The sequence below is a fragment of the Solanum lycopersicum genome, chromosome 6 (assembly GCF_036512215.1).
Source record: "Solanum lycopersicum chromosome 6, SLM_r2.1".
In the NCBI taxonomy this organism is placed as follows: Eukaryota; Viridiplantae; Streptophyta; class Magnoliopsida; order Solanales; family Solanaceae; genus Solanum; species Solanum lycopersicum.
Window position 1 is genome coordinate 46,739,679 of NC_090805.1, and position 68,993 is coordinate 46,808,671.

Here is a 68,993-nt window from a genome sequence, read left to right on the forward strand (position 1 = left end):
AGATTCTACTTCGATAGAGCCTCCAGTAGCATGGGCTGGTCTCGCCATGGTCCACAGGGCCCAACATGAAATTGTGGCAGGATTTGAAGTTGAGCATAATGAATTGGTGGAAGTCAAGGAGCATGCTATCTATAGTCTAAAGCAGGTAGGCTTTAAAGTTTTTATATTTTTATCTAAGACTTATTACTTAGTTTGATAAGCTTTAAAGTGCCCATCTCATATGGGATGGGGGGAGTAGTTGAACATGTGATGAGGTGATCTATATGTACTTCCTCTATGGTGCAAGTGGTTACTTACGAAATTGTTTTTGAGTTGGAATTGCTTGAACTTATCTTTTACTGTGAAAGGAAATCAGTTGTCAAACTCTTTCTTGCATGTGTTTACTGCATTTAAGCTTCTTTAATACCTTGCATGTGTTTACTGCATGTAAGCTTCTTTGATTCCTTGCATCGGCTTCCTGACCTTTGATTTTCATTATGTTCTGCGACAGTCTTGCGAAATGAAGTTTGGACTGAATGCTTGGATTTCTTATTCTGATTTTGCAAATGACAGGCAATAGCCGAAGATCCTGCTGATGCTGTTCAATGGCATCAGCTTGGCCTTCATAGTCTGTGTACCCAACAATTTAAGACGTCTCAAACGTACCTCAAAGCTGCAGTTGCACGCCGTAAGGACTGCACCTATGCCTGGTCAAATCTTGGTAAATGCATCTCTCTTACACAATGTCATGCACATCTTTTTTCCTCCTCTTTTCTTCTCCATATTTGATCATCGTGAAAATAGCCTTCATGTCTTGCTGAATTTTTTTTTGCACTATAGGTATTTCACTGCAACTATCCGAGGAGTCTTCTCAAGCTGAATCGGTGTATAAACAAGCATTGTCACTAGCTACACCAAAACAAGCGCACACAATATTTTCAAACCTTGGAAATCTCTATCGGCAGCTAAAACAGTATGAATGTGCAAAGGCAATGTTCAATAAATCACTTGAACTGCAACCTGGATATGCACCTGCTTTAAACAATTTAGGTCTTGTATATGTTGCTGAAGGAAAGTGGAACGAAGCAAAGGACTCATTCGACAAGGCAATCCAGGCAGATCCATTGCTTGATGCTGCCAAATCCAACATGATTAAAGCTTCTAACATGCTCAACATGTATACCAGCATGTCATGATGTCTGCGATTCGTTCTATTAAAAATTTGTCCCCCTGTAATTATTTAGGTGGCGGGAGAAAAAAAGAAGGGTAGATCTTAAGATTTGGTAATATCAGCTTTTTTGGATTTTAGTTTGTTAAACTTAGCTCCTTCTGGAGTTTTAGCAAAGTAGAGATTCTTTCCAAAATACTGATGTCTCCTGCTTTCTTCACTTCCGCCATGACTATAATTCATGCTATAGATGTGACAAGTGCACCAGCAGTGGCCTTCGTTCAAATTTAACTTACTAGAGAATTTGAAAATTTAGTCCAATTAATCGTTGATGACAGGTTGATACAGGCAGTGTGAATAATTTGAATTGCATTTCACAGTGTTCATGTCTAACTTTCTGGTTTAATGTTATCATGCAGGGTTGTGGTCAACCTGGATTTACCCTGCTTGAGATGATTGGAGCCTTCATTGATTTGAAGCAGTTCAATTATTTCAATCTTGTAAGTTGTCGAAACCATTGTCTCTTAAAACAAGGAATGCCATTTTTAGAATTGCTGTCTTTTTCTTTTTCTGTATGCAAAGTTTCTACAGACTGGATAGAAATGCCAAGTTCAATAGCAATGCCAACTTCTTGAGGGAAAATCATATTCCATTTCTAAAGGTTTGTTAGTTTCCAATGTCAGGGTTTATCTTCTTCTTGTTATTGCTTGCTATTATTTCTTACTTGTCATCTCTTCTTGAGCCAGGGTCTATCTAAGGTTTGCATGTGCTCTATTGTCCTCTCTCCAGTGAAATTATATTGAGTATGGTGTTGTAGTTTCCAATTTCAAGGGTTGAAATTGTCAAGCATAATTTTAGACCCAATAATTCGAAGTATAGACATGTTAGATACTTTATAATATTTGACCTTAACAGTTCTAATTGTACACTCGCCTTATCAAATTTATCTTTTTTTGGTTCCAACTTAAATTTATTTATTTTGATATCAACAAATAAGTCATCTTACAATGATTCATATTAATAATTTAGAAAAGAATTCTGACATTTTACTTGTTCTTTTATCTTACATATTATTTTATTGAAACGTGTACTTCATAATTTGATGCAGAAAAACTAGTAAAACAAAAAGGAGACGGAAAAATAGGGAAATAGTGGGGGGCATGTACGTGGGAAAGTTCATCCGCGTGAAATAAAAAAGTATACTTTGCGTGAAGTGTACCATCAGCCAACTTATCGCTTCCACTTTCTTTGATATTTGATACTATTTATTATGATAAACAAATATCAATTCATATTGAAAATTTTTACCAAATCCATCATCTTTGATAGTTATATTCCACATACTTGATAATTTGTAAAGGTCAAAAATATTATTAACCTATTAGAAACGATTTAAATATATATTTCTTGTAACTTACCGAATAAAAATGCTCTAATTATATTAAAAATGGTTCACAAAAAAATGTTCTTACACCTATTTAACCAAATATGCTCGTAACATTGTTTTCAAGCTTAAAATAATGAATAACTTTTATATATATATATCAAACACAAAAATAATATTTGTATAACTATGGTATGCAGAACTTTGCTTTATAACAAATTTTCCTACACATATATACAAAAGAAACAATTGTAAAATCTGTTTCGGTATACATGTATAAAGTGAGAAAGAGAAAAAGACAAAAGAAAATTAAGCAAAAAAGTTTATAGAACGAAAATATATGTTTTTGTATTTATATGTACAATTTTCTCTCGCTTTATACAAACACAAACGCAATGTAGACATTTGTGTTTGTATAAAGTGAGAGAGCTTAGTGAGAGTGGCTAGTGACATCAGAGATAAGAGAATGAAAATTAATGTGTATATACAATTTTTCTCGTTTTATACAAACGTAAATATATTTTATACATTTGTATTTTTGAATAAAAGTAAGAGAGGCGAGTGAGAGTCTGTCGAGAGTGACGAGTGAAATTCACCAAGCAGAGAGACGAAATAACAACAGTTTGCTGCGGGATACAATTAAATCAAACTATGATTATATTTTTTATTTATTTATTTTGCTACAATTAAATCAAACTACGATTATATTTTCTATTTATTTATTTTGCTTTGCGATTAACTTTTGCCAAGTAGTACTAAAGTGTTTTAAAAGGACCATTTATTTATATATATATATATATATATATAAAAAGACACTGATTTAAAGGTCAAAAAATTAAAATAGAGACATTTGTCCTAAGAAAAGGAAAAAGGGCGATATAAAAGATGTACTGGGGTCACAATCGTCGTTGATTTGGACTTGTTTTGGCCATTGTTCATTTCGCTCACACTGCTTCACTCGACTGAAAATGGAGAATCAGGGTTTTACACTTTAAAATTCGGAGGCAAAACGAAGCAATGGAAGCCATTCAATCACCATACATGCATAACTTAAGCCAACCTACACTTGATAAACAGTATTTAGGGTTTGATCCTCAACCTCCCGACACGGCGTCATTTTCATCGGAGCCCAATTTTCAAAACCCTAGTCGGGATCTCCCAGAAGTTGAGGAAGACGAATTTGATGATGATGATGAGATAGCGCTGCAAATCATTTTTAAGGAGGTTCAGAATCTGGTGTTGAACCAGGCGTTCAGTGAAGCGAGAGCAAAAGGAGGTGTTTATGAATCCGCTATGGTAAAATCTGGAAGTGAAGATGAGAAAGATGTGCGAATGATAGGTGAAGAGCTACAGAATCTGGTGGTAGACCAGGCGTTCAGTGAAGAGAGAGCAAAAGGGGATATTAATGAAGGGAATGGAAGAGAGGAAGTCGGGAATGAGTACGGTGGTAATCGTTATGAAGATGGTGCTGGTTGGAGCGAAAACGTAAATGTGATTGATGTGAAAAACGAGAAAGGTGGTGAGGTGATTTCAAGAGAATGGGGTTTTGATAACGATGAAGATGGTGACTATAGTTGGAGCGAAAGTGGAATTGTGGTTGATGTGGAAAATGAGAAGGCTGGTGACGCGGGTTCAAAGGAATGGGGATTTGATGACTATGAAGATGGTGACCTTAGTTGGACCGGAAATGAAATTGATGTGGTAAATGAGAGCGGTAGTATGGCGGGTTCAAAAGAATGGGGATTTAATGCGAATGGGAGGAGGTTGAGTTACCCGTTAAGGCCTGATGCTGTGGATTGTGCTTATTATATGAAAACAGGGACATGTCAATATGGATTGAATTGCAAGTTTAATCACCCTTCTCGAAGACAAAATCAGGTACAATGTCATGGGTTTGAAGCTGCTTTAGTTGTACTTATTCTATGTTTTGTTGATTGAATGAATGGTTTTGTTAAATAAAAGCAGTGTTGTGGATGAATCGTATTAATAGTGGAGGATTGTGATGGTCTACTGTTTTGTTTGTTTAATTACGGGATTATTAAGTTTTTTTCTTGTGCATAGTGGACTTCTAAAGTAATAGGGATGAAATGGGCCCAAATGGTGTTAAAGGATTCACATGGTGGACCCTGACTACTACGAGATTGAGTGTAGTAGTTGTTGCTACACTTGTGAAGTAATGATGGACTTGAGGTGCGAGCTAACGGAGGACTGCTTCATAGTTAGTTGTTGGCACTTAAGGGGCACGATGAATCATGCATTGAAATGTGTTGTTAAAGAATTCATAGTATCATTCATCATTGGCATTATTGTTTTCTGTGAAGTAGTGAGTGTTACTTGACATCTATACATGAAGTGGATTAATAGGATGAGTATCTGGAGATTATGTTGATCTTTGTGGTGTTCTTTCTTCCATTACTACTGTTCATACGCTTAGGTTAGAACTTAGATCCTAAATACTTTTGTGATGCTTACTATGTTGAGTTTGTTATGACCTCTTCAGCAGTGGGCAATGGAGAAGGGCAAGCAAAAGGATGAAAGCGAGGAAAGAGCAGGGCTGATTGAATGCAAGGTTATGAAATTTATCATTGTTAAAAGCATGAGACGAGGAAAATCTTTGCTTCTTCTGTGCTTGATCTTTTGACTAATTTGGTTTGATGTTGAATATTGAGTATCATAATGTAAAAAATAAATGTTAGTGCTCTATGAAATACAGACTCTTTGATATGAACTGATAAACTTGTTTATTAACATGAACCTAGTATCTACCATTTAATATATGCCAGAAACACATGAAAGATGATTTATGGTAAAAATCTGTTCTGCATTTCTGTTATCTTGTGATTTGGCTGCATGACCATTGCAATCTGACATTATTGGGTTACTGAAGTAGTTTGGCTTAATACAATAAGGATGCATTAAATAAGCATGGTTTAAAATAATTGTTAGTTTCTCTACTTTTTTGTGTACTAGTTGCGTACGGGATTTTTTCTACCCTTCATTTCAATGAAATTACCTTTTTACTAGATTAGAACAAAACTCATGTATTTCAGAACTTGTTTCTTAGCCCCTGCTCCTCATAAGATCATGAGGAGAAAATAGCAAATTGTCATAATGACGAGAAACTTAAAGTTGACTTTTGACCATAGTGTATTATAATTATGTACTGGTAATTTCTGAGGGAGAACCCACCCGTGGTGCATGGAAGCTCTTCCTTTTTTTAGTAGGTAGTTCTTATCATTTCCTTCACTTAATGAATCTATAGCAGAAGGGATCGTGTAATTCCTTTAGTTTTGACTGCTTTTCTCATAGAAATTTGTTGGAATAGTTACTTTCTGTTGCATAATAGTAGAATGTAGTGGATGATAAGAAGGCCATAGATTTGCACCCAAGAGTGTGGCCTATAGGTCAAGAGAACCACGAGGTCTTAGGTTTAATTCCCGGTGGAAACAAAAAGCAGTAGCTGAGTTCTTCTTATCTTTTCAAGCCTTAGCGGATAGAATCATGAGGTACCTGTGCTTGTAGGAGCCAGCACGTACTCCGTGGAATTAGTCAAAGTACGTGCAGGATGACCCTGACATAGTCACAGATTTCTAGGTGAAGGAGAAAAAATTTGTATTCGAGGAGCTATTTTAAGTGCAACATGCATAATTTTGTATTTTAGTTGTGGAATAAGTTCATGCATAAAGTTGAACTGACACTGCTCAATGATACGTCTTTTTTCTTTTTTATCAGTGAGCAATCCATCTTTCTTTGTCCTGTGTTATGTGGATAGATTTGTAGAACTAAACTGATCAGACATTGACTGATTACTACAGTTTTTACATGTTATTTTATTTAGTGTTGTTAATTCTCTCTATGGTGATATTTAGGACCTCTATGTGATGACCTTCGTATATATATGCATCAGGATGCTTCTCTCCTTTGCGTTGTGCTGTAACTGGAATTTGCCTCTTAATGGTCAATGCTAAGATTCTGACTTACACAATTGAGTCCTCTTAAGTTGCTGACACAATTGTGAAAGTAGTTGTTTAGTTGTTTCCACACGTGTCTCTACTCTGGATGTGTGGGGGAAAAAAGTTTTTATGCCTTTCGCATATTTTCCTTCTTGGCTCTGTTATAACTTATAAGTTCTTAAAACTTCTATACTGTATTGAATGTAGCATATTTCCTTTTTGGCTAAATTTTTTTCTTTTTCGTTAATCTTGCAGTATTACCTAACAGAAGGAGGGTGCAAGTATGGAAATGCCTGTAAATATAGTCATAGTAAGGGGAAGGGTGCAATCTCACCTGTTCTGGATTTTAACTTTCTTGGCCTGCCAATTCGACAGGTAATGCTCCTTGCTGTCATTCAGAACCTTTTTGAATTTGAGAATTATGTCCTTAAGGGATTTGTCTTCATTTCAGGGAGAGAAGGATTGCCCTTTCTACATGCGCACTGGGTCCTGCAAGTATGGATCCAGTTGCAGGTTTCATCATCCTGATCCTAGTACAGTGACTGGAAACAATCCTTCCCTTGGATACAACAATGGTGGATCTGCTCCAGTACAAAGTGCCTCCTATTCACCAGTGTCTTCTTGGTCTTCACCACGAGCATCGAATGAGACATCTCCTTTTGTACCAGTGGTATATTCAGCAAACCAAGGCATTCTTCCTCTGAGTCCAGAATGGAACAGGTTTCAGGTAATTTATGCATTAATTTAACTTCTCTGTTTCTGAAATGATTGTTGTTTATGGTTTGTCCTGAAAGATGGGTCATTGTGTCTAATGCTTCAGCAAATCTCTGTCTTTCATTCACGGTATATTGTGTCTGGTACTTCTATTCCAATGCAATGCAAGAATTATCAGTTTTGATATGTAAATTTAACGAAGAGAGATTCAACTAGTATATTTGCAGCTCAACACACAGAATAGCAGTTTGTCAAGCTCCATGTACCATGCCATTCTATTTTGGTTCAATTAACTACATGTTTTTTGGACACATTTTATAAAATACATTAGTCACTGCAAAGAAAAGATTTTCTATGATGTCATACGCAATGTGAATTAAGTGAAGTTTATAATCATTTTACTATTTTTCTTTGTTTGTAAATCATAAAACTTATATGACAGAGTGTTTGCCTATTGTTCAATGAGTTTCCTCTGACTGTACTTTGTTTGTTTCTGCTGGTTCAGGCTCCGGTCTATCCAACCTCAGAGAAGAGCCTACCTACTCCTCCAGCTTTTACTGTGAAGGATCCAGCAACTAAGACAAACATCTATTCCCGACCTCAACCACCGTGGCTTGTTGAAGAATACCCTGAACGTCCAGGTCAGCCTGATTGCAGTTACTTCATTAAAACAGGAGATTGTAAATATAAGTCTTACTGCAAATTTCATCATCCGAAGACTCAAAAATCATTGACAAACCCTCCGAGTGTTCTCAATGACAAAGGCCTGCCACTAAGACCAGTAAGTTTTGTCTCTCCAGATTTAAAAGCTTTTTGATTTTTCTTAGGAATTCTCTTTTTGAGGCATATGTTGGTGGATATTTAGCCGGTGTTCGAGGACACCTGCTCCTCTTGATGTCCTTAATTTCTAGCTAATGTTTGAGGACACTTGTTAGTTAAGGACATGGAAGCAACTTCTTCAAGGAATACTTAATTCCTTTCAAGATGTTTGTTTGTTCTTATATAGTAGCAGTTGGCCAAGATTTATTTCAGACTTTCTCACAATAGATCTCAATTATGGACAAAATAATTGTGAACTTGTGCTTTCCATACAAAGTTTATTTCATTTTGTTTTGTAAATGTAGGGCCAAGCTGTCTGTTCATTCTATAGCCGTTACGGGATTTGCAAGTATGGACCTGCCTGTAAGTTTGATCATCCCGAACATATTGACAACGCACCAGCGTCTTCTCCTCGGCCTGCTTTTTATCAGCCTCCATTTGGCATTTCTTCTGCATCAGATGGCTTGAGGATGGCGAGGAAAGGAAATGGAAGTGGCTCTCTAGTACATCAGTCTGTCTAAGAAATCTTTGCATCCATTTCACCCAGAATTTAGAATAGAAATCACATGGTTTACAGACAGACTGGAAACTCTTTATAGTCTTTTTAGCGTTTTGTGTTGTGAAAAGCTCAAGCAAATAGGATTTTGTATATTAATAGCTTGTTTTAAGACTGCAGGAGGATATATGCATGACGATGCAGCAGTATATCGTTAGGAACATTAACTTAAATCAGATGTGCAACCTCTTCTTAATGTTAGTTCTTGCTCGAGCATGAAAGTTTCATTCTGGGAAGCATGACTTACTATGATACTATCTGTTTTGTCGAGTCATGTTTTGGTCTCTATCTATCGAAGTTATATTTTGGTCTCTGTTATAGTTGTATGTGCTAGAAATACTTCGCAGACCTTGACACCTGAATTTAGTTATTATATATTGTGCCTAGTTCTTTTGAAAACGTTTGTCTCTGCTCCTGTACTACGATCCTGCATAATATGTTCTTCAAACAGTCAAATTATCGTAGTGTATTCTCTATTTGCTCTAATATTCAACTTTCTCAAATTTGATTTTGTGACATTAAACTCCCACTAGTAAACAATATTATGATCACTTCAAAGTCACCATGTGGCGCAGTAAATTACAGTAGCTCTCAAATTTAGATTAATTCTCACATTTATCACAAACCAACGTCTTTGTAATTTTTTTGTGGATTGATTCTACAAGAATGGCCTTAGAGGTGGATGGTGACCTTGCTCATCTCATGCACAAAACTTCATATTTAAAGGAACGCAAGAAAATGACCAAGATAGTCTATTAAGGACCAATACGTGACTCAAACACAGAAAGAAGCATATTTTAATTTTATCTCAATCAAACATGATTTTACTCATCCTAAATTAATACCAGGATTAATTATCCCATATCCGTTGAAAACGGGAACTTAATACCAGGATTAATTATCCCTTATCCGTAAAAAACGAGTCCATCTAGGTAAAGTAAACAAAAATTAACGAAAGAAACACACATAAAAATATAAATGAACTACCAACCATTTATCCTAGTCTTATCTTGTGTATTACTGATGTTTGCGTAAAGAACCTTCTAAAACACACTTATTTGATCCTCTAAATGATCAATCAAGTCAGCATCATCATAACCAGTTGAGTAAAAAGTCCAGCTTTCAGAATCAGAATACTATAAACATACTCTTCGAAAAAGCCAGAATATAGAAATCCAAAAATTTCCTCATAAACATGCTTCAAAAAGCACAACCCAATTTAAGCTCTGAAGTAGTAAAAATTACACAATAACACAAATTCCTATAAAGAAATGTTTGAAATAGCACTAAATTCTTCTGATACCAAGGCTATAGGTATTGAAATTATACTTTCAAAATTTAGGAATTCATTCCTTCCATCAAGAAGATGCCTTCGTCTTCCTGGGAGCCAATTGAGTCTCAGGCTGCATGAATAAAAAAATGTTTAGGATACTTGCAGAAGATATGATACTTGACACAACATAATGGCAGAAACAAAAAGATCTAAAGATGACTGACATAATGGAAGAATAAAAAAGAAGATCAAAAGATGAGTAATGAAAAAGCAAAGGCTACTGACATAGAGCAGACACCATGTATTGAAGTTATAATAAGAATTAACTAAGGAAGAGCGAGGAGACAGATAGAAACTATACCTCTTTCTTAACAGATTCTTCCTTTTCAGACAATACCAACTCGATATGGCACGGATGAGACATATAAGCTGCAGAAAGGTCAATAAGTTTAAATTTGTTATCCATATACTTAACTACAATAAGAACACCATCGAGGAAATAAGAGGAGCACTCACGATTGATTCTTCCATGAGCACGGTATGTACGGCGCCTCTGTTTCTGTGCTTGGTTTACTTGGATGTGAGTGATGTAAAGTGAATCCACATCCAAGCCTTTAACCTAAAATGAGGTGAAGCAACAACAAACTCATCTTTAGAGAAAAGCGAAAGCAAAGGACCAAGGGAAATAATATAATCCAACAAATTTGAACATACTTCAGCATTACTCTCAGCATTTTTGAGCAAATCCAGAATAAACTTTGCAGATTTGACAGGCCAACGTCCTTGTCCATTTGAGTGGCGATTCTTTGCCTGAGCAGTACGACCAACCCCGCGACAAAAGCGGGTGAAGGGGATGGCTTGTTTATGGGCAAGAACATCCTCCAAGTAGCTCTTTGCCTTGTTCAAAGGCATCTTCCTAAGGGCATGCGCTGTTTCTCTAGTATTCTAGAGATAGATAATAACACACATTTGAGCAAGGAAGGCACAAAAAGATTATGACCATCAGAAATTACAGAACTGTTAAATATCACACAACTGATATAGAACCTTTATATATCATAACAACGAGTGCAGAAGTGTACAGAAGAAGAATAATGGTCCTAGAAAACCAATTGTCACCAGAAGAGAATAAAAGAAGTCAAGGAAGAGTTTTGTGCTATCAGTGCTTGATTGAGATAGTGAACTCCTTGTAGTTTATTCTATTTTTGCTAAATATTATAAATGATAGTGATAACTAGTCAGAGCAACAAAGAGCACAAAAGAATACTGACACACAGTGTTCTCAGAGTCAAAGTCTACAAATTAATGCAGTGCCCTGATGAAATTATTAACTCAGAGTGGTCTGTGGAACTCCAACTTCTTTAATTAAAAGAGCCTCTAACTTAATAGGCAAGAAAAAATCTCAGAGCTTAGATGTCTAAAGTGCACGCAATCTCAACAGTCCAGAGAACAACCAAGAACAGAAGAAAAAATAGTGCATTTACACTTTCACTTGGTAAGTAGATGCCTCAAATACAGCTATTGACATCAACATTCAATTTGCACAGTACCACCCTCTTCTGTCATACACTAATTGAAACAGAATTGAAAACGGCCACCATGCTTATCACAAGTACTTTAGCTGAAGAGCCAGCTTAAACCACAGAATTATAAAAGCATATGGAACTGTCAAAAATTGTTTAACCACTACTCAATAGATGCATACATTTAATGAAACAAGGCAAGTCATTTTTTATGGGCAACACAAAAAACAAGCTTGCTAAATCCAGAATAAGGGAAACCACTAAATGGCTAATACAAACAAATGAATTTCAATTTATCTTGATTATAACACAGTAACAACTACGAACAATATGCAAATGCGAGAAAAAAAAATGAAAATATTGAACCTCGCAACGAAACAACAAAAATAACAGACACGAATAGCTTGCAAAGCAGCAAATCACATAAGATCAAAATTTAACATAAAAATATATATCACACACCTTGAAATGAGCTCTGAGATCCGAACCCCTAGCTTTGCAAGCTGATACAAGAACATTAAAAAAATTAAAACAAAACCAACATATATAAACACTCTCAAATAATGCTAAAAAGATAAAATGTGTATCGTATTGAGTACTCACATTTGGTTGGGTTCTCCGGTTCATTCGAATACTTCACCTACATAAAAACAAACGAATTAACACAGAAATCAATCGGAGAATTAGAAGGTTTAACAGAATAACTAACCATGGCCGCCGGTGATGCTGCTGTTCCCCTGCAGCTGCTGATAGAAGATGTCTGCTTCGGTTCTAGGGCTTTCGTGTTAATTGAAATATATTCTGGTTATAGAAGTGTTTAAAAATTAATTGGGCTATGTTCATTTGAGCCCTTAACTTGTGTTGGGCTTTTTTTTTTTACTTTCATGAGAAGAGCCCATTTGAATGATCTCTAAACTTATAGTCAAGTTTCTCGTAATAATTCATGCAAATTACATAAATCTTATAGTTTTAATATGAAATTACAATTTATTTCTAATAAGTTTCTAATTATATTATCCCTTCAAAATTAAAAAAAAAACAGATACAATAATTGAAGCTCGAATACATTAATATGTAGCTCAGATATGTTAAATATTGTGTTAGATACATTAATATGTAGCTCGGATACATTCATCACTAGCTAGGATACATAATATGTAGCCAAAATACATTAAATACTGGCTCGGATACATTAAAAGCTAGCTCAAATACATTAACTTTTCACTCTGATACACTAAATATGCAGTTTGGATACACTAAAGTGATAAGAGGTTTTGAAAAGTAATAGGGGATAATAGAAATAAGTGAAACAAAATGTGTGTATTTCTGTAATTTGTCCAAATGATCTTCTCTCCGATCGTCGTCCACAATAGACTTGACACAAGAATTAAAAAACACTAAATGGTAGAGATAATTTTAGCAAATCATTCTTATTAAATATAAATTATCTAAATATTGAGTATCAATTGTTGTGTGTTTCAAATTTATTGTAATTCAAATGAAGTTTAATGCTTGGAAAAGAGCCTATTAAAATCATAAAATAAATAATTCCAGCAATTCCTATAAACATAAAATTCCACGGAGAAAAATAAAGGATCATTTAATAGTTATTGTTGCAAGTTTGAGGAAGTGGACCCTGAAATTTGAATATAAAGAGTGAATTTAATGTTGTTAACAAAACGTACAAACGTAGCAAGGTTGAAGATTGGTGCATAATTCAAATTTCATGAAATTATCCTTAATTTTAAACATATAATAGCTAAATTTCAAATTCAGATATTGATGTTTGAAGTATGGCCTTGATAAGATAAATTTTTGACACAAATTATAAAAAATTATTTGCACAAATAATATGCTAGAATTTCGAGTAAAATTCATGACTTCAATAGTTGTCTCATAAATATGAAAATCTATAATTTATGAAAGCTATCAAAACTTCCTCAAACATGAATTGAACGAGTAGGACTGTTTGGAGGAGCTGGTTTTGGGGTTTGGAGAGGAACAAGTACTACTTGGTGTATCATATTATACTATATTATACAATACTTGAATAGATTATATTATTTTTCATCTTTACATAACATCACATTAATATTTTGAAATAATAAATATATATGTTAAAAAAAAAGGTATGGGATAGGAGTTATTATGGAAAATAGAGAAAAGTAAAATAGGACAATTAGATAAGAAGCAAATACAAAAATAAAAATAAAAACGTAACAATACCATCATGCCAAGTTGGTTATTACATAAAATGTGACTTATTACCATTATGTTATAATGAATTTACCGATATGGTATACTACAAATAAAGTTTAAATAACAATCAAAATAAATATTATATTTAAACTAACACACCATACAATACTACAAATAACAACCATCCAAACAAGCTGTAAGTTTCAACATGTTGACGCAGAAAAAGAAGAGTCAATAGGTTAAACTAATTTCAAACAACTCAGCCTACTTTTCTAGGATGAATGTGATTTACTAGTGCTTTTATACTTGATAGTTTTTTTTTAAAAAAAACAGGTCGATGCGCTAAGCTACTGACAGAGTGTTTGCCTGTAGTCCTTTTGTGTTTTGTATTGTCAAAATATCTCAAGCAAATGGGTTTTGTATATTATTTCGATATATCCTTTTTAGTGTTGATTCTTACTCGAGTATGAAAGTTTCATTTTAGGGAAGGATGACGTACACATACTATAATAACTTTTGCGATGGTTGTACATGCTAAAAATACTATATCACCTTGTTGACATGCTCCCACAGTACTGAAGTTAGACTTGAAGCTTTTGTAAGAAATTAAGTTCAATGGACTCCCCAAAGCCACTAAACCGCTCTCTTCCACCCGATTTGAACTGAACCTCGTTCTAGTGATATTTTCTCCCTTTTGAGGACATACTTAAACCCTGAAAATTTTTTGTGCATTCCCCAATCCCCACTGTAAAAATCAGAATACTACTAACATCCCAATTCATTCTTAGAAAAAGCAAGACCATAGAAATCCAAAATTCCCTCATACACATGCTCAAAAAGCACAAGCCAATTTAAGCTCCGAAATAGTAAAATTACACAAAAAACACTAAATTCTATGAAGAAATGTTTGAAATAGCACTAAATTCTTCCGATACAAAGGCTAAAGGAATATTGAAATTATACTTCCAAAATTTCGGGATTCCTTTCTCTGCTCAGGAAGATGCCTTTGTCTTCCTGGGGGCTAACTGAGTTTCAGGCTGCATGAATAAAAAAAAAAAAGGATAATTACAAAAGAATATATACCTGAAGACAACATAATGGCATGAAACAAAAAGATCTAAAGATGACTGATGAGCAGCAAAGGCAACCGTTATAAAGTAGGCACCATGTACTCAAGTTATGAGAGTCAACTATGAGGAAGAACAAGAGACAGATAGAAACTATACCTCTTTCTTAACAGATTCTTCCTTCTCAGACAATACCAGCTCGATATGGCAAGGATGTGACATATAAGCTGCAGAAAGGTCAATAAGTTTAAATTTGTTATGCATATACTTAACTACAATAAGAACACCATCGAGGAGATAAGAGGAGCACTCACGATTGATTCTTCCATGAGCACGGTATGTACGGCGCCTCTGTTTCTGTGCTTGGTTTACTTGGATGTGAGTAATGTAAAGTGAATCCACATCCAAGCCTTTAACCTAAAATGAGGTGAAAACAACAACAAACTCATCTTTAGAGAAAAGCGAAAGCAAAGGACCAAGGGAAATAATATAATCCAACAAATTTGAACATACTTCAGCATTACTCTCAGCATTTTTTAGCAAATCGAGGATAAACTTTGCAGATTTGACAGGCCAACGTCCTTGTCCATTTGAGTGGCGATTCTTCGCCTGAGCAGTGCGACCAACCCCACGACAAAAGCGGGTGAAGGGGATGGCTTGTTTGTGGGCAAGAACATCCTCCAAATAGCTCTTTGCCTTGTTCAAAGGCATCTTCCTAAGGGCATGCGCTGTTTCTCTAGTATTCTAGAGATAGATAATAAGTACACGTTTCAGTAAGTAAGACATGCAAAGATTGGAATGACCATCAGAAATTACAGAACTGTTAGATATCACTCACTGATACAGAACTACTATGTATCATTCCAACTGATGAAGAAGTGTATTGTCACCAGAAGAATCGAAGTTCTAAATAAAATAAATCGAGGCAGAGTTTTGTGCTATCAGTGATTGATTGAAATAGTGAAACTCCTAGCATTCTATTTTATTTTTGCAAGAATATTATACAATGGTAGTGATAAATAATCAGAGCCACTGAACAGCGTCAAACACAATAACAGAAAACAAAAAAAATGCATCTACCCTATTTTTGTGAACAAACTTGGGTACATCTTCCAACACATCTAATTGACATCATTCAAATTTCTTTCATACACTAATCCGAAACAGAAACGACCCACTGTTATTTGCCAACAAACAGAGCCGACATATGCTTATCACAAGTATTTTCAGCTGAAATCAACAACTTAACTCATATCAACTGTCAAAAAATGTTCATCTATTACTTAATTGATGGATACATTTACTTGAACAAGGCAAGTCATTTTACTGGAATATAATCACCAAAAGTTGAACTTGCTGAAAACATAAATGAAGTTCGATTTATCTATTGCAAAGCAAAAATCACATTAAAATCAAAATTTAACATAAAAACACATATCACACACCTTAAAATGAGCTCTGAGATACGAACCCCTAGCTTTGCAAGCTGATACAAGAGCATTAAACAGTTAAATAAAAACCAACGAATATAAACACTCTTAAATAATGCTTGTAACAGAAAATGTATGTATCGTATTGAGTACTCACATTTGGTTGGGTTCTCTGGTTCATTCGAATACTTCACCTACATAAAAACAAAAAGGATTAACACAGAACTCAATCGGAGAATCCGACGGTTTAACACTCTAACTAACCATGGCTGCCGGTGATGCTGCTGTTCCCCTGCAGCTGCTGATAGAAGGTGTCTGCTTGGGTGTTAGGGTTTTCGTGTTGTATTAAAATATATTCTGGTTATAACAGTGCTGGGCCTTTTCGAAGTATTTGGGCCTTTGATTGAGTTGGGCTGTTCTCTTAAAAGAATGGGAATTATGAGATGAACCTATTTAATGCTTGACTCGAAGTCTATGAGAGATTCAGGAGCTTTTGACGAAACTAATAAGGAGGAAATGACATATATATATATACAAACTTATAGTTACAATTAGAAAGAAATAGCTCAACATTAATTAATATTTAATAGACATGCAACTTTCACATATCGCAAAAAAAAAATTCATATTTGTATGCTATAGCAAAGTTTGCATAATTGCGCTCCATAACAAACATAGAAACTGTATAATTTGCTATACATATACAGTTGAAGTTAATTGTATAAAACGAAGTATATAAAACAAGAAAGAGAAAGACATTTGGGCAGAGAACTATATAAAAACGAATTGTATTATTATAACTGTATAGAACAATTATATACAATTCAAATTTGTATAAAATGAGAAAGAGAGAAAGACAAAAGAGACTTGACAAGAAATATACAATTGAATTGAATTATATAAAACGTTACAATTATATATATAGATAAACTAATAAGGAGGAAATGACATAGATATATTTATACAACTTATAGTTACAATTAGCAATAAATCAAAATGGCCCAAATTAATTAATGATATTTTTATAGTTTTTTTTTCTTGTATAACTAAAATCACTCAAAAACAAAAATAAGGAAAACATACAAAATTATATATACAATAAGTAACTGCTTACAAACGTAAATTATGTACTTTCATATATTTTTTATTTGTTTTTTGATAATAAAAAATTTAATTGTATACTTGATGATATGTAGAAGAATGGTGTATTCATTCACTTAGTATTACTATACATTTATAGTTATGTTATCTAAACCAATATATACATATTAAAAAATTAAACACTTTATGTATTCATTCACTCATAGTATATATACACTGCATTGAATTTTTTTTTTAATCAGGAGGATCATGTATGCATATCCGTATATTTATTCTCTTAAAAAAATTATACATTCCAGATTCTTCCTTCAAAAAATGAGGATTGTTCATGAAATATAAATTGCTCAATGGAAAACACACAAATTGAATCGGATAACAAGAAGAACTTACATGACTATAAAATTCATAATTATGGATGGAGAATCCACAAAATTAGAATCAGAATCCTCAATTTTATGAATAATCTTAGGATGAGTTTCTTAAACATGACAATTAATACCCACAATTAATTACTATTACCTAAATTAGATATAACCTTCAATTTCAAATTAAAACATTAAAAAAAAATCGAACGACAATATAAGAGGGGTAAAACATAGGCTAACAAGTAGAGAAATTGATGGGTAAATATCAACAAACCATCAAGAATTTGAAAGAGAAAGAGAAAAAATATACTATAAATGAATATTTTTATAGAATTCAATATGTAAAACTAATAAATAAGAAAGCAAATCATCTTTTATTCAAAGTAATAAAGAATATAATTAATAAAAAAACATGATTTACAAGAATACGTGTATGTACGAAATATAAGAGAAAAAAATGGAGAACACTTCTCAATAAAAAAGGAGATCATGCTACCACCTTTTAAAATTATTAATTTAATTAAAAAAAACTTCTCAATATGTGGGATACTAATTGCAAAATTTGTTATGAAAAAACTTTTTTTTGTCAATAAAATAAAAAGGGGCTATATATTGCCAATTAGTAAAATGGGATGTCATGCTTTGCCAATATTTTTAACTAAGGAGGTCATTATTTAAACTAATTTATCAAAAAAATATGTTTTTATTTTTTTATAAAACTAGTATAAACATATTTTTTGATAACGTTATGGGGTATTTTTATTTTAAAAATTCAACGGACAAAAAGTGACGGGGCTAACAAAGTTAAATAAATAAACATACTCATGAGTAACGCTTACGTTTTTGGGTAAAACGATATTCTTAGTAAAAATCAATTATTTGTCACCCCAATGAAATACGCAGTGTCGTTTTTATCAATTGTAAGTTTTAATTAATACATTTATAATATAGTTTGATACAAATTACATAGAACAATTTATTATTCACATATAATATAAGTTTTATTGATGAATAATACATTTATCACACATAAAAATACACTTATAATACAATGGATCAATTTCTTACAAAACAAACATAATATATTTGTTAAAACAATTATAATATATATTTATTGCATACATAATTTACTTTTAATACATCTTGCAGATTTATCATAATATTATTATAAATGATAGTAACAAGTAGAAAATATCGCTAAGATCAATGATTATTTATTAAATGTATTATTTCAAGTGATTTTTCCTAAAAAGAAATAGGATATGAGATAAAAATTAGTATTATAAAAAATAGAGAAAAAAGATAAAATAGGATTATTAAATAACAATACCATCCAAACAAGCGGTAAGTTTCAACATTAACAAATTCCATATACTCCGGACTCAGCCTCCTTCTCTGGGATGAATGCGCATTGGCCATTTGCTACTTGCTAGTGCTTTTGGTACTTTATGAATGTTTTTTTTTTTTTTTAAAAAAAAAACTCGATATTCTAAGCTTTTATTATGCGCAGGGTATAGAAAAAGGCTAGACCATAAAAATCTATTGTATCAGTCTTGCCTAATAATTCAATTTCTACTTTTTACTTTGCAAATTTACCCCTTTATCAATTACTCTCTCTGTCCGGTGTTATTTGTCATGGTTTTATTTTTTAAAGTCAAATTATAAAAACTTTGATTTAACAATTTAAGATGTACTTTTTTATCATATTAATATGCAAAAAATTGTAATTTATAGTACTTTTTATATAGTTTTAGAATATCTAATTTTTTTTTGTTTAAAACATCGAATTAATATAATCTAATTTACCTTTGAAAATTAGTCAAATTAACTTTCGATAAGCGCAACATGACAAACAATTCCGAACGGAGGGAGTAATATAAAGAGCAGGATATAGGTTCTTGTAATCGTTGTTACGCCTCTGAATATTTATTCTCTCTTTGTAAAATTGGTCAGGAAAAGACTTCCTACTCGTGAATAATCAATTTTTCAAGTAAATTTTCACCACTTAAACATCACTTGATGAACTTTTGTGTTGCTTTTGATGAATACAAGAAAAAAAAAGGCTCCATCAAGGTGTTACAATGTTAACAATCAATTTTAACTGCAAAACTAAACAGAAGCATACAACATCCAGAAAGCAAGACGATAACGAATATGTGCCATTGAACAATGATAGGAGCAAACTGTAACATTAATGTTTAACTCAAGCTAATCATAGTTGAATTGTTAAATTTCAAGAATAATGTGATTTTCCTTCACCTCTTTTTATCCTGGTGCTCCATTATCAGATAGGAGACATTGGAGCTATCATCAGTCAGCCACTTTGCATCATTCCATTCATTTGAGACTCTTGTACAACCGATGTAACACAGATAACCAACTCTTTTGCAGTATGATACAACTATCTTTTTGTTCTTTTTTCTTTTTTGGTTGTCGAAATGATGGATGATGAGAAGAACAGAGCTTAAAGTCATGAAGAAACGCTCTCTTCCTTCTGAGACAAGTACCTAAAGGAAAACGCAGCACGAAGATCAGATTTTGTTTTTCGCTAAAACAAGGTGATTGATGAAAGGGAAAGGAAAGTTGATTCAGACTGATCTACATAAAAGGCACTCAAAACTTTGGTTAAATGCTTAATCTGTGAGCGGAACTTGCTAGTAACTACAGCTGAGTTGTTCAAACATTGTTGTTTCTATTTAATGTTACTATGGATAATTATGCACTCGTGAACTAAGACACATACCGCTGATGCTTTAGCCAACGTGAGAGTTGATAGAGCTGCACTGACTCATTTGAAGCATGGCAAGCCAGAAGAAGATAATTGCGAGGACGTACCATCCATGCAAATCTCATACATAATAGTGAATATACACATAGCACTGCAGCCAAAGAAACAAAAGCAAGAAAATTCAATAAATGGTCTAAAACTGAGACAATCATTTTATGCAGGATCAAAAGTAAAGCACACCAGAACGCGTTGATGTACCAAAAACTTATGTTTTGAGCAGTGACAGATCCAAAATTTAAACTCTGAAAGTTCTAGCGAAGTTAAAAATGCAGGTTCTGAAATATAAATTCAATCCTATGTATACTTTTTTTCCACATATTTACATAAGGCTCTAGTCTAAAGCCATAGGTTTGGCCAAACCATAGCTTATATTGGATCCACCATTGTTTGTACAAGAGACATTCTTCCTTCTTTTTTTCCACGTATATACATGAGGTTCGAGTCCAAAGCAGAGTTTTTGGCCAGACTAACAGCTTATACTGGATCCACCATTGTTTCTGCGAGATTCTTTTGCATTCAAAAGAAGGATACATTGACTATTGTTCGAGTAGCTTGGACTAAAAATGTAAAGACTACTACTATTTCACCTGAAGTCATATTGCCAGATATTGCATCAGGGGGCTTCTGTGAATCCATCACTCCCTTGCAAATTAATCAATTCAAGTAAATTTCAGAGACTTCAGTATTAGATAAAAAAACAGAAATAATTTACCGAAAACGAACATCAAAGGTTAGGAACATACAGAAATGACAAAGCCCCAGTTGGCCATAGGACCCCAAAAGTGAGTTGTTTTAGGGCCAACAGGACTGTTCAAGAATGCCCGGAAGTAACTCATGATTTTGTAATTCAATTGCCTCTGCATAAATTGAAGCAAACTTCAAACACTAACACAAACTATATTAATTTATAAATCACATTTAAAATCAATCCTAAATTCCTAATCATTTTCCAATTTACTGATAAACAAACAGGGAACTTGCTCATTTCCAATAAAATAAGATTTATTTCCTTCCATGTGAAAAAATTGAATCTTTTCACTTAATAAACAAACCTTTTTCCTATAGTTCTCTTGAGATACCTCAAAGTAAAAACAACAAATCAAATTTCCATTTTCTCTTCCATTCATTACAACAATAAAGAATCAAATTATCACGATCTTTATTCCTTTTTACCTACATCTTCCTCTATCAACTCCAATGCTCACACCCCAATCAAAGGACGTGACCTAGTGGTTAGTAAAGTGGGTTGAGAACCCTAACGTTTCAGGTTCAAATTCCTGCATAAACAAAAATAATAGGTGATTTCTTATCATCTATCCTAACTTTTCACAGTTCAAATTCCCATATAAACAAAAGTAATAGGTGATTTCTTTTCATCTGTCCTAACGTTTCAGGTTCAAATTCTAGCGGAAAAAAAAATCTTTTCATCTGTCATAACAATACATCTGTTCTAGTTTTGATTAACAAAGCTACCTACCTGATGTTTTAATATTTCAAGTTCAAATTCTGGTAAAAACAATACATCTATTCTAGTTTTGATTAACAAAGCTATCTGATGTTTAGCAACCGATAAGTATCTCGAGAAATTAATGGATACCCGAACATCAATGATATCATCAGAAAGGAACAAAAACCAGTCTATAGCTACTAATGTTACAACAGGACCTTACCTCGAATACTGCGCAGAAAAAAGCTTCTGCGATTGTTGATGAAATTGGGGAAATGCAAAATTAAAATTTCAATTTCTCTTTTATGAGAAGTGTTGAAATAAATGTGGATACTTTGTTGTTTTTCCAGAAAAGGAATTGTGCCATTAATAGTAGCAGCAGCTAGGGCTCATTATGAAAGTGGTTTAGTTACGTGAACGAATGGAAAATTTATTGTGATTTTGAGTTGTTTCATCACTTAGAAATTTCACACTTCAATAATCTCGTGTAGATATACTTGAGACCCCATCCTATGCAATGCCACCTATGCACAAGTCATTTTTTTTTTTTGATAAAAATTAAATTTATAGGATTACATGTATATTTACAATATTAAATTATACTCTTTTCGTCTAATAATACTTATTCACTATACTAAAATAGATGTCTAACAATACTTGTTAATTTTATGAAATTCATAAATAATTTTATATTTAATTCGTAATTTACATTATAGTCATTTTTATATTATATTCAAATGGTGATATAATAAAATTACCTTCTATTTATAAATTTATAAGAGATGTGTCAAGTTAATATATTGTTGGAAAGGGAAGTATAATTTCTTATTACTCTAAATTGAATTATTACTAGTAAGGTGAGAGTGGATTTCCCCCGACTCCTCATTTGACTGACTACTTTAATCTGCTTTGAATGATCCTATCACTTTTCGAAATAGTTTTTGGGAAGACGTCTCAATTTGTGTTGATTTATTTTGATGTGACATGAACTATGAAAAAAGAAAGAGAGTTTTGAAATTTTACCGTCAGATATAGATTTTTGTGTAGATATAAATTACATGCAGTTTCGGAGTTAAAATTTGATTTAAGGGGTGTCAAAATATAAAGAAATAAAATCGTGTAGAAGCCAAGGAGTGTCAATACATAATATAAATATATATGAAAAAATATTTTAATTCTAGCTACACAATGTAATTTTTCGACAAAGGGGTGTCGGTCGACATCCCCTGGTGGCTCGACATTGTTAAAATAAAGACATGCGCCTTACGCCCAAATTTAAGGGGCCTTATTTTTAATAATAAGAGGTTATAAGTTGTTATTTTTAACAAATATTGAATTGTATTTGTAGAAAAAGTTAACTTTTCATGAAAAATGGAGGAAATATTAGAAGAAATTTGACATATTTGAAGTATTGTATTTTATGAAAAATAATTTAAAATAAAAATGATTATATTATTAATTGAAAACTAAAACCCATTTGATTTTTGCTTTAGATCACCAATGTGCTTGAACCGCACCAGAACACCCCTCACGTGGCTCCGCCACTGACCACATGGTTAGGTGAAAGTTGTTGAATTTAGGCATTGTGTGAGGATTGAAAAATTCAAATCTACGTTGCATTATCTACCCGAAAATATGAACAATGTGCGGTGCATGGGGACATAAAAGTAGTCACGGACCATCTCTTGAATAGTTGTTGAAAGGTGAGAAATATTCATCATCAAGATGAAAAAGGACATGCTGTCATAATTAACCTTATAAAGTATATGTGACAAAATAGTCCAACAGAAAAGTGAAATTTATTCCAAGAAAATGAGGAAGTTTGGATAGTATAACAACGATATACTTAGTGTAATTCCACAAGTGAATCTAGGAAAGCTCGGACAGTAGTTGATACAAAATAACTGGTCTTTGGTCAAGCATTTGTGTCTTTGGTGCTTAGCATCTGCTTACAACTATCCATCCTCGGCCTTGGCCTCGGCCCAATCAGCTGCAATCTTCACAAAACTCCTCTTTGTTCCTGCTGATACTCTGTTGCAGATATTTCTAATCTTTGATCATCAATTCCTGATTCTGCTCTCTTCGTTTCCCCATACATTGGCCAAACTACAAACAACATTATGTAAAGTTAAAAACTTTTATCTGATTCTGCTATGTGCTGCATTACCTTCTTCAGCAATATGAAACATGTTTTTTGGTTATCATCGCATGCCTTAAATCTACGCAGCAACTCAATGAGCAAGTACCGTAAGTGCAACATAGCTGATACAAGTTCAAATCACGTTCTATTTCAATTACATTTCATACGCAATGGTAATGCCATCAGGGTAAGAGCTCCCAGAAACATTTCCAAAATTGAAAGAGAAACCATACAATGTGCATTGTGATGAAATAAGATGAAATATGCAGAGGTGCATTTGTCCACATACATATAGATAAACTGTTTTTCTGATCTAGGAATTTTTTCCTTTTTGAGTTCCATACATGTAGAGTACATTGAAGTTTAAGACAGAAGTGGGATCGGCACATGTAAATAATGCAACACTAAGTATAGAGTCCAGAAACAAAGGCATCATCTCAACCTAGAATTTCTTGCAAAGATGAAAACAACAAAGCACAAACTGCATCCAGACCAGATAAGCATATTATAAATTATAAACTAATAAAAAAAAGCAAATCTAGTTTTGAAGCAACAAGAGTTCGATGTGTATCTCAAACATACATCTTTATAATAATATTCTCAAAAGAAACCCTAAAGCAATGTCAAATTGCTAAGAACCATTCAAATATTACAATGCTGAAGTTGACCATAAAGGCAAGCAGATTTAATGAACAAGTATATGCCAATTAGCAAATCAAGACATCTACATTATATAGCGTAACTTGTCTAACCTGCCATCATCTTTCCAAGACTCGGACAGAACAGGCACACTGAAGTATAGCTATCTTCAGCAATTCGCAGAGCCGCAGAATAGGACTACTCTTAGCCGAGTAATTTGAAGTAGGGTGCAAAATCACACAACATAATTCTAATATATTCACGTTCGAAGTTGGTCAATAACTTTCAAAAGGCTATAGGACTCAGAATCTGGCCTAGCCCCTCCAAGAATCATTCTTTTAAGAAGATTTGGATCATATACCTTCCCCTTAACATACGCCTTGATTAACGCATTGTACACAAAGGTATACCTAGTATAATTCGCTTTCTTCAGTTCTTCAAACAACTTTTCAGCATTCTCTACATCACCATTATCTGCAAATATTTCAATTATTGAAAGAGTAGTTTCCAACCATGGAGTTGATCTTTTCACCTTTATGCTTGTTTTCATATCCATCCCCAATTGAAGAGTTTTGATGGCCTCCTTAATTAATCCCGCTCTCAAGCAACCAAGAGCAAGATGCCGATAAGTAATGGCATTTGGCTTGCACCCACTTTTCTCCATCTCCTTATACAATGCAGTGGCTTTGGTAATATGTCCATGTCTACAATATACAGCTATCAGCGAATTGAACTGCTCATTTGACTTCAAAGAATTCCTTGATTTCATTGCGGACCACAGCTCTTCAGCTCGACAGAGATCTCCAATCCTACCAAATGCTTCGATCGCCAGGACATAACTCTTAGACCTAACATGGGAAAGCTCCAGAATGACACCCCATGTCCTCTCTAAATCATTCCGCTTTCCCAGATATCCATAGAGTATGACCAGAATGTCCAATGTAGACCAGTTTTGTCCAGTTGCAGATTTCTCAATAGCTTCAGTATAGGTCTCACAAACTGTATACAATCTAGCCACAGCATGTGCATTGGCCAATATACAGTAAGATACCTCATTCGGTTCAACTTTTGCTCTCTTCATGTCACTAAAAACTTTCAACAGGCCTTCAATATTGTGTTGATTTGCTTCTATCTTGAGCAGAATATTGAAGGTTGAAACATGTGGAGTAACCTTATCGGCTTTCATCTGCGTCAAGATTTTAGGAATGAACTTCTTGCGGCTTGGGGAGGAATGAAGAATGATGAGATGATTGAACACCAAATAAGATATGGGATGGTCCAGTTCTCTCATTTTCTTCATATATGCTAGTGAAAGCCTGATCAGTCCTCTGTCCAAGCATCCAAGTATAAGATTGTTGTAGAGCAACTCATTTTGGAACTCAGACGGAATTCGGGAGAATAGACTTTCAGCTTGTGATATTCCATGAAGCTTAGAAGTGAATTCTACTAAATATGAGTAATCTAGTTCCTTTGGTCTATATGGTCTCTCCCTTATAACCCATTCCATCACCTGTGAAAAGCATAGATATTGCTTAATATCACAAGTGAAGTTCTAATGAGCACTAAATTCTATCTATTTCAATGATAACCAAATCTAACACTGAAACACTAGTGAATACAGCTAGACTAAGAACCTAAAGATTGTCAACATCAACTAGTTATGCTTGATTAGGCATTATTATAGGTAAGACTTGAAAATGAGCTCAACAACATAATAGAGCAAATTCAGTATATATTTTTTGAGAAGGAATAGAGGAAATTCGTATATTGAAAATGCCTGAATAACTAATATGGAACATAACACTCTGTACCAGCTTTACCTGAAACATAACACTAGTAGTAGTACTACATTCACTACTACTACCCTTAGATATCTTATGTAAACATGTAAAGTGCACCCTAGTGGTGTTCACAGTAGGTTGAATACTTCATGTACTTCATAATAGGTAAATGCCCATTTTCAAATTTGGCAAGAAAGGACAGAGTAAAAGAACCTCAAGAGCACGCTTGTTCAATTTGAGTTTGCGCAAACGATTCATAGTGTGGAAAATGTCACCTCTATGAATAGGTAAACCATCACCCATCCAGCTTTGGAAAGTGGATCCAATGGACTCTCCTATGGGTACACTTTCAATTCTTTGACTTAAGCTGTTCCTTGTTGTCACCATTCCCTGATCTACCAACCTTTCTTCCTTTTCTGATTCTGACTTCTCTGAAGTAAAATTTGCATCCGATGTTTTCAAACAATAAACTTGACATGAATGAATAGTTTGTTTGGACAAAGATATAACAATTGTTTGATGAATTGCACTAGTGATCCTCTGTTTCCACAGAATGGATATGAAGTTCATTGTTGATATCAGAAACAAAACCAACTTTACTCATCAGGACTGCTTAAGGAAAGAATTGCCCTGAAATTATATATTCAGCATCACTAGTCCACGGAAACCATAAGAGTTAACCTGCCACAGCTTGATTAACGAACAAAAAAAAGGATTATTAAATTTCAAGGAGGTGAAGTTGCTAGATCCCATCCCACTTCAAACATTACGTTTCAATCACATTGGCATTTGATTTTAACCATAAAGTGAGAACCCCCTGCTAAAAATAGCTTCTTTCTTGATGGTTCCCAGGGGCAATAGCTGACAGTGATGGTCGTAGCAGGAACTGAAACATTGAAAGGAAAATGAGTTATTCGAGGAATACCTCAAGTAATCACCATCTAACCCTGTAATAATTACATTCTTTCCATCAAGATCAGCAGCATTGCAGAAAAAAACATTAAGGTTATCAAAGAACTGAGCTTCATCAATATCGATCACATTCACCTATCAAGATTTGGAGTTCCTAGGAGATAGAAACACAAACACACTCTACTGAGCTAATGAAAGTTAAAAGCCAGTTGCAGGATTCGTTCTGCCTAATATAAGTTCTTTTCTAACTACTGCTATGTCTATGTATTAAAAAAACACAAAAAAAACTTTGACTCTCAATTGTATTTCAGTTCTCCTTCATGCTTTCTCATCAAAGTGACATAGCATACTAACACATATTGGATCATTTTATCCTAATATGTACATCACTGACACAATCAACTGCACATTTTTCTTCTTCTCATGAATTAAAGTACAAAAAGGAACCATTTAAAATCTCATAATTCAAATTTGAAAAAGAAAAAAAAAAGTTGCAGCAACAGGAAATTTTCACAACACCAATGAAGTATAAATCCAGTAGCTAACTAAAATCTCGTCTTTTTTTATGAAATTGCACAGAAAATTGAAAAAGTATTTAGAAACGTAGAGCAGCTGAGAAGTTATGCCACTAAAATCACAAGAAAAACTTACAGTTGGCCGCTGAAATCACAGAGGAAAGATATGGAGAAGGTCTACAGAAGTGGAGGATTCGGCTATGTTTAGGGGAGAAAGAAGGAAAAAAGAGGAACGGTAATTTAGGGGAGAAAAATGACAAAAATGGTCCATATGTTTGGGTTAGGTTCAAAATAGCCCCTAAACTACACTCTAATATCATTTTGGTCACTGTCTGTTTGATAAATTCAAGGGTGACAATTGAACGGGTTGGGTCAAAGTTGGTTGGGTCATAATGGGTTAAGATAATAATTGTGTTAAGATTCAAACTAATCCAAATCAGCTTGGGTCAAAATGAGTTACATTACGGGTCAAGATCCAATTTAATTCATTTTTTTATTAAGCTTAATTGTTCTGTTTGTTCTTGTAAATTATTTTAGTTTCTAATAAAATTATCTTTTTCTTTGTTATTGCTATATACAACATATCAAATTGATTGAGAAAAAAATTAAAATATATTTTGATAAGATTTTTCATGAGTCAATTCTGATTACATATCAATTCAATTTTTGATGGGTTGAAATAGATTGGGTTAGGATAGATTGAACTAATAATGGGTGGATCAACACCTGCCTAAACTTAAACAGATTGAAAGAATGGGAAGAATTAGATTTAATTTTGCCACCCCTAGTAAAATTTAAATTCTGAGGAAAAAAAAAGAATTTTAGCTGAGAACTCACATCCGAGAGTTCTTCCTTTTTTTTTGCTATTTCTAGTCTATTTGCTTTTTTTTAATGTACAATATATATTTTGTTTGGTACATTATAGTATTTAAGTACTGTTTTTTGTGTTCAATTTTTTAGGATCGGAGGAGATTTTTCTAGTGTTTATATATTTTCCATAGTTATCTTAAAGATAAATCGGCAAAACTTTAAAATATTTGATAGAGATTAAAGAAAAAAAGTTCACTTATGACAAATTTCAGGAAGTAATTTGAGTCTACCCCGAACATAAGGGACCATCTTTGTATTTATTTTTTTTTCTCTAGTCCAGGGCTTTTGTTAGTGAGGGTACTGTTGGACTTGTTTAAAAAACTAAAAGGGGATTAAAAGGTGATCAATTCATAACTAGAGCTAAAATAAATTACTTCAACTGTAAATAAGCATGAGCTAAATTATGCCATTGATTAATCAATCTCCCGTTCTCAGAGGTTAAGCCAAGAGCAGCAAGCTTTCATGGCAGTACATGAGGATGCTTTGACCAAAGGAAGTGCGTCAAATAGTGTTTACTCAGCTTTAACATAGAAACCACAACAAAATGATCAAACCCTGGTTCAAAAATGCTTCTAAGAAAACGGAAAAAGAAGAGGGGAAAATGCAGAAAAATGATGAGTAAGGTCATCTTCTACCACCAAATTATCAAGTTCCTTTTACGCAGATATTGGACGAAGCAAGGCTACAGTCAAGGTATAATATAAGTGATCACACTTCCAATCTTTCTTCATGAGCAAACTATGGGGTAAACTTCTACATTACCATCCCACCATCGATAGTCAAAACCTGTAAAGGAAATAGATATTCTTAATAAAAGATGTTTTAACATGACGTAGCAAGAGAGAAGCTTTGGATAAATGACAGATGAGGCCGCATAAGATGGAAGTTACCTGTCCAGTAATATAGCTGGCTGCGGGACTGAGTGCTAGGAATTCCACTAGTCCAGCAACATCTTCAGGTTGACCATAGCGTCCTGTGTTATGTGAAACCAAAGTGAGTCAATATAGTTATTCTTTACCAGAACTCTTTTGTGCTTTAATCTGAAAAATATAGATATGAACCATATTTCCTAAAAAATTAAATTGAATAGTACTTACTTTTACTAGTTTAATAAATGAAATCTTTTATACATAGCAAGTACAAAGTCTTTGAAATGTTGGATGCATTGAAGAAGGGGAAACTACCTACTATCAAGTTTCAAGCTCAGTTGATGTTTTTCAGTTCCAACTTAGTTTTATTCGTTTTATAGAGTCAGAGTTTTCTATTGATACAAATGAAATTTGACAATTGCATCTGATGTTGTCTTATGCTACTTGGAGTACCTTTTCCTCGTCTTAGAGGTGCAGGGAACTCGTCACTATGTTGAGATATAAACGCCACAAAAACTTTAAAAGACATCTGCTCTTACCTAACGGAATACTTTGTAAAAGTTTCTTTTCAATGTCTTCACTTAGCTGGGCAGTCATATCTGATGCAATAAATCCAGGGGCAATAGCATTAACCTGCAGAAAAGTAAAATTCAGCATAAATAACCTAATTATGAGCCATAAGAAGTCATTATATCACCAATGGGAAAAATAAGAGAGACAACTCATTAGTTTGTCCTCATCAGAAAAAGTTCCTTGATAATATGCTTTACCAAATCCTTCGTAGCTAGCATTAACGTAAACAAGCCAAGTGATACAACGGAATGACTAGGAGCACTTACAGTAATATTCCTGCTGGCATATTCTTTTGCAACACTCTTGGTTAAGCCAATGACTCCTGCTTTAGCAGCACTATAGTTGGCTTGCCCGGCATTGCCAACTAAACCAACAACAGAAGATATGTTGATGATTCTTCCCTGAAAAGTGTAGACCATGCCTAAATAAAATTCTGAAGTATATAAGGAACAGTATAAAACTCCATTGCATTGCTTTCATCTTAGTGATCAATTTTTTTTCAAGGATCAGAATATATCGCTAGATAAACATGATGGGAACAGTCTTATTAGTTGGCATCTGGCACAACCTGGCTATTTTAACATACTCAAGGATCAGTAAATTTGTTTCTTGTTTTGTAAGAATAACTAGTTCATATTCATTGAAAAGGTAACTGTCAGCAATATAGCAGGTGACAGAATCTGAGTAAATGACACCATCAACTGAAATCCATGGAACGGAATAGCTGGAAACAGCTTCTGCGTCACATCAAAACCCTTCCATCATAACCGATTTCAAACACGACAAATCCAAATTCTGAAGCTGAAATCAACTCAACTTTTGATGCTTCAAACAAGAGAGAAAACTAATTGACCTGACAATCTTATTGTAGCATTATGTTATCTTTTAACACTAGGTGGGAATAAAGTTATAAGCTATCTCCCTTCAACTAATGTATTTCTGTCCATTTTCTTTCAATCCAGATAAGAGAAGTATTTTGCCCATGCCCTGTTTAATCAATGTAGTGCAAGTGTCACACATAGCCAACCGGTCATTGTGTTTTCAATTCCTTTTTTGTTTTACTTTGACTAGCATGCGAGTCCAAGAAACCAGGAATGGAAAATACAATTTGGTTATTCTACCCAAAGCTAGGGATGACCCCTGCCCCACATGGTTGTTCTAGTGATATTTCTTCCATACATAAAATTTTGGAAAGGGCTAGTGTGGACGACCTCAATGACCCACCATGTGGTGTAGTCATTGTTTATAACTGCTGTAGAGTCCATAGAGACAAATGCACTTCTCTCTATGCAACAGTTTCGGAACACTTGAACCTTACCAGACAAATAATATTATTTCTGAAGATCAAGAGGTAGATGGACAAATTTACCTTTTTCTTTTTCATCATGATTTTAGCTGCAGCCTGCAACAAGAAGAAAGATCCCTTATAAGAACCTTATTTAAGAAAAATACATACAGGTTTTGGGAGGAGGGATTGGGGGAGACAACCAAACTACCAATTGAAACACAGCTAGCGTATAGACCTGTGTGGAGAGAAAAACTCCTGTAAGATTCAAATCAATAACCTCCTGCCACTGAGACTTCTTCATTCTCATCAACAAGGTATCACGCGTGATACCTGAAAAGAAGAAAAAGAGAACTACTGATAGGGAATTCTAATAAAACTTGATGCAAAACGGGATGACTTTTGCTAGCCTGCATAAAAAAAATATTGTTTCACTTGTATATATGGGGTAAAAACATGTTCCTCTCTAACTAGAAAGTTGCACAGATTTTTGTTGGATGCTTAATGTCACAGCACAAATGTGTTAACTTGTTGGTATTATCTTGGTGCAAAATTGATTAAATGATCTTTTTGACTTGTCGCAACAAAATAAAGGTGGTAGCTAACCTGCATTATTGATCAAGATATCAACTGTTCCCCATCGATCAACCACCTGCAGATGTTATACTTATGAGGTGCAATTCAGCTGGCAACAACTGTGATAAGATCCACCATTAATTAATATTACTAACAAAAGAGAGAGCTTACAGTTTTCATCATGGACTCTACATCTTCTTCTTTTGAAACGTCGCCTCCAAAAGCCAAGGCTTCGCCACCACATGCTTCAATCTACAAAATATGACATTCTTGAATCACTCAGAAAAGATCTTTTCTTTTTTCAAGGAGCATGAGAGACAGCCTTAAGCATGACCGTATGACTTGTTCCCAGTTCCCACACCCAAGAATAGATAGCTGCTCGTTGAAGTAATAACGGAAGTTTCAAATCTAACAGCAATCAAACAATGGATGGAAGACTGAGATAAAAGCAGGTTTCGCTCCTTTACAAGACTGAGATAAAACTAAAATAATCTATGTTTGCCAACGTTTTGAGATGGAACTTGCATGAAGATAAGTGAAACCAAACACAAAGTTTGAACCTAAACTTACACTTCTTGATAGATGAGGATTAGCCAAGAGAAAACATAATTGTTTGAAATGCGCAAGTATAAAATATATGCAGTATAACTTCACCGAGCCATTATCATATATATATCGACAACTTCATCAATCTTCCATGGAAGAGTATTACCAGCAAAGATAAATTCCTTTTGCTTTTACGGTTTCAGTACAAGCAATCAGGTCATTAACTAGCTTCTATCTTATCAGAAAAATTCTAACAAAGATGAGAGAGCAGAATCAGTTTTCCATGTTTGACCAATTCTTTGAATCAGAGAGGAAGACCTAGCTCTATCTATAAAAATAGAATAAAATAAAAAGGCTACCAGACTGAAGTTCGAGACACAGTTCATGTTTCAAGTAATTAAAATGATATTTTCAGTTGGGAATGGAAGTATCAGGGATACTAATATATACCAAAAACTAAACTAAATTATTACTAAAAAAAGGTACACATACCTCTTTGGAAACTTCTTCTGCCTCCTTTGAAGATCTGGCATAGTTCACAAGGACCTGCCACCGATATTGAACTTTATATCAAGCAGGTATGGGAAAATTACAAATTGATGAACAGTAATGCCCGTGTATCAACCTATGTCAGCTCAAGAACATTATTGGAAGCTTTCGGAAGAACTTAAATCAACGGAATTCACATTTTTCAAATGCCTGACTTCACGTAGTAAAGACTAAGCTAAATAAGAAGAAGATGTGGAGGAGGAGGAGGACCCGCTTCGCTTTCTACTCTGGCCCGTATAAGCTTCTGCTTGTTAACGGCAATTTCACCCAAAAACAATATAGAATAACACAAACTAGTATTGTTTTACACTTCATCTGACACCTTTCAGGTAACTAATTTATTTTTCGCACATTTGAAACTATCCTATTAAAGCCTTTTATTCTCAATTAAAATTATCCATTAAACATTTTACCTTAAGATGATAAACAGAGCAGTCAAAGGACAGAGAGAGTACTTCCCATTGTTTCACTTTTAAACTATGGCCAACGGAAACACAACTTGAGCAACTACCATAGCACCTTAGAGCTGATAATGTTTTACAGTAAAGCCACATAGGTCGCCAACACCATAGTATACAAATGCAAGAGTGAAATTAGATAAGTTCTAGTATTTAAAAAATGGAACACAATGCTGACCTTACAACCAGCCTTTCCCAAAGCCAACGCAATTGCCTTCCCTATTCCTCTAGAAGCTCCAGTGACAATAACAACCGGAGCTTCAACTTTTGCAGCAGCCTTAACTCCAACTTGTTCAGTGGTTGTCACCTGAGCTCTCACACCTGATCATATCACAATCCCATTATACATCTATACAACTAATTATAAACAAAGGAACATCTTTTTCTGATTGATAAAGGGTATTGTATTAAAAGCAGCAAAACTGCTCATCACAAGTTGTGTTATGAACTCAAAAAGTCAACCATGGCTTATGTATCATTTTAGCTATTACCAAAAAAAAAAAACAGATGAGAAATGCATCTGTCCTTTAAACTAATTACAGATTCCTTTTTGCTTTCAAATATTCTTGAATTCCTTTCCTATAAACAGAGGCCAGAATCGAGTGTCCTATTGTATTTATTTCTCATCAGGCAAAATGTCAATATACATTTTTCTAAAAAGGAATCGCACTCAAGATTTAAAGTCAATGAACACTAAGTATCTATAATACATACAACATTTTTAGAATTGGAAAGCAGTAAGCAGAGAAGGATTAGATCCGTCTCTACTACGAATTGAAAGATACCTGAAGAGGCGGAAGAAGACCAGCGGCACTGCAAGACAGATGATGGCTGAATAGGAGAAGACGGAAGGCGGACATGTGACAGCTGGCGACGGACGGAGGAGTTTGCGGCGGCGACGGAGGATCGGATTTTGGAGGTGGCGGCGACGGAATTGAAGGTGAGAGTAGCCATTGAACGGAGTAAAGTTGCCAGGTGTGTAAATGGATCAGTAGAGGGTGCAGAGTTAGAGTAGAGCGTATTTATTGTAAAAGTTCCGATGAAAACAATGTGCCAGCCTCTTTAGTCTTGTTCGTTTTAAACAAGAGAAGAAGAAAAAGCAATTTGGGTACAAATATAGTGAAGTAAAATGATTACTTGTTAATTTAGTTTTAAGCCTATTAGGTATAGGTTTGGTGATTTGTTTTTAACCTAACACTCTGATATATTGTATATTGTATTTTCTATTATTTTAATAAATACAAATTTCAATAAATTATTGCACATTCATAATTTGAACGATAAACGTATAAGAAAAGTAGAGTATGAGCTAGAGTTGTATCTATTATGAAAATGTAGGACAATAGATGAAATATAATTATTAAATAACAAATAAAGACAAATGAGAAGAAAATGTTAAGGTAACGATACGATCACGCCAAATTGATTGTTACATAAAATGGGTCTCTTAGTTATTACCTAGCTTTGGATTTAATCGATACGATTTAATAGAATATAAGTAACTATCAAAACAAATAATTTATTTGAACAAACAATACAATACAATGGCAACAACCATCCAAACAAGGTATAAGAGATCAGTTAATCATTGGTTTAGAACTAAATTATTCAATAACAACATATGCAACATCAACTATATTACATAAATGAAATTTGGAGAGGTGATGTATGAATTATGAGAGTTTATTGTTTTCGATAAACATTTGACTCAAATAAAACATATCAGGTAAAGCAAATATACTAGGGAGAAATCAATTTTGTGTTAAAAATCAACATAATTAAAATAGTACTAAGTATTTAGTTCTCAAGTATAATATTTAGCGTATAACATTCGTTATCAATTTATAATCTTGCATAATAATATAGTCCGGAGGCTAAAGGGTAAAAATTATTGACAAAGATTTCAAAGGGTATATCAAAAAACTTTTTAATCAAAATGCTAAAATCGCTACTGATTTAGTGATTTATTTGGCCGGCATTAAGACAACAGCGATTTGCACAATTTATTTTTTTAAGGCAAAAGTATTTACTATCCCTGAACTTGAAGCTTTTTATTCAATGTACACCTAAATTTTATTTTGTTTCAATTACCCCCTTGAACTTGCTTATTCATCCTACAGGTACACCTTTTCCGTTCACCTGGCATAGAAACTGAAATCAAACTCTAGACGGCGCGTGAGACAGCAATTTTTGCTACATCATAAAGTTACAACGGTAATATAAGTAAAAATCTATTTTTTCTTTAATATTTGGGTTATTTTAAGATTTTTTTCTCTCTCTATTCTCTACCTATTTATTCTTCTTTTCTCCCTTTTCAAATTTCAGATTTTTCTCACTTTTTTTGTTTTAATTGTTATTGCTAAATTCATGAACAATAACAGGAGACTTGTTTGTTTATGTGGGGCTCCTCCAATTTTGAAAATTTCATGGACAAATGACAATCCCGGACGTAGATTTTTCGGTTGTAGACACTATGGGGTATGTATTGTTACTCCTTTTTTGCTTTTTATTTGACACTATGGGGTATGTATTGTTACTCCTTCTTCAGAAAATTTTTCATCTTTCTTTAAACTAAACCTCTGAACAAAGTGTTAAAAGAAATGAAAAGCAGGCCATAAACCTCTCCATTGTCGCACTCGAAGCATGAATCTTGATACACAATAACAACAAGAATGGGCAAAATATAAGTTTCCTTTGATAAGGGGTTTCAAGTCAACATCCAAGAACTTGTCAAATCAAATCCATACTCAAATTAGTCGTCACCCATTAAAGTTTGCTTTATAGTAACAAGAACCCAGTCAGCAAATTCAAATCTTGAATCACAACAAAAAAAATTCAAATACTCATATATACACGCACATGTACTATGTCAGTAAGACAAAAATTTTGTCTACACACACAAAAAATAAAAGAAACAGTGAAGAATCTGCAAAAAGTTGTTCTGTTCTAAACTTAGCAAATAAGAAGAAGACTAAATCAAGAAAAGGGGTACAAGAATGCAAGAAAAGATGTAGGATTGCGTGAAGAGAGAGAAAGATTGAAGCTTGTTACTGGATACAAGAAGAATGACAAATTGTATACTCCTAGTCGTGTACTAATTAAAAGCCAAAAGGGGGTTCTATAAGTGGTGAGTTTGGGAAAAGAGAGAGGCCAAAAGACAGCAAAGACCAACAAGTGGGAGTTGGCTCATGATAATCTAGGTGGCAAATTATTTATCTAGGTGGTAAAATATTTATCTACGTGTCATGCGCGTGTAGACACGATCATATTGAGTGGACGGAAAAGGTGTACGTGTAGGATGAATAAGCAAGTTCGGGGGGGTAATTGAAACAAAATAAAGTTTAGGTGTACATTGAATAAAAAGCTTCAAGTTCAAGGGGGTGATGAATACTTTTGCCTTTTTTTAATTTGAAATCGCAACCTCGTCAGCAATTTTATTTTATTTTTTAAAAAAAATATTTTTTTAACAAATCGCTGCCAGGGCAGCGATTTACTTCAAAAAATAATACAAAAACTTTTTAAGTAATCGCTGCACAAGCAACGACTTACAATTTTAAAAAAATCATTAAAAAAATGTTGCCTTGACAACGATTTGTTAAAAAAAAAACTTTTAAAAAAAAAATAACAAAAAACGCTGACGAGGTAGCGATTTCAAATTAAAAAATAAATTGTACAAATCGCTGCAAGAGTAGCAATTTTTCTTTAACGCCGGCCAAATAAATCGCTACATCAGTAGAAATTTTACCGTTTTGGTTAAAAAGTTTTTTGATATACCCTTTTAAAAATTTTGTCAATATTTTTTTACCATTTAGACTCCAAACTCCATAATAATACATACAAGTATAAATTATGAGAACTCCTACTTTGTTATGCTAGAGATTAGAGGTATCAAATAAGTGCATGGGGTTAAGGGCCCGTTTGGATGGGCTTAATAAAAGCAGCTTTAAAAAAGTACTTTTGAATGCTGAAACTTATTTTTAAAATAAGCAGTTATGCGTTTGGATAAAAGTGCTGAAGTTGTTATGTCAAACGTGAAAAGGAAAAAATAGAAGAAAGAGATGTTAGGGTTATATGGGTAATTTGGAGATTGTATAAAAATATTAAGGGAAAAAACATAAAAATGTGATCAACTTAAAACAGCTTATAAGCTAAAAAAAAAAGCACCCCTACCCCAGCTTTTAACTTTTGGCTTAAAATAAGTTTTTTTTAACTTAAAATAAGCTATTTTAAGTATTGCCAAACAGTTAAATAAGTCAAAAATCAACTTTTAAGCTGAGCTAAACAGGCTCTAAATTCGAGCAGAGTGAACAAGTTATTAAACCTTCTAAAAGATATTTGAATTGAAATGTGGGTCATAACAATAACAAACTAATTCTTAATAATTATTTTATTTGTTCTTTAATAAATTTTTAGTACCTAAGAAAAAAATCTTTTTTAATGATTATATATAACATACCAAATTTTAGAAAATACTTTTTCAAAAATATATTGATAAAATTTTTTATGAATTACTTAGGTTAAAATTAATAAACTCGATTGCTCGAATAAATGGACGGATTGCTTGAACCTATTGGGCTGGATTTTGACACTCCTCGTCACTGTTGTATAGGACCCCGCAGTTGCAAGAACATCAGGGAAGTGAACCATCAAGGGACATAAAGGGGGATACTCTTTAATCTAATCCTTCTAGTATGAGAGGAAGTCATTGGTATTTCATTTTTCATCGCTACTCTTTATCATTTTTGAGCTGTGAGTGTATTCAGAAATCTCTTCACCTTTCAATATAGAGGGTAAGTTTTTGTACACATTATTTTCTCTAGACTCCATTGAATCTATCCCACGTGTAGTATTTGTTGTTGTACTCCCGTCATGAAATCTCCCTCCTTGATTTCTTTCTACATGAGCATTTTGTATTTATACTAACAATAGAATACAATGGATAACAATCATCTGAACAAGGTGTAAGAGATCAATTGGTCGCTGGTTTAGAACTACATTGTTCAATAGCTACATATGCAACATAAACTAATTTTACATAAATGAAATTTAGAGAGATAATGTATGTATTATAAAAGTTTGTTGTTATCATTAAACATTTGGTTCAAGTAAAACATATCAGGTAAAAAAAAATATAATAGTGAAAAATTATTTTTGTGTTAAATACAACATACATATTTAGTAATGTATAAAATTTATCACATTAAATATAACACTTGTTATCAATGTACAATCTCACATAATAATATATGTATAAATTATGATAATTCCTAGCTCTATCACAATTAGAGGTGTCAAATGAGCGTGTTGGACTAAATTTGAGTGATAAAAAAGGCGAGTTATTAAGCCATCCAAAAGATATTTGGACTGAAATACAGGTCATAACACACGTCTAATTCTTAATAACTTGAATTGCTTCATTTGTTCTTTTTAAAAATTTTAAACCTAATAAAAAAATCTTTTTTGATAATTATATATAACATACCAATTCTTTTTAGTATGTGTAAAGGACGGATCAATTGAGCCTATTGGGCGGGATTCTGACACCCCTCACTGGTGTAAAGGACTCGACAGTTGCAAGAACACCAAGCAAGTATACCATCAAGGGTCACAGAGCGGCATATTCTTAATCCTTCTAGTACGAGAGTAGGCGTTTGTACTTTTATTTTCAAATTATCCTTGAGCCAAGAGTTTATCAAATCCAATAGAATTTAATTCATTGTTCTTTTCAAATCTCTCCTCCAACACACACACCACCGCGTATGGTATATGTTGTTGTAGTTCCGTCATTAGATCTCCCTACTTTGTTTCTTTCAAAATGAGCACTTTGTTTTCTTGCTCTTTTCCTTTGTAAGGTGGAATCCTTCCTGCCATTGCAAATTCCGTAGGCATCAAACAGAAAGTGAAGATATAAGCTTTAGTGATATCTACTTTTCTCAATATCACTTTCATCAAGCACCAGGCTGTGACCCCGTCGTACCACCTTATAATTGGCTTTTTGAAGGCTCTGAAAGGCACCTGACAAGCCCTTTATTACAATAGGCCCAGTTCCCTCTTTGTTTTTATCATCCTTCCTTTTTGTGGTTGATTTTGTGGGGGAGGGAGGAAGGTGGCAGTGAGAAAGATAAGTGCGGGTCCAACGTTATTATACATTGATAGCAAGACAAAACAACATATCCAGACAGTTTTGCAGACACATTTGAAAATTGGGGAAAACAACAATCCAACAAGAGACCCCAAATGAAAATACAATAGTAAACAGACAGCCACCTCCAAACTCGTCAAACAGCTTCTCATTTTACTTTATTCTAAAGCTTTTTTCCTCTTCTAAATATGCTCAGTAACGCACCATCATACTCGGAACTGCCACTTTACTGGACTGATGCCATGTGCTTAATCAAGTCGACCACTCGTGTGCTGCAACCACAGCAAGGAAAAACATTAGCAGCAGATCACAAACCATTTAAGAGCTGAATAACAAAGTTCTTGTAAAGGAGAATGCTAAAAGATGGGTCGACAGCAGCTCTAAATACAAAGAGAAGTAAATTTTTAAGATTTACCTGTAGCCCATTTCGTTGTCATACCAAGAAACAAGCTTCACAAAGTTCTTGCTCAAAGCAATTCCAGCCTTGGCGTCAAAGATACTTGATCTGCAAATTATTTTCATTTGAATTACAAATTAACACTTAGGCTGTCTAGTCTGGTTCACGCAGGGTCGGTTAACAAAGGAATAGGAATTTACAGGGAAAATGCATTGGCAGAAGCAATAGACATTTGTTGTTGTGAGTCAGACATAATATGGAACATAACTTCGAAATACATCCTCACCTGTTGTCCCCAAGAAAGTCTGTAGATACCACGTCATCTTCAGTGTATCCAAGAATTCCCTTTAATTTTCCTTCAGACTCCTCCCTAATGAAATGCCAAAGCAAAAAAAAAAGCATATTAATGTAAATGAGCAGCTATTAAAACAAGTTGAGTAGCCCTAGGGCCTTTTCTACTATTTCACCCAGCACTATGACTCCTTTTTTTGCATGTATTTTGCATCCATGGAAACCTGTAGTCTAATACTAGCCAGAACTGAATGAAGCACAGAACTTTTGTATTTCTTACAGGGAAGGGGGGAAGGGGAAGGGGAAGGGGAATGGGAATGGGTAAAGGAATAAAGTGCACAGTCTTACTTGATAGCAGCCTTGATTTCATCATAGGTGGCTTCTTTCTCCAACCTCACAGTGAGATCAACCACAGAGACATCGACTGTTGGAACTCGGAAAGACATTCCTGTTAACTTTCCATTCAATGATGGTAGCACCTTTCCAACAGCCTTTGCAGCTCCAGTGCTGCTGGGGATAATGTTGAATGATGCAGCTCTTCCTCCCCTCCAGTCCTTAGCTGATGGTCCATCAACAGTTTTCTGGGTGGCTGTTATAAAATAATTACTTAGTACTCAAGCTACAGAAGCTGTATTAACTTCTAATGCATAAAGCAATACTTACCAGTTATGGAGTGAACTGTAGTCATAAGACCCTCAACGATTCCAAACCTGTCATGAATAACCTGCAAAGTCATAAAAGAAATCATTTAAATTCACATATAGGCTCAAATACTAAAATGAAGAACAGGGCAAAAGAAAAAAAAGGGAACCTTTGCCAGAGGTGCAAGGCAGTTAGTAGTACAGCTAGCATTAGAAACGATGTTGAGGTCTGGCTTGTATTCCTTTTCATTGACACCAACAACAAACATAGGTGCATCCTTGCTAGGAGCAGAAATAACTACTTTCTTAGCACCACCCTGGTAATAACAACAACCAAAAAAATTTAAGCAGGTACTCAACACCAACTATTCAATGCAGGTAATCAAGCTAATGTGCAAGGAAATACGTGATAACCATATCAATCCAAGTAGTCAACACCCAAACATCATCGCATTAGCATCAATTTACATTTTAAAAAAAACTAATATAGAGACAATACAAACAGCGTACTGCAACACCTAGACTCCTGTCGAGAAAATACATAGAGAAGTTTTAAATTGCTTTCAAGATGACAGCATACTCTGTCCTTAAGTTTCCACAGAAGTTTGATTAGACAGGAGAAGAAAACAAAAGTACATGAGTAAAGCCTCAGAATAGCACCTTCACTAACAAATGCATACATAAACATGTACAAAAGAAAAAATGCAAACAAAGTTCGCTACATGGTTTCAGGCACCAAGTGTTCAGGCCATGGGGGATTATATGTTGGAGTGTCAAACTATGTACTTTGAAAAATCAATATTAGCTACAAACAGTAAGCCAAAATAAGAACGCTCTAGTTATTTAGGATCACAAACCTTCAAGTGGGCAGCAGCCTTGTCTTTATCAGTGAAGACTCCAGTTGACTCCACGATGTACTCTGCTCCAGCCTCAGCCCATGGGATTTCCTCTGGGTTTCTTCAGACATCCATACAATAAGTCCAATCAAGAGAAATTCTAATGCAGTTTTTCATATAATAAAGAAAAGTTGGAGACATAATTTACCTTATGCCAAATACAGTAACAGGCTTCTCACCAAAGAGAAGAGTCTTCTCATCCTTAACCTTGAGCTCATTGTTCTTCCATTGACCGTGAACACTGTCATACTTAAACATGTATGTCTGCAACAAGCATCATATACAATACCCATCAACTTAACCCCTCAAATAATAACAGTAAACTTACACATGACCATGTATGTCTGCAACAATCATCATATACAATCCCCATCGACTTAAAGCCCCAGAAAACAACAGATCTACTGATATTGTTACTACTGAATATCACTATGTGAATTTCGCAAAGCATAAATAAAGGAAAAGTGCTGTCTTTGACCCAACACTTCTGGAAAGTGAAGAACTAAGAAACAGCCAAAGAAAAAAGAATTACAGGGTCAAAAACAACCCTTTTTTAATGACTGAGGTGCACTGATCATCAAAAACAGACTTAAAAGTATCCCAATTTTTTGAGATTCCTACCTGAACTATCATGTGTGATTTTCCTACTCGAACTATCACCAAACATTTATCGAAACACACCAGAACTATGAGTAGTTCACTTTTCCCACCTGAAATTTCAGGTATGAAACTCAAACAATGATAGTTCATGTGTTTTGATAACATTTTGTAATAGCTTCCGACACGCTGTGAATTTCCTACTTGAACTTTCACCAAATGTTTATCGAAACACACCTGAACTATGAGTTCACTTTTCCTACCTGAAATTTCAGGTATTTAACTCAACAATGATAGTTCATGTGTGTTTTGATAACAGTTTGTGAAACACACACATGATAGTTCCGATAGAAAACTCAAAAAACTTGGACACATTTAAGTGTATTTTGTACCGTTAACTCATAAAAAATCATGGTAATTAACTATAACATGTGAAAATAGTCTAATTATGATAAAATTGTCTAAATACTACAATTTTATGAACTAAATGAACTAAAACATATAATCAACCCAAACTAAACTGACATTAAAGCTTAATTCATAGTTCATAAACTATCATTAATTGCCATGTTACCATGTATTCCACGGTGATGAAGGGATCGTTAACAGCAACGAGCTCAACATCATCTCTTTGTAGAGCCACCCTGGCCACCAATCGGCCAATTCTTCCAAAACCTACAAACAAAACAACATTCGAAACCGATCTTAGCCAAAACCAAAAAGTAATTTCATGAAAATTCAGAAAAACACACTAAATTAACAAATTCACGAGACAAAAACAACAGATTATATACCATTGATTCCGATCTTAATCTTGCCTGCAAAAAATTACAAAAGAAGATATGGAAAAAATGGAATTAGTTAAAGCCCGTGAAGTATAACGTATGATGATACATGCAGAAAAAGAAATTGAAGAACAAGTAAAGAAAGGATAACTGATGATATACCCATGATTTTTTTTTGTGAACTGAGAAGGAAAATGGAGTTCGTTTTAATTGGAGAGGTTTTTGTGAAATGAAGTGGAAAGGCGTGAAAGGGTTTAATAGAAGTGGCTAGTAATGGGAGACCGGGGGAGCCGGTAAGTAATGCGATTTCACATTATTGATTTTCTCAATTCTAACTAATGGAATATTTTAGACGACGAAAGGCTCAAATTTGAAATTTCGGATCATTTGTTATTAATTTAATTTTTTCATTTTATTTTTTTAATTCTGATTTTATAAAATTATTTTTTACATTTCAAACAATTTTTAATATTATTCACTTGAAGTTTTTTGGATTAAATATACTCTTTCGCTTCTTCTTCCTTTAGGGACACAAAAAAACAAACAAAGAACAGTAATAAAAATTTTATTTTTTTTAAATATTTATGAAATAACTTTAAATATTAAAAGTAATTTTTCTCCAAACAAGATATCAAATGGTTTTGCAAAATTAAAGTTATAAAATAATATGGATAAGTCTTTTTTTTATCAGCAATGATATAAATGGGCGAAACTTTTAAAGAAAAACATAAATAAACTCTTTTTTTATTAATGTCCGATGACATTAAATAAACAACCTTCTAAGAATAACAATTAGACTAGTATTTATTGAGATGTGTTTTATGCATATTTTAATGGGTGTCAGAACATAAAAATACATAATTTGAAAAAAAATAAAAATATTATTTTAAAATGTAAATTATGTTTTGATTTATGTATATAAAGTGAAGTTATTTTTAAAATTTTAGAAAACAAATTTAAATTTAAAATATTTTTCGTTTAAAAAAAAAAAACCTTCAATATCCAACTTTCAGCAAGAGAAAAAAAATCCTAACATAAATATTTTAAAATTAAAATATGTATAATGAAAAGTTTAAACGGGGAACCGGGAGTTGAGGTGACAGTACGGATGGTAAGTTGTAGAAGGAAGGCGAAAATCTAGCTTTTTATCCGCCTATGTGATCACGGAATTTGAAAAAAAGAGAATTTTCTAGAAGAGAAGAAAAAAAAATTGGAAAAGTAAAGAAAAAATGTGTGGGTGCTGTGCGTTGGGAGTGGTTAGGTGCCCCACGATGGCAAAGTTGAAAACAGACTCCCACTCACTCAATCTCCTGCCCCTTGATTTGTGCGTCCATCCAACTACATCTAAGGCCAACTCATACACACAAATTTGATGACAATCCGAAAAAATATTATTGGGTTAATAGATTTTTAATAATTTTATAAAAATATATTATTGGATTATTGATTCTATATTGAATATTAGTAATTGGTTATTGAGTACATCGATAATTATTTATTATGTTTTTTATAAATATTAACAATTTAACATATCTAAACACTATATTAATATTCTACACTATCGTCTACACACTTTACATGTCATAGTAATTCTATTTCACATTTAAAAAATCATATTATGTTTTGGTTGCAACATGTTATTGTTAGCCTTCATGCTACATCTAATTTTATTGATGTAATTTCTCATTCTATTTCTTGTTTCACTGTATCAAAACATTTAAAACTAGTTTGCTTGTCTCACTATATCATACCAAATTGTTGGAGAAGTGGTAAATCATATTTTTATTTTATGAGCAATTTTTAACTGGATAAATCGAAAACAGAACCGTTAATGATGAAAACCAATAAATCGAAAATCAATAAAGAATATCTTATTGATTTGTTATTTGTTTAGTTTATTTATAAATCAAAAAATTGATGAATCGAACCGCTAATACATAAAATCGAACCATCTAACCAATGCACACCCTAGTAAGAAGAGCCCGTACAAATTATTCCATCTGTTCCTTTTTATATCATCCTTATTATAAATATTTGATTCATAATATCTATCATTTCATAAAATAAATGTATAAATAATAGTAATATTTTTTCCTATTTTATCTTTGTGTGTTATTAGTATGGAAAATATACATTTGACCAACATAGAAAAAATTAAATGAATAATTCATGTTTATTGGTCAAATTAATTAATTAAAATAAATTGATTCTTAATCATTAATTGAAAACTTGACTTCCAAAAAAATTAAACAAAGTTGAAAAGGTGAACTTCTTTAGTTTCATAATGCATGTAAAATCTAAAACGGTAACATAAATTCCATACGTTTAAAAAAGAATGATCATATTTTCTTTTTAATCTGTTTCAAAAAGAATGATTCCTTTCTATTTTTGGCAACACTTTAAATTTAATTTTCCACGTGACATGTTTAAGACTATAAGATTAAAAGACATTTTTGTACATTTAACATAACTTTAATTTAAAATCACAACATTAAAAAATTTTCTTTCTTTTCTTAAACTTCGTTCCAAGTCAAATTAGGTCATCCTTTTTTAAACGGAGAGAACAAATAGAAAGTGAGGGAATATGTATTATTGATTTAAATATAATCATGAGTTCACCTGGTGATGAGTGGTTCAGTCAACCCTAATCTCGATTCCTCTGTTAGAAAATTTTGATTTTGAGATCATTCCCGATGCGCAAATCGAAGGGGACGGCGGCCTAACCCAGAAAGGGGAAAAAGAAAACAACTCTATGCCATAGTCAAATGACATCTTAAGATATTGTGTTTCTCAAGAAGCATCTGTCTTTTGAAAGTCCAAAAAGAGGAAGATTTTTTCGTATTGTACAATATTTTCTATTACGAATTTGGATACGACTCAGGCTTTGAATACTGTGTGGAAAATAAAAATAAAAAACTCATATGGACAATTTCTACACCTTTAGGTTTATTTTTTCGTAGTTTAACATTAAATTTGACCATTTTCACTTGTTAAATAAAATGGTTCACGTGTTAGAAAATTTATATTACAAGTTAATTAGGACATTTCTAGGTCAAATTAGTAACAATAACGATATGTTTCATCTCAAGTAGTAAAATAAAAATAAAGAAACCAAACTAGATAAAATTTAAATCATTTCATAAAGTTTTGAAGGGGAAAAATGACAAATATGAACTAATGTAAATAGTATGTAGATACTCTCCATTATACTTTAAGATATTAGTGTATTTGTCGTTTTAAAACTAGAACATATATACCCTTTTCACAAATATAAATACACATATCATAATTTTTTATCCACCGATCCGACATTTATCAAATATCATATTAACGGATAGGATTGTGCCATGTGTCCCTATTTAGCCTTCTGTTAAAGTGAAGGGAATATATGCACTAGTTCTTGGACGACAGGAACACCTATATCCCAAAAATATAATAACGGATATCTGCATACCATTTACGATAATTCGAAACGTATTCATACTTTTTTCTCAAATGCAAATTTAGACTTTCCTGGGCCTAAAGGTTTTCAAACTTGATTGGTTTTGGTCCGGGATGCAACACAGCCCATAACGATCTATTGAAAATGGCTTTTCCCCCACCACCATTGGATCATAGGCCCAAAACTCTTGCTTGGTTTGATTGAATCATCAGGCTCCAACACATAACGTACAGAAACTTAAATAATCGGAAAACCAAATATATACTAGTTAATTACTTATTTCATCAAACATAATTTGAAGAAACTACTTTTTGTCACTAACATATAATCATACTTACGTGGGTCATGCTCAGAATTTGTATAATTCGATTCGTAATTGTATAAACCCATAATTTGTATATGATTACCCTAGCTATTTATATACAGTTTCTTTATCTTGTTCGTATATTACTTGATACATTTGATTTGTATAAATTATGAAAAATTCTTAAATGTATAAATATAGAATTTGTATATTGACAAGCGAAATATCAAACGAAAATACCAATAACAAATGAAACTATAACTATAAAGCGTAATTAGGTTAACTATAACTGATGAAACTTATTAAATATAATCTCTTTACATTTCCTCCAAAATAATTTAACTACCAGGAGAATATGACAAAATCCAGTTTTCATGATAGGACAATATCCTTGCCAACTTCCTGTATGAATCTTACTTGTCTCTTGTAAACCAAATAGGAGTACAAGTTTAGTAAAACATTTCATGCATAAATTAAAAAAAATTGCAAAAAATTATTAAATTCACGTGAATTCATAAATTACATGTTAGATCTGTGATCTGCCTTAGCACATGATCTCATTTCTAAGTGTTAAAATATATGGAAAACAATTGAGTGGTACTAACTTTAGGAATAAAAATATCCTATCAATCATCATCAAGATTTATAAGGGGCAGATGAGAAACAATAGTTGTTGAGAAAATGGCCAACAACCCATTTTCTTGAACCATGACCCAAGAATAATGGGCTCATGCACTCAAACCCCATTCCTTGTCTCTCTTTCACATGCAACAAAACAATTTGGTCCTCCATGTTTTATACATTTAATTTGTCTTTACATTATTTATGACCATATTTGACGTGTAAATATACATAGAATCTAGTCACCAAACCAAGGGTCATATGAAGTGGTAACTAATAAGTGGTAAGTATTTCGTCATGCTTGATCAGAGTTTTTAAATTTGAGTTTTTTTAATAGAAAATGACCTTTATTAAAGAGTGTTTTACCGCATAATGCTAGACTTTCAGGCACGAATCTGATACATAAATTTGTTAGAAAACAAAAACTTCAACTATGTTTAATTGTTTTTGTTATGTGTGCAGAGATATCATCATATGCATTTCATTTTCATTGAAGAAAAACTTGGACATGAAGAAGAGGCTCAACTTAATTAGGATAAGGACGAGGATGAAGAAATAGTGGAACATGCCCACATGCCCTTGCACATGATATTTCAAAAACTACTTGCAGAACAAAAATAATTAGAATTTTTTTAAAAATAAATGAAAGAGAGTTAAATGTAGGATTTTTTTTATAATATACGAGTAATAAATATATGCTAATCACATCATCATACACACCACATTTTTTTTTACTTTTAAAAAGTAAACTGACTTTGTGTGTTTGTTTCCATGCATGAAGTAAGGGCATGTAATTAGTTCTATACAATGTATTGTATATTTATACGGTAGTTCTTGTTAAAAATAGATGTTTTTTAAATCGTTTGATAAAATCAATGTATAAATGACATTCTTTTTATTTTATTTTTTAATGATCAATATAAGAAATTAAATGATTAATCAATATAATTAATTAAAATAAATTAATTTATGTTCATTTATTGAAAACTTGAGTTCAAAAGAATACTAAATAAGGAATAATGATTAACCTACATAATTTATTAAGAGACGTAAAATTTAAAATAATAATGATATATAAATAAGAACGGAGGTAGTATATTATATCGATATCCTGCTAAAGCCAAAAGTCTTGCTATCCAAAAATTGAAACGATCGATGTGTATTTGTTTTTTAAATACATGTACATTGTACTTATATTGAAATATTTTCCCAATTGGATGAATCTCATCGATCCACCTTTCTGCTTTCATCGACTAAAATAATTGAATCTATTGTTTCCCAACTCACGTGGCGTACTTTGACTGAAAAATACTTGTCTATTTATTTCTAGTTTTGAATTTTGTAAAAAAAGAAAGAAATTGGCAATAGCAAAAACAATTCATTTCTAAATAATTAAATTAGAGGGATGAATATGATCTTTCAAGCTTAAATCAAAGTTAATGAAAGATATAAACTTAAGCATCTCCGTATTAGTTGTTCCTGATATACTATAATAAAAAAAACTTTTAGCGACATTAAATATTGACATTAATAAAAAGTGTTATGTTCTTTATCGGCATTAGTTAACTGTCATTACAACCAATTTCACTAAAAGCTTTTAGGGACATATACAAAGAGCGCTAAGTGCCGCTAAAAATACATATTTAGCGACAATTAAGAATTAATTACCGCTAATGATCATTTTTGATACAGTGATAAAAATATTTTACTATACTACCTATGTCTTTTTTTGCCTTTGGAACCATTATATTAGGTTACATTATATATTTTTAATAAAGATATTTCACAATAATAATTAAAAAATATATATTAAACAGATGACAAAAGATTTGACTCTATTATAATAAAAGTGTAGATGAAATAATATGAATATCTCATATAGCCGATTAATTGTTATTGATTTTTCCCTCCTTAAAATTGAATGAGAAGCAGTAGTGATTACTATTCCAACTGCAATAACCATTGCCATGGCAGCCTTTATCTTTTCCAACTTCCTTTTTTGTGCTTTTTGTTAGGTTGGTTCTTGGTGGGAGAAAGTTTAAATTATGGCTATTAAATAATCCTTTTCTCTATGTTACTGTTTCAACTTTCACCTATTAAATGGTATGAATATGGATGCAACAATCTAAATTTTCTACTTTACAAACTAGATCACAAAAATATTAACTTTATTTAACTTATACAACAAACATGTTCAAATGGGCTAGGGGAAGACATAAAGTCCAACAATTGTTTCATATTTAATTGATATATATGGGAAAATACTGTTGAAAGTTTTTTCAAATTTTGGCCGAAATTGCTGTTATGATATCAAATTTTATGGACACATGCACTATTTAATAGTGTATTTTAAAGATATGTGTATCCACGTGGACATGTTTCTATTTATGATGCTCACGTGGACACATTACTATGTTGCAATATTTATAATGCCTATGTGGACAACATATATATCTCTAAAATACATTATTAAATAGGTTCTTCATAAAATTTGATATTGTGACAACAAAAATTGAAGTATTTTTCATACCTTATTCCCTATATATAACAAAATATATTAATACCCCCCTTTACTTTTAATTTCTATCCACACCTCCATTATTACACATTTGACACTTAGTGGCTACTCTTGCTCTTGAAGCCTATATAACAACAAGGCACATCAGTGTTAAACTCCCAACTAAAAGTCTTTCAAATTCAAAAAAATAAAGAAATAACAGCAAGTTTCTTTGAAAACAAAATAAAGAAAATGGTGTCAAGAGTGGAAGAAGCAATGAAAATAAGGCAGCAACAGGAGGTGAAAAATTACCAAGTACAGAAGCAATTGATGCAATGCAACAAAGGAAAAACAAATAAGTTCAAGAGGAGTAGTTCTAATGTTGAAGAAGATGGTGCTTCTTCTGCTATTCTTTTGCTTGCTTGTATTGCTTGTGCCACTTCCCATCACCTATAGAATAATTAATCATAGATTATCATCACCTTGTTAACCAAAATATTAACTACATGCAGTCGCTAATAATTATCCGTCTCTGTTTCATTTTATATAACACTCTTTTTGTTTTTTTATCTGTCAAGAGTTCAATGTATGTTCCTTCTAGTCATATAATATATAGAAGATTAGTAGTAGCTCTTTTTGGCTAGAGATAGATTCATGATTTGAATGTTATAGGTTCGAATTCAGGATTCTATCACAGTTAATCTGGTTTATTGGATTCGAAATTTATAATTTATACTTGATTAGTGAATTTTCTAAGGCATATATAATTAGTTTGAGCCCCAAAAAAACGTGTCTTATTGTTTGTTTCAGTTTTATGTCTACCAATAGATGAAATGAAGTATTAGTGCGAGAAAACACCCTCCGTTTTAATTTGTTTATCTTTTTTTTTTTTTTATATTCGTTTGAAAAAAGAACGTCTTTTCTCTTTAATTGTCAATAATTTAATTTCAACTTTTCATGTGATATATATAATACAACAAGATTAAATGACATTTGGTAATACCACAAGATCCAAAAATATTCTCTGCTCTCTTAAATTTCGTGTCAAGTCAAAATCTAACAAACAAATTGAAACGGAACGATTATAATAACTAACAAAACACACACTTATGCCAGAAAGGTTCAAAATCCAAGTCTCTTTGATTCTTGAATCATGGGAAATAATTAGCAAAAGCAAGAATCTCCGGATCATTTTCAAAAAGGGGCATGTCCTCTTCCAACAAATTAACTTATGCCTCAATGCCATCTCCATCTTTAGTTCTCATTAATATCACCAAATTCTTGAAAGATCTAAAATTGGACTACAAATCCATTCAGGTTTTCCCCATCCAAAATCCACTTCATAAACTGGAAATCTGCACCAACATGTAAAATTGCACACTTGTACATCTCCCTTTGAAAAATTGTTTCCACTGAATTATCATTCATTCTCGACCTATGTTGTTCAGACTCTTCAGAATTACCGTCACGTGTGTGTTTGGTCTTTGAAAAGCTATGCATTTTTGGAGAATCTGACACGGGTGCAACAACGACATTCATATTTTTCACATAATTGGCATTGATATTCCTAATTGATTTGTTCATTTTTTTTCAACCAATATTGTTATGTCATTACTCATTTCCGCTGCATATTGCTCTGTTTTTACCACTGCAGGGGCTATAGCAACTGTCCAATAATTTCCAAATGTGTGACTAGGGACTGGTGGTTGCATCCTTGGCCTTATGTTCACGGCATGAACTGCTACACAAATTTTCGCGTATTTTGGCTTTGATCTATAAAGGGCGAGTATGCGACTCCATATGAGAGATGAAACTGCTTGGACTCGAGTTGGGACTCCACCTTTGTACATTATATATAAGCAGAGGTGGACCTACCTTTGTCAGTGGGGTGTGCGTGCATTTGTTAACATTGAAAAAAATCATGTGTACAAGGAATTCATCTGAATTCATTTTGTTAGAAAATTACATTATATATAAGCAGAGGCAGACCCACCTTTGTCAGTGGAGTGCACGTGCATATGTTAACATTGAAAAAAATCATGTGTACACAGTGACATACCTAGGATTTTCACAAAGTAGGGGATTCAAACTTTTATGTCTTTTTCACCACTAAGCCAAGGGTCACTCTTGTGTTAGTGAGATCAAAAGTTAACATATACATATAAAATTTTGAAAATTGATTAAATATACATATATATGCGGTGTTATTTTTTAACGAACTAGGTTCATATGAACCCACTTGACCCTATGTGGGCTCGCCCCTATGTGTATCTATGTATATCTATCTATAATTAACAGTGCGTCCATGAGGAACATAGTAACCTTCTTGTGTTGTTGATACAAGGCGGAGGAACCACCCACGAGATTAAGGTTTGAACCCAACTAGACGGTTATTTCATTATTTTTATTTTAAGTTTAGCTTAGAGATCATATTTAGTGTACTCGAAGTTTTCAAATCCTGAGTTTGCCTCTGTATATAAGGTAAAATTATATTTATGAATATATAAGTTGTAGTTGAATCCCTTAGTGATTAGTGAAAATCCTGGTCTCGCCACTGTCCAATACCTCTACGTAGAAGACGAAGAAGTCATACCTGAATAAATTGGCTTGAGCAGCTACAATCACTTCCCTCTCATATGCTTTTTCCTTCTCATTAGTGTTAATACTTGTATTATTAAGGTAGAAAAGTAGCACAGGAATGTAAATGGGAGGAGAATTTTGATCAATAGAAGATAGAATATAGTTTCTTATGTGATTTGGTGTTGGACATAATGGTTTAATTGTTTCCCTAGACACAACTTCAACACTAGTAGTAGTACTAATCATAACCATTGTGGCTTAATGTATTAGCTAATACTATTATTACTAATTTGTTGTTGAATCTTGAAATTTATGAGTTGATCTATATACTAGTTACACAGAGACTGCAAGAGAAAATTACTAGAAAAATGTTAATTCCAATTTATGACTATGTCAAACTAAGTTATCAATATGTATATGAACTTTGGCTTATTTATTTGGCTATATGTTAGTGAATCTTGTCACTTTTTTCCTCTAGTAACTTTTATAAAGAGCATATTGCATTAGTGAAGTGGCAAGTGTAACCAATGCTCTAAAGAATAATCATCCAAATAATAATTAAGAATAATTACCAAGATGTATGATCCAAATGCAAAAGATAAAATTAAGTTTTGATGAATAAATCTGTTACGTAGCTTGTACGGGAATATGTATGATGAAAATTGAAATTACATTTATTCTGTGCAAGACTCTCACTGATACCATAAGACTATAAAATACTAAAAAGATTTTTAACATTCAAATACAAATCGACTCAAATAGATTGGTGCATGTAGTTGTAAGAAGACAATACATATTGTGGATTAGGACTATAATAATTGGAGCATCTTCTCATCCTTGACTACAAATTCCAAATTGAAAAATAAAATTTGTGCCTTTTTTGTTTCCAAGTAAAATTTGCATGCAAATGAGATTAACTTCTAAAATTAAAGAGTACAAACTGTAATTGTATAACTTGAGGGTTTTTTTGTTATTTTAAATAACTTGAGGAATCATTTTTGACATTGAGAAAAAGTTTGAAGGCCTAGTTACGATTATGCTCACTTTCATTTTCCACCTCCGCTGTTCTCTCTCTCACACACATACTCTGGTTTACGAGCCACCGGCGCCGTCGTCGGATCGTCGCCGGCAACCGTTATTCTCCCATTAATTGGTCAGTTCCTCCTTCCAGAAGTGGATCTAATTCTACATTTTGGAATACTACTGTATCCATTGTTATTTTCATGGATGCGGATTCAATATAAATTGATAAATTTATAAGCTTTTCGACTATGTTTTGTTAATTTTTTTCTAAAGTAAGCTAATTTTATGCAGCCTACTGTTCCTGGAGAACTAGTGAGTACAAGTGACTTTGAAGGATTTGAAATTATTTTCTGCTTAAGGTATGCATCTGAAGCACAATGGGACTATTGGCAATTCAATGCTATTCTTCAAATACTGTATGATGTGTATTTCCTGTTTTTCATCTGTTCATAGAGAAATGTGTTAGTTTGAGCAATGTGTACTTATATGTAACTTTAGTATACAAGATGCAGCCAACAATGTTGATAGATCTTTGGTGGTGGTGGTAGTAATATTGGAACCTCAAATCAAATTTATTGAAATGTAGATAATGTTAAAACATCCTAGTGACAGCATGCCTTCTCCACGGATATGCAAATGTAATAAATAGGGGGTTTGATAGTTAGGACTCCAAATATAGTGGACTTTCTGTAAATGGCTGAATTGCATTTTCGCCTGAAGAGTAATGCCATTCTGTATTAGCATTGAAGGGAAAGCTGATGTTTTAGATCATTCCATTTTGTGCCCAGATTTAATAGTCGAGTAGGACTAGAAGCATGAGTACAAGCTTGTAATGAAGGACGACGTGATCTTGCTCAAGAAGGTAATGAGATTATTCGTGAGTCTTGCAAATGGATCCTGGATTAGAGTTCAGAGCTACCAGCCCTTCCGATTTTGTTGTGGCTAAAACAAATGTAGTATCACAAGAGGGGGAAGAATCAGCGAATTATAGTTTAGCTGCTTAGGAAATAGAGAAAACGGCCCTGGACAAAAATAGCTTGAATCGGTTAAATTTTTAAGTCAGTTCATTAGTGTAGTGTAAATACTGAAATAAAAGCAATTTCTGGAATCATTGAGCATAAATGGAATAAGAGATCCATTTTCTACATGTTATGAAGCACATCCTCTAAGGACTGCGATATAACTCTATAAGGATGATCGGCCGCTAGATAAAGTGGTTGATGCATATAGCAAAACTATTGTTTCTGCATATGGTGGTAAATAACTTTGGTTGAGAGGATCAAGAGATGTTTTGAGGGGAAGGGGGAGAACATTTTGTTGCAAAAGATAGATGCATCCAGAGTTCATATTTTGTGTAATGCTAATGAAATGCTGGATTATCTGGTTTCCTTACAGCTTTAGAAGATTGTATCTAGCTTTGTTGTACTTTCTCGCGGTACCAGCTTGGTGTTGAGTTTATATTAATAGTACCTTTACTTGTCAAAAAAGAAGAAAAAACAGCAGCTAGGTTAGCTTGCGTGAAGGGTAAACTATTTTAATTGTTGATGGTTGATTGAAACTTATAGAAATTTTCCCCCTTGCTCGTTTATTAGATTAAAATGTCAAATGATGTGGAAGATCCTGAAGGTGGAGATGCCACAACGTCTTTGGATCCTTCTTCACCGTCTCCCAGTGACCAACCAAGTTGGTATAGTGGCTTACTTGAGCAGGCATCCGTTTATGGTATAGCTGCAGGGTACTGTCTTTCAGCATCATTGCTCTCCATCATTAACAAGTGGGCCATAATGAAATTTCCTTACCCCGGTGCACTAACTGCATTGCAGTACTTCACAAGTGCAGCTGGAGTTCTCATGTGTGGATGGCTCAAGCTTATAGAACCCGATAAACTTGATCTTCGAACAATGTGGCGATTCCTACCTGCAGCAATTATATTCTATCTATCTCTTTTTACGAACAGTGAGCTTCTCCTCCATGCCAATGTTGATACTTTTATTGTCTTTAGATCAGCAGTCCCCATCTTTGTTGCAATAGGAGAGACCCTCTACTTGCACCAGCCATGGCCAGCAATGAAAACGTGGTTGTCACTTGGTACGATCTTTGCTGGTAGCGTGCTCTATGTCAGTACAGATTACCAGTTTACGCTTACAGCTTACAGCTGGGCGTTGGCCTACTTAGTGAGCATGTCTATTGATTTTGTTTACATCAAGCACGTGGTTATGACAATTGGTCTGAACACATGGGGTCTTGTGCTGTACAACAATCTTGAGGCTTTGTTGCTTTTTCCTATAGAGCTCCTTATCATGGGTGAATTGAAGAAGATTAAGCATGAAATTGAGGATGAGTCAGATTGGCACAGCTTTCAAGTGGTGTTACCAGTAGCCCTATCGTGTTTATTTGGTTTAGCCATCTCTTTCTTTGGATTTTCTTGTCGTAGAGCAATCTCTGCAACAGGATTTACTGTTCTTGGCATAGTTAATAAACTTTTGACAGTGGTGATAAATCTAGTCATATGGGATAAACACTCCAAACTTATTGGAACAGTGGGGCTGTTGATCTGCATGTCTGGTGGTGTTATGTACCAGCAGTCTACAAGCAACAAGCCCAAGGATGTGAAAGATGTAAATCCGCAAGTAGCTGAGGAGGAGGAGGAACAACAGAAACTGCTTGAAATGCAAAGCAACACTCAGAACAGTGACAGTCAGAAGCAAGATACAGAATCTGGTGACAGTAAACAATAACTCGTTCTTGGAAATTCCTTCTTCATTCTTGCATTCTATATACAATTATACTCTGCATAGAAACCCTCCTCTTAATTTAAAAGCCAGATGGGGGTTACTTCTAGATCATTTTACTAGGAAACAGTTTTTGTGAATGGAAAAAGCAATTGTAGAGATGTAATTTATTGTTTGGATTTACCACAGCTTCAAACTCAACTGCCTCCTTCTACTTGACCAAAGCTGCATATTATGTTGATATGTTTGCTCAGTATAGTTTACATTCCTTTTCAAGAATTCTCCTCATTTCAAAGGTGGGAAATGGCAGATGAATATTGAACTGCTCTCCCTAACTATATGTGTCCTTGTAAAAATGAACTCCATCTCAATGTTCTTAACAGAAAAAGGATGGCAAGATAGGATGTTTTGGGACCATGGTGAAGAGGGGTTAACACCCAACAGAAGTACAGAAGAACTACAAATTTAATTCTGCAGTTTGACATCAAGTGGAAAACTTGAAAAAATATCACGTAGTGAGCCGCTCTTAGACTCTTACTATAAACCGGCCAACCATGCTGGAAATGATACAATGACAGTGCTTGTATTTTTGCATTACATATGCCGAACAAGTGATTAAGCTCAAACCTCCAAAACTTAAATGAAGAATCATATAACTACGCTAAGGTATTATTCTACCAACCAAGGTTCTAGAGCTGCTGCCCATGCACATAATTCACCTTCATTAAACCAAAGACCTGCAGCAAGGAAACATAAGGAAAAACACTAATTAAATGAGAATCAAGGCCAACTTAATTTTTTCTAGAAGAACAAACTAAAGTGTTCTGCTAAAGGTAGATTTCAGCTTCAATTGTGTGTGAGAGAATTTCCAAGAACTACCACTCACTATCAGCATACAAATCTTATAGTAGAGGGCAAAAAACAACTAGGCTATTTTCCTCCATATACACCTTGCAGAATGGATAGGCAGGAGACCAATAAATCACCAATTCCTCAATCACAAATTAGTGATTAGGCACAAGAGAATAGACAAAATGCTTAATTATCACTATGGTGCTAAAAATGAACACAAGTGTATTCACATTGGAGAAAAACTATCTAGCAAAAGGCACTCAAAGCAAGACCTACAACTATCAGTGTCTTTGGAGCTAGCTTTAATAATACTTAAACTTATTTTTTCCGGGAGGGGGGATATCTAAAACAAGAAAAATAAAAAGAACTCTTGCTGTTTCCTTTTGATTTCTCTTATAGGTACTACAACTGAACTTCTGTAAAGATTCTACTGTATGTCCAGCTAACAGCTCAAAGGCGGGTGACCAAACTTAGTAACATGTGGGGGAAGTCACATTAAGTTAATTCTACATGCTACTCAACTAGTTTTGCTAAATTAGGAAAACCCTTACCTATTTCACGCTTGCCATTGTCGGGGCTATCACTTCCATGCACCACATTTCTGCACATAGATTGCCATCAAAATCTTGTAAATTTATCAACATCAAAAGCTTATAGCACCATGACTCAATACTTGCTGAACATGTACAAACAAATAAAATAACAAATATATATGGCCCTACCTTCCAGTTTGAACAGCAAGGTCTCCTCTAATTGTGCCTGGTTCAGCATTAAGAGGATTAGTTGCTCCTATTAGCTTTCGTGCTGAAGCAACAACACCAACACCCTCCCAAGCCTTGCCAAAATAGATACAATTTACAAGATTAGCAAATATACAGACTGTAGGAGACATTATACAGTTTAAAACTCATGTTATGCTGATATATTTGATTGGTTTGACCAAGTGAATGACAGAAATGAGAGTTAAATGGGAAGAATTTCTACCATACAGACAACTGGACCAGATGTAATGTAGTCAATCAGCTTGGGGAAGAATGGCTTGGACTGTAGATCCTTGTAATGCTCCTGTAACAATTGAAAACTTCTAAGCAACTAAACCACACGGCACAGTTAATAGGAATGAATTGACTCGGAAATCTTAATTCTCTTTTGGTTGATAAAGCAAAGATAATCGTAGTGCTGTTAAAAGAAATACAAAAGAATTCTCAACGATATAAATAGAAGCAACTGCTAGTAAGAAGCTCCCTTGGCACCCAACTCCACCCACCCTTAAAGATTTCTTCTGGTACATAAACCTTCCAATCCTTAACTATTCCATAAATTATTTGTTTTTCTATTAGTTTCGTGTCTTGTAGTCCAAACAAAATACAAATTTTGAAATTGAATTCTGTCCAACTTTACAAATTCCAATCTTTATGTAAGTCAACTGGAACCAAGACAATCATATTGGTTCATAGCATTAGGGTAACCAGTGAATTAAATGAACCTCGTTAGATAGAGGAAAAACTTTTGGACATCTGAAAAAAAAAGCAGTTCATGAATCTCTTAGACATTAAGAAATACATGTTTTCTTCCTTTTTTCTTTTTTCAGTGGGAGGTTGTGGGAACCCAGGGGGAGTATGCTTGCATGGAAATGTCAACAACAACATACCCCATGGAATCCCAAAAGTGGGGTCTGGGGAGTGGAAGCAGACCTTACCACTACCTCATGGAGGTAGAGAGGTTTCTGAAAGACCCTCGGGCCTTGGCTCAAGTGTAGCAAGTGCACTTAGAATCAGAAAACATAGCAACTAACTAGGGGAGCAGTGCAAATCCTACAAGAGAAGAACAAGAACACAAAGTAGTGCATAGAAATGTCAATTGTTGAAAAAAAAATTATCGAGCTCATGAAAGCAAACCTCCGCTAATTCTTTGGGGCACTGAAAAAGCTTTAATCCAGTTAGCTTAAACCCTTTTCTCTCAAATCTGGATATAATTTCTCCAACCTATAACAATTAAGGAAACACATCTTCAAAATTCAAACAGAAGATCAAAAAACCTGGCCAAAACCATAAAGTTAAAGTCTTTCTAATAATCCAAACTCAAAGAAAGAAGAATATACTGAAGCATACAAGGCCTCTCTGAACACCATCAGGCTTAATCATGATATAAGTCTGCTCCACTTCTTCCTGAAACACAAAATCCCCAAAAACAGCCAAAAATAAAATCAATCAATCAATCAGCAAACCTCAATCCTAAATCAGTTGAGGGCCTGCAATACAGAATCCTCTGTACCCATTTGAAAATTTAACAAAAATTACACTTTTTCAACCCAAGTTGTAGGGACAGAATTTATATGAAGAAAAGAGAAAGTGGGGTTGGGCAAAATCTTCAATGGGTAGTCAAGAAATTGTTGTAATCGAACTTCTTACCATAGAAGCAACCAAATGGGGTAAGAATATACGAGCTCTAATTTGCCTTTTGGGGACATTTGTTGAGAAAAGATAAAATGCTGGTTGCAATGCAGCTAGGCTGTGCTTCTTGACGGATTTTGGGGTAAGTCTGGAGGCCAAACAGGTTGTTTTGGAAGAGATTCTACGAAGTGAAGAAGAAACACAAGGAGTTGCTCCAACTATTGTAAGACCTTCCATATCTCCAAGAAGCTGATGTTCCTCTCTTGAATGTAACTTCTTATCTAGTTTTAGATTTGCTTTTTATTTATTAACCAGACACGTGACACAAATAAAATTTAGAGATTTAATTAAATTATAATTTGATTTTAAATATTTTAAGTTATTAACTATTGTAATTTAGAGTATTTTATGTAATTTTAAATAATATATATTATTTTCTTTTTCCAATATATATGACACAAATAGAATTTCAAGAATCAATATATTGTTAATTATTACATAAAATTACACATGTGAAGCAGACATACTGATTGTCTCTTGTGTTGTTAAAATGGAATAACTAAAATATGAATAAGAAATGTATTTACGTATATGAAATGTCAAAAGCCTCAAATCAATAAAGAAGATGAAATTAATCAACGACCTATACCAATTAAAAAACAAGTTTTCAAGGTGAAAATCTCATAAATCAATTAGTAGATGTAGAGGTCTTCAATTACCGAAAATATTACTTCATCCGTTCACTATTAATTGTCATACTTTCCATTTTAAAGAAAAATCATAAAAAAAAATTGACTAACATTTTACAATATATTTTTCATCATATTGATATATAAAAAATTGCAATATAGTTTTGAGTATCTAAATATTTTGGCTAAAGTATCAAATTAATGTAATCTAGTTTAACTATAAAAATTAATCAAATTGACTTTTGAAAAGCGTAACATAACAAGTAAACGTAAACGGATGAAATAATTGATTTACGGAGAAAAAAAAACTGAAACCAAAACAGAAAAAAAATATAATATTGGTAAGGTTTGAACCCTAGATCTTGGGATTGAAATATGAAGTGCAATCCAGTAGGCCAAATAGTTAGAAATATAAATAAGCGCAAGCAGACATGTTGACTTTCAGCTATGTGTTTATTGTCACTTGTATATAAATAGTAGATATATTATATTAAATTAAATAAGAAATATAATTTTGTATTTAATATTATATTAAAGTCAGTTTATTAGAAAAGTTTATGCAACACATATTTAAGATACATAAGAGAACATATTCAAAGTGAATAATATACAAGAAAGAATTTATATAAGAGGTTGGGTCGTTATAACAAATAAGTGAAGGATGATAGTAACAATAAATCAAATGATTATCAACATGAATTAGTGCAGTGGTGATATCGCTCACTTTTAACTAGAAATCTCGAGTTTAAATATGCAATAATAATATAACTGTCATTTATTTGTTTCTGGCTTACTCTTTTGCTTGCAAAGAAGCTTCGACTATTTTTATTTTCATCAAGGATTAATCTTATGATATTCACCTAATTAATGATATAAGTATTAACCTAGATAAATCTCAAAAAAGTGAGGATAGTCTTGAAATAATACATACGTATCTATTGTTCTTGAATTAATGTGGTTCGTGCAATATCCTATTGTACATTCAGATTTAGTTATATAATGTGTGGTCTGACAAATTGTTCTAATAAAAAATATAAATAAGTGTGGCTCGAATATCAATTTGAAATGTGAAATCTATCTAACAAAAGTTTAAATCATCAAAGGGAAAATATTTTTAATTAATTAATTAATTATTTTTTGTGATTGAGAAATTCATATGGGTTAACTCGTAAAATTGATTGTAGCCTTCGAAACAGGATACTCCTTTCGTTTAAAAAAGAATAATCTCCTTTTATTTTTAGTCTGATTAAAAAAGAATGACCTTTCATTTTTTTGTAATAATTTTTCATGTAACATGTTTAAGACCACAAGATTAAAAAACATTTTCTATAATCGACATAACTTTAATTTAGGATCACATGATCAAAAGTTCTTTTTTTTAAACTCTGTGTCAAATCAAATAAATCATTTTTTGTAAAACTAAAGGCAGTAATAATTAATAACATCCACATTGAGATAATTTCATTGAAACTAATAGGTTTGAATGAAAAATTAAGAATATATTTAGGGAAAATTGTATATAATAGCAAACTAATAACCTAAAATAAATGAGTAACTGGGTTTACTTTAATTGTGCTTCATAGCAAACGTTTGCAAAAAATTGTCAGGCGCCTCTCTCTCAAATATCTCGCTCGTCACTCTCCTCCAATCTCTCGCTCGCTTTCTCACTTTTTATACAAACACAAGTGTATAAAAATTGTTTCTAATTGTATAAAGCAGAGAAAATTGTATAAATACATATATTTTTTCCCGTCTCTCTCCTCTTCCAGATCTCGCTCACCACTCACCCAAATCTCGCTCGCCACTCACCAAATCTCGCTCGCCACCCTAGCCTTTCTCACTTATACAAACAAAAACGAAATGTATAAATTGTGTTTCTGTTTGTATAAAGCGTGAGAAAATTGTATATACACATGCAAGTACATATATTTTCGTCCTATACACTTATAATTATACAATAAAAATATTTCCCTGCCCAGTTTCTTTGCCTTTTTCTCTTTCTCGTTTTATACAATTTTCAAATTGTATCTAGTTTCTCTTTTTCTTGTTTTATACAATTCGATTCAATTGTATAGTCCTTGTCAAGTCTCTTTTGTCTTTCTCTCTTTCTTATTTTATACAAATTCAAATTGTATATAATCGTTCTATACACTTATAATCATACAATTCGTTTTTATACAGTTATCTGTCCAAGTGTCTTTCTCTTTCTTGTTTTATACATTTCATTTTAAACAATTTGTTTCAACTGTATACGTATAGCGAATTATACAGTTTCCATGTTTGCTATGGAGCGCAATTATGCAAACTTTGCTATAGCATACATATATAATTTTTTAATTGCTATATGTGAAAGTTACCCATAAATTTATCATGAAGGATGTGTGTTCGGATTTAAGCCCAAGAGAAGAAAATTGGACCATGAAGCTCAAAAGAAAGCCCAAAAAGTTGAATTGTCCAAATTACAGTTTTCTAGTTAGAAATTCTATATTTTAAAGTTCCGTAGTTTGAAATATTCTTTTTACTCAAACGTCGTAGTTATTATTTCGTAATAAAAGTATATTTGAATTTAATTTTTCTTAAATTGATTTTTTGAAATGAATATTGTTATTTTAGACAAGACAATAATCAATATTAATATTTGAGATGTTTTTTTTCTTTACATTTATGTGAGTGGCGACTATGAATTTTATCTCTTCAAGAGGTTAAGAGACAGTTTGAATTAACTTAAAAGTTGATAAAAATTGAAAGTCATTTTTAACTTTTAGAAATGTTTGACAAGGTTAAAAATGATTTTAGAAATGTTAAAAATCAAAAGTAAATATCCCCTACTTTTTATTTTTGACTTAAAAATAAAGTTTGACTTTTTATTTTTTAAATTAAAAACTACTTTTTTAAGTCAATCCAAATAGACTCTAATTTTTTCACGTAAATTAAAGATGATGATTATTCTTATACTAAATTTTGTCTGAAATTTCTTTGAAATAAGAGTCTAAATCATTTTTTATCTAAGTTTTTGAATTGATTCTATTAGTATCATTATTAGTTTTAACTCATTAATTTTGAATACTAAAGTTAATTAGAATTCTCAGCACTTCTCTTTAAATTGGGAGATTTAATTTCCAAATTTCACATGTCTTTCAATTTCTATCTTCAATCTTTATAATTTTATTTTCGCATTATTTTATTAGTTATCAATAACAGTGGCACCTCTATATCCTTCTCTATTTAAATGTCGATACAAGGTGTAGTTTACATGACGCAAGTCTCAAACATGTGACGTAAGTCATAAGTTTTTCAAAATTTATCACTTGAACTAAGCTTCAAAACTTAATTGACTAATTAATTATATTTTGCGTCAACAAGATCTCCAATGATTATTTTCTATTTATATAACAAAAATTATTTCCCAATTCTCAAATGTGAATAATATAATTTGATTAGTTTTATCTTTAAATTTGAAATTCAAACTTTAAAATTATGATTGTGGATTTCAATATCAAAAGTAAATTTTTAAAAATAAAATCTACATATTTAAAATCACAGAAAAATTATAATAAATCACATTAACAATCGAAAAAATCTTTAAAAGACACATAAAGAAAGTTTGATAGAAAAAATGGTTGGACTCTTTAAACGCTAAAAAATTATTATATTTTTTAATCAAAATAAACATTATATTCATAAAGGAATTTAAAAATAAAGTTTCATAATTTAGATTAGATTTTTTAAATTCAAATTTTATTTTCATTTATTTTATTTTTTACACGTATTCTATCTGTTTTATTATTATCCCTTTTGATGAACTATACAACCATGATATATAATATTATTTAAATTAAAATAGAAATAAGTCTAGCTCTGGTATCAAATTAAAATATGTAATATATATCATTTGAAAGCTTTATTGTTAAAATTTGACAATTTTAATTTAATTATTTATTATGATCAAAAAATTCATATATGATCAACCCTTAATATTGACACGATTAAAGTTGAGAATAACATATTTCATCATTTTGATCTTTTTGATTTAAATGTCAATGCAATGTTCAATTTATATTGTGCTAGTCTCAAACTTGTGATCTAAGAGCATGCTTGGATTGTCTTAAAAAACAACTTTTTAAAGTGCTGATATTTTTTTTAAAAAATAAGTAGTTATGTGTTTAGATAAAAGTTCATCAGTTGAAAAAAATTTGATGATGTGTTTGACAAAAATTATATCTTAACTGAATGAAGGAAACATATCGATGTCTTTGAAACTTCAAAAGCTGGCTAGCAAAGTAAAAAGTAACTTTTGAATTTTCCAATTTCAATTTGGAAACATATTTAGAAAAAAAACAATTTAGCTTGATGTACAAACCTTCTATTTTCTTTTGCTTTGATTAATTAATAAAATAGTCAATGGGACATAGATAGACTGACCTTAATTAAAAAAATAATAATACTCGATATTAATCACTTTTTCTTAATCAAAATATGTCAAATACCTTTAAAGTTGTTAACATAACAAAAATTGATTAGTTTAATGCTTTTTATTTTTTTAAAAAAATTAAAATAAAATTAATTTATATTTTAAATGTTATCAAAGAAATTAGAAATTGAAAAAAAAAATTGAGATAACTTTCACCCTTCACGTTGTCGTTGGAATAGTCACGTCGATGGTACAGTCACGCTATTGAAACAGTGGATAACTTTATGCTTCGAAAAGTTTAAACAGTCGCACATAGTGAAGATGAAATTAAAGGATAGAGAGGTTAGAATTTTAATTCAACATGGGCAATTTAGGAGTTGTTTAAAAGAATATAATTAAGAGTAAAAAAATAATATACTTGGTCAAAGTAGAATAACTTTTAAATGACATTTGAAATGAAGTAACCACGGAAAACAAGAAAAACTCAATTACTCTTATTTTTCTTCTTCAAAAAGAAAAGTAGAGACAGTTACACATGAGACAATCAGTATTTGGATGGTAACATTGTTTCTAGGGCTACCAATACAACTATTATGAATAAATTAAGTTGTTTTAAATAAGTATTTCCTTTACAATATTAAAAAATGTCTAACAATTTCAGATACATACATTTAATTAAAAATTTGTTTATGATAAACCCATTTGAATTTAAAAATTTGAATTTTTAAACCTTGTTCGTAAATTCAAATATAGAAAAAAAATATTTTAAATTCTTTTTTTTTTTGCATATTTGAAAAATGATGCAAAAAATACTACAGATCATGATAATAATAAGTTAATCGTAAGTAGACATGTAAAGAAATTTCAGTCAAAAAAACTTTAATCGACTCTTAAATTTTTTACTATGATACTGTTTTATATTTTTTTCCTTAAAATGAATGCCTTATTACTATATTATATTTAGATTTCAAAATCACTTTTATTATTTAATCATTTAGCTTAAAATCAAGTGCGTCAACATTTTTAAAAATAATTTTAAATTATTTTAACTTAAAATTACTTAAGATAAATCAATTTAAACACTCTTAAAAGTAAAGTTTCAGATAAAAAATTATTTGAATTGTCCTAATTTTTATTTTTTCCCTTTATTTTCTCACACCGTCAGCGCCTATCTATCTATTACCCTTTTCAAGAAATCAATAAATACTAGCTAACCAAAACCAACAAAGAACCAAAACTTCAGTTTATTTTACCCTAGTACTCTTTTTCTCTCAAACACAAAAAAATGGTATCGCCAAAGAAAAGTTCAGGCTCTCGACCGCCTACCGAAAACAAGAAGTCATCATCATCGCCCTGCGATAAATCTCCTCCTTCGCAACGTCCAAAGGTTCGCACAAACTAATTTTCATACATTTTTTTAGTGTTTTTGGGAACGGTTGATATATATATATATATATATATATATGAGTTGGTGTCAACTGATCTTTTTTAGGCAAATGATGACAATGTGGATCCGTTTAACAAATCAATGTCGCCATCGCAGACGGCAAAATTCGGCGGCAACAATTCAACCGGAAAAGTTGATGGTGCGACTATTGGAAAAACAATCATGATCACCGAAAAAGCTATGACACCTGTCACACAAGGCAAGCGTTTTATTTACTCAATTCATCCATTTTATTTATCCGTGTATAAATGCTTTTGTGGACTTTAAATTGTTTTTTTAGTGGGTGTTGATTGAATGTTCATTTATTTTTATTAATTATTTTAATTTAAAGTCAAGTGTTTATAAATATTTTTTTAATTAATCAAAACATTTTCAAATTGCTTAAAATACTTTTGTTTTAAAACATTTAAAATAGGTCAGTAAACTTTTAAACTTTTGATTTATGATTTATAACCTAAAAATCTATATGTCTAAAATTCTTAAATATAAATTTTGATTGTTTTTATCATTTAACATAAAAATCAAATATTTTTGAGCATTTTTTCTTTATTTGTCCAAACACTCTAAGTTTGTTTTAAAATTATTTTAACTTAAAAATACTACAAATTAATCGATCTAAATAACCTTCAAGTCTGTTTTAATATATTAAAAGAAAATTAGTAAATAAGCAATAAATTAACGCGAACAAATAAAATGTGTAAATGTACGCGTGTAGTTTATTTATCTTTTTTTTTTTCGTTGAGAAGTTCACTGTTTTAGAGTATTTTTGATACTAATATTGGATGCACGTTTCACTCAGGTGCTGGAACGAAGAAACCTTGGTGTAGACTTATATCAGAATTTCCACAGGTTTTTTATTAATAGTATTTTTTGTATATTAATTTTAAATTTTGGTTAATTTGAATTCACAACTCTAGAATTTCATTTGAGAAAAAACGTATTAAAGATATTTTTATTGTCATTACTTGAACTTGAAATCTCAAATTAAAAAAGAAACAATTTTATCCACTATACCACGTCGTTAGTTCTTTTAACTAATTTTGTTGTTAGAATTTTGTTTCATACAATGTGCACACATCACAAAACTTTTATTTTAATATCTAACCGAATGTAAATACATTGCAGAACCCATCTATTGAGATTTCTGAGTCACGTTTCATGGCCGGTGCGAGCAAAAAGCTTTCTGAAAATGCAATGGATTGTGTAATAAGACGGGGAGCGGTAATACTCTAATTTTGATTCTCTTTTTATTACGTGATTTAAATTTTTTGGTGGTTCAAAGACAAAAATATACTAAAAAATTTAAATTTTTAAATAATAATTAATTAAAGTATATTTTCTATGCGAAGTTGATGATATATTGTTATAAAGTTATTTCGGAGATGCAAAATTATGTCTTAATTTTTGCATACAATTTTTTACTATTATGATAAAATAAAAGTTTCCCTATTTTAATTTGTTTATTTAATTTTACTTTATACAAAACTTTAAAATGTGAAGAAACTTTTTGAAGTTGTAGCATCAAATCAGCTTTCCGTACACTTTATTTTATTAAAAAATACATATTTATAATGAATTTTATTGTTGCTACTCTCAAAATTTTGGGGGCCTTAAACGCAGAGCCACCCTTCGGCTTTACCTTCCTCACTAAATTTGCTCAACAGTTAGGGCCATCGGAAAATTGAACTTGTAAAGCTACCGGAAAATTGAACAAACTTCTTCCTGAGAGGTTACCGGAGATGTAATTAGTTGGCATTTGTTTGATTGTATTGTGAGATAGAGATGAAATTTATATTGTTTGTGTAAATTATCAGTACCAAAACAATTGGGTTCCTATTATTGAGAGGAAGGCAAGCAGAGAATCTGTGCAAGTCAATGGGCATAGGCTCGATAAGAATACCAGTGGCCTTCTCAATTCTGGAGATGAGATCGTCTTCGGTCCATGGGGAAGATATGCCTATGTATCCTTTACTATAGTGATTCTGATACTATTTCTCATCATTATGCTTTAATATCCTTGACTTGTTCTATATAGATTTTTCAGCAACTGTTGTTTTCACCTCCAATTGTTGACAGTAGCAATGCTGCTGATGTTGGATCGTCTAGCCAGTTCCTCCGTTTTGATGGGAAGCTGGTAAAGTATTTCTTTTGGTCTTTGAGTTCATAGGCTGATCCATGTGATAACTCCATGAATGGAGATTGAGGGCTTAGTGTACTACAGGGAGAAAAGAGAAAGTAGAAAGCATATCATTTATCTCAATCAAAATTACTGTTACATTGCATTCTCTTGTATGTGTATTGCATTCACTAAGCACAATATATATAAACATTGGGATTCTAACACATTTCCTAACTGAATATAAGTCCTAACTAACATGCTGACTGAATATTGGAATATGGACCTTATTAACTCATACATATAGCTTGTAACCACCTACACTGGTCAACACCATGATAGAACTAAAGAAAGTATTTGTTAACAGATGTTGGAGGAAAAAAGGTTGACCGAGGAATCAATACATGCTTCAACATCATCAAGGATGTCTTCAATAGCTTCTGTATTTACAGAAAAGATTCAGGCAACAATCATTGATGGCAAAGATATAGAAGTGTCATTTGATGACTTCCCTTATTACTTAAGGTATGACTCAAGACCCCACAGCATAATCCAATTACCCTGTGCTTTTTGCTTGTGATTTGATCTTTGTTCTTGATGCTTGTAGCTATCCCCTCGAATGTAGCTATGTAATTTAAATAAACCTTAGTTTTGGTGA

At 32.6% G+C, this 68,993-nt stretch overlaps 10 protein-coding genes across 22 annotated transcripts in view; 4 read left to right on the forward strand and 6 right to left on the reverse strand.

Annotated features, from left to right (window-relative positions):
• Positions 1–2,116, forward strand: part of LOC101254102 (probable UDP-N-acetylglucosamine--peptide N-acetylglucosaminyltransferase SPINDLY) — an 8,278-nt gene extending 6,162 nt beyond the window's left edge. For 5 of the 7 annotated variants that reach the window (XM_010324221.4, XM_010324224.4, XM_010324225.4 and 2 more), the window contains 5 exons: positions 1–145; positions 553–700; positions 820–1,485; positions 1,567–1,808; positions 1,894–2,116. The exon at positions 1–145 is cut by the window's left edge and continues 140 nt beyond it. In XM_010324221.4, the coding sequence (XP_010322523.1) occupies positions 1–145; positions 553–700; positions 820–1,175 (649 nt within the window). In that variant the 3' untranslated portion in view covers positions 1,176–1,485; positions 1,567–1,808; positions 1,894–2,116. Of the gene's footprint in view, positions 146–552; positions 701–819; positions 1,486–1,566; positions 1,809–1,893 lie in introns of those variants that run through there. The other 2 variants (XM_069299424.1, XM_069299422.1) reach the window with 2 other exon arrangements.
• A 1,229-nt stretch (positions 2,117–3,345) lies between these two features.
• Positions 3,346–8,809, forward strand: LOC101256388 (zinc finger CCCH domain-containing protein 67). Of its 2 annotated transcripts, none has more exons than XM_010324219.4 (6): positions 3,346–4,409; positions 5,032–5,100; positions 6,740–6,859; positions 6,936–7,211; positions 7,704–7,979; positions 8,323–8,809. In XM_010324219.4, the coding sequence occupies exons 1-6, from the start codon at positions 3,549–3,551 to the stop codon at positions 8,536–8,538; spliced, it is 1,818 nt and encodes a 605-aa protein (XP_010322521.1). In that variant the 5' UTR covers positions 3,346–3,548; the 3' UTR covers positions 8,539–8,809. The 2 variants fall into 2 exon arrangements, with proteins under 2 accessions (XP_010322521.1, XP_010322522.1); XM_010324220.4 differs by having other exon boundaries at positions 3,349–4,409; positions 5,035–5,100.
• A 932-nt stretch (positions 8,810–9,741) lies between these two features.
• On the reverse strand, positions 9,742–16,467 carry LOC101265739 (large ribosomal subunit protein uL22z). Of its 3 annotated transcripts, none has more exons than XM_069298807.1 (7): positions 16,330–16,386; positions 11,973–12,009; positions 11,832–11,872; positions 10,561–10,791; positions 10,363–10,465; positions 10,208–10,275; positions 9,742–9,976 (listed from the first exon to the last, which is right to left on the reverse strand). In XM_069298807.1, exons 1-7 carry the CDS (start codon positions 16,330–16,332, stop codon positions 9,932–9,934), a joined length of 528 nt encoding a protein of 175 aa, XP_069154908.1. In that variant the 5' UTR covers positions 16,333–16,386; the 3' UTR covers positions 9,742–9,931. The 3 variants fall into 3 exon arrangements, with proteins under 3 accessions (XP_069154908.1, XP_004241536.1, XP_069154907.1); XM_004241488.5 differs by lacking the exon at positions 16,330–16,386 and adding an exon at positions 12,079–12,211; XM_069298806.1 differs by lacking the exons at positions 9,742–9,976; positions 10,208–10,275; positions 10,363–10,465; ... (1 more) ...; positions 11,832–11,872; positions 11,973–12,009 and adding exons at positions 14,329–14,605; positions 14,795–14,862; positions 14,950–15,052; ... (1 more) ...; positions 16,081–16,121; positions 16,223–16,259 and having other exon boundaries at positions 16,330–16,467.
• Positions 16,468–19,513: 3,046 nt separating this feature from the next.
• On the reverse strand, positions 19,514–22,303 carry LOC101268113 (mitochondrial pyruvate carrier 1). Of its 3 annotated transcripts, none has more exons than XM_010324218.4 (6): positions 21,990–22,226; positions 21,497–21,596; positions 21,063–21,176; positions 20,907–20,961; positions 20,275–20,410; positions 19,514–20,038 (listed from the first exon to the last, which is right to left on the reverse strand). In XM_010324218.4, exons 3-6 carry the CDS (start codon positions 21,153–21,155, stop codon positions 20,002–20,004), a joined length of 321 nt encoding a protein of 106 aa, XP_010322520.1. In that variant the 5' UTR covers positions 21,156–21,176; positions 21,497–21,596; positions 21,990–22,226; the 3' UTR covers positions 19,514–20,001. The 3 variants fall into 3 exon arrangements, with proteins under 3 accessions (XP_010322520.1, XP_010322519.1, XP_004241545.1); XM_010324217.4 differs by having other exon boundaries at positions 21,493–21,596; XM_004241497.5 differs by lacking the exon at positions 21,497–21,596 and having other exon boundaries at positions 21,990–22,303.
• A 1,243-nt stretch (positions 22,304–23,546) lies between these two features.
• On the reverse strand, positions 23,547–28,035 carry LOC101261926 (pentatricopeptide repeat-containing protein At1g07590, mitochondrial). 2 transcript variants are annotated; one of them, XM_004241475.5, is made up of 4 exons: positions 27,890–28,035; positions 26,540–27,212; positions 24,659–26,055; positions 23,547–23,872 (listed from the first exon to the last, which is right to left on the reverse strand). In XM_004241475.5, the coding sequence occupies exons 2-3, from the start codon at positions 26,894–26,896 to the stop codon at positions 24,805–24,807; spliced, it is 1,608 nt and encodes a 535-aa protein (XP_004241523.1). In that variant the 5' UTR covers positions 26,897–27,212; positions 27,890–28,035; the 3' UTR covers positions 23,547–23,872; positions 24,659–24,804. The 2 variants fall into 2 exon arrangements, with proteins under 2 accessions (XP_004241523.1, XP_019069929.1); XM_019214384.3 differs by having other exon boundaries at positions 26,602–27,212; positions 27,890–28,025.
• Positions 28,036–28,997: 962 nt separating this feature from the next.
• Positions 28,998–34,656, reverse strand: LOC101255205 (3-oxoacyl-[acyl-carrier-protein] reductase 4). Its single transcript, XM_004241453.5, has 11 exons — positions 34,265–34,656; positions 33,658–33,800; positions 32,965–33,018; positions 32,098–32,178; positions 31,957–32,002; positions 31,589–31,683; positions 31,435–31,467; positions 30,332–30,466; positions 30,032–30,125; positions 29,514–29,596; positions 28,998–29,409 (listed from the first exon to the last, which is right to left on the reverse strand). Exons 1-11 carry the CDS (start codon positions 34,431–34,433, stop codon positions 29,377–29,379), a joined length of 966 nt encoding a protein of 321 aa, XP_004241501.1. The 5' UTR covers positions 34,434–34,656; the 3' UTR covers positions 28,998–29,376.
• Positions 34,657–39,605: 4,949 nt separating this feature from the next.
• On the reverse strand, positions 39,606–43,511 carry LOC101255800 (glyceraldehyde-3-phosphate dehydrogenase, cytosolic). Its single transcript, XM_004241455.5, has 11 exons — positions 43,391–43,511; positions 43,238–43,261; positions 43,018–43,118; positions 41,995–42,110; positions 41,808–41,907; positions 41,121–41,267; positions 40,973–41,033; positions 40,658–40,898; positions 40,305–40,388; positions 40,037–40,126; positions 39,606–39,893 (listed from the first exon to the last, which is right to left on the reverse strand). Exons 1-11 carry the CDS (start codon positions 43,392–43,394, stop codon positions 39,848–39,850), a joined length of 1,014 nt encoding a protein of 337 aa, XP_004241503.1. The 5' UTR covers positions 43,395–43,511; the 3' UTR covers positions 39,606–39,847.
• Positions 43,512–53,675: 10,164 nt separating this feature from the next.
• Positions 53,676–56,668, forward strand: LOC101261628 (GDP-mannose transporter GONST3). Its single transcript, XM_004241474.5, has 3 exons — positions 53,676–53,825; positions 53,987–54,054; positions 55,288–56,668. The coding sequence occupies exon 3, from the start codon at positions 55,294–55,296 to the stop codon at positions 56,431–56,433; it is 1,140 nt and encodes a 379-aa protein (XP_004241522.1). The 5' UTR covers positions 53,676–53,825; positions 53,987–54,054; positions 55,288–55,293; the 3' UTR covers positions 56,434–56,668.
• Positions 56,669–56,874: 206 nt separating this feature from the next.
• LOC101262221 (nucleoside diphosphate kinase 2, chloroplastic) lies at positions 56,875–60,115 on the reverse strand. The gene is made up of 7 exons (XM_004241476.4): positions 59,691–60,115; positions 59,391–59,447; positions 59,178–59,264; positions 58,264–58,344; positions 58,002–58,114; positions 57,831–57,880; positions 56,875–57,164 (listed from the first exon to the last, which is right to left on the reverse strand). The coding sequence occupies exons 1-7, from the start codon at positions 59,907–59,909 to the stop codon at positions 57,097–57,099; spliced, it is 675 nt and encodes a 224-aa protein (XP_004241524.1). The 5' UTR covers positions 59,910–60,115; the 3' UTR covers positions 56,875–57,096.
• Positions 60,116–67,002: 6,887 nt separating this feature from the next.
• The window catches only part of LOC101252595 (uncharacterized), an 11,225-nt gene continuing 9,234 nt past the window's right edge, over positions 67,003–68,993 (forward strand). The window contains exons 1-5 of the mRNA XM_004241444.5: positions 67,003–67,068; positions 67,345–67,440; positions 68,034–68,180; positions 68,255–68,353; positions 68,703–68,860. Coding sequence (XP_004241492.2) covers positions 67,378–67,440; positions 68,034–68,180; positions 68,255–68,353; positions 68,703–68,860 — 467 coding nt within the window. The 5' untranslated portion in view covers positions 67,003–67,068; positions 67,345–67,377. The remainder of the gene's footprint in view (positions 67,069–67,344; positions 67,441–68,033; positions 68,181–68,254; positions 68,354–68,702; positions 68,861–68,993) is intronic.

What these genes read in the sequence shown, in the direction of transcription:
- LOC101256388 (XM_010324219.4), top strand. Translation starts at nt 3,549, where the DNA reads ATGGAAGCCATTCAATCACCATACATGCATAACTTAAGCCAACCTACA. An exon ending in TTGGCCTGCCAATTCGACAG is followed by an intron (nt 6,860 to 6,935) that starts GTAATGCTCCTT and finishes TCTTCATTTCAG; the next exon opens with GGAGAGAAGGATTGCCCTTT. An exon ending in AAGGCCTGCCACTAAGACCA is followed by an intron (nt 7,980 to 8,322) that starts GTAAGTTTTGTC and finishes TTGTAAATGTAG; the next exon opens with GGCCAAGCTGTCTGTTCATT.
- LOC101261628 (XM_004241474.5), top strand. Translation starts at nt 55,294, where the DNA reads ATGTCAAATGATGTGGAAGATCCTGAAGGTGGAGATGCCACAACGTCT.
- LOC101261926 (XM_004241475.5), bottom strand. Translation starts at nt 26,896, where the DNA reads ATGAACTTCATATCCATTCTGTGGAAACAGAGGATCACTAGTGCAATT. An exon ending in TGAACAAGCGTGCTCTTGAG is followed by an intron (nt 26,056 to 26,539) that starts GTTCTTTTACTC and finishes TGCTTTTCACAG; the next exon opens with GTGATGGAATGGGTTATAAG.
- LOC101255800 (XM_004241455.5), bottom strand. An exon ending in GTTACTGTATTTGGCATAAG is followed by an intron (nt 41,908 to 41,994) that starts GTAAATTATGTC and finishes GGATGTCTGAAG; the next exon opens with AAACCCAGAGGAAATCCCAT. An exon ending in TACAGTTCACTCCATAACTG is followed by an intron (nt 40,899 to 40,972) that starts GTAAGTATTGCT and finishes ATTTTATAACAG; the next exon opens with CCACCCAGAAAACTGTTGAT.
- LOC101262221 (XM_004241476.4), bottom strand. Translation starts at nt 59,909, where the DNA reads ATGGAAGGTCTTACAATAGTTGGAGCAACTCCTTGTGTTTCTTCTTCA. An exon ending in GCCCCAAAGAATTAGCGGAG is followed by an intron (nt 58,345 to 59,177) that starts GTTTGCTTTCAT and finishes CAATTGTTACAG; the next exon opens with GAGCATTACAAGGATCTACA. An exon ending in CTGGTCCAGTTGTCTGTATG is followed by an intron (nt 58,115 to 58,263) that starts GTAGAAATTCTT and finishes TATTTTGGCAAG; the next exon opens with GCTTGGGAGGGTGTTGGTGT.
- LOC101255205 (XM_004241453.5), bottom strand. Translation starts at nt 34,433, where the DNA reads ATGGCTACTCTCACCTTCAATTCCGTCGCCGCCACCTCCAAAATCCGA. An exon ending in ATGCCAGCAGGAATATTACT is followed by an intron (nt 30,126 to 30,331) that starts GTAAGTGCTCCT and finishes ACTTTTCTGCAG; the next exon opens with GTTAATGCTATTGCCCCTGG. An exon ending in CCAGCTATATTACTGGACAG is followed by an intron (nt 29,410 to 29,513) that starts GTAACTTCCATC and finishes TTTCCTTTACAG; the next exon opens with GTTTTGACTATCGATGGTGG.
- LOC101265739 (XM_069298807.1), bottom strand. An exon ending in ACCGGAGAACCCAACCAAAT is followed by an intron (nt 11,873 to 11,972) that starts GTGAGTACTCAA and finishes TTCTTGTATCAG; the next exon opens with CTTGCAAAGCTAGGGGTTCG. An exon ending in ATGCTGAGAGTAATGCTGAA is followed by an intron (nt 10,466 to 10,560) that starts GTATGTTCAAAT and finishes ACCTCATTTTAG; the next exon opens with GTTAAAGGCTTGGATGTGGA.
- LOC101268113 (XM_004241497.5), bottom strand. Translation starts at nt 21,155, where the DNA reads ATGAGTTACTTCCGGGCATTCTTGAACAGTCCTGTTGGCCCTAAAACA. An exon ending in ATCTGGCAATATGACTTCAG is followed by an intron (nt 20,411 to 20,906) that starts GTGAAATAGTAG and finishes CTTTGGCTGCAG; the next exon opens with TGCTATGTGTATATTCACTA. An exon ending in CGTTGGCTAAAGCATCAGCG is followed by an intron (nt 20,039 to 20,274) that starts GTATGTGTCTTA and finishes GTTTTCCTTTAG; the next exon opens with GTACTTGTCTCAGAAGGAAG.